This window comes from Echiichthys vipera (assembly GCF_963691815.1).
Source record: "Echiichthys vipera genome assembly, chromosome: 16".
Classification (NCBI taxonomy): domain Eukaryota; kingdom Metazoa; phylum Chordata; class Actinopteri; order Perciformes; family Trachinidae; genus Echiichthys; species Echiichthys vipera.
The window spans coordinates 12,809,448-12,873,565 of record NC_139841.1 but is presented as its reverse complement, the minus strand read 5'-3'; the positions used below and the strand labels follow the sequence as shown (position 1 = coordinate 12,873,565).

General features: G+C 39.6%; 1 protein-coding gene across 1 annotated transcript; it reads right to left on the bottom strand.

Moving 5' to 3' along the window:
- Positions 1-4,387: 4,387 nt before the first annotated feature.
- grin3a (glutamate receptor, ionotropic, N-methyl-D-aspartate 3A) lies at positions 4,388-60,798 on the bottom strand (the record flags this gene model as incomplete). The annotated part of the gene is made up of 10 exons (XM_083929834.1): positions 4,388-4,955; positions 12,924-12,994; positions 13,429-13,590; positions 22,083-22,234; positions 22,994-23,109; positions 27,154-27,299; positions 29,842-30,225; positions 30,926-31,595; positions 48,048-48,787; positions 60,031-60,798. 10 exons carry the CDS (start codon positions 60,796-60,798, stop codon positions 4,388-4,390), a joined length of 3,777 nt encoding a protein of 1,258 aa, XP_083785960.1.
- Positions 60,799-64,118: the final 3,320 nt, after the last annotated feature.

Here is a 64,118-nt window from a genome sequence, read left to right as displayed (position 1 = left end):
AGGTCAGATTTTGTAAAGATTTTTGTCAATCTGTATGACTATTATGATCCATTTGGACCTGTTTGCCTGCTGTGTAAACCTGGATATGTTTTGGTATCAGTTTAGGTGTTTTGGGCAACAAACCCTCTCCCCTTGGGAGGAAACGGCAAGGAAGAGTCAGTGACATCCTCCGAGTCAGAAAATGGGGTTTTGCATTTGCAGTGCCACGTTATTAGCCACAATGAAAATGAAATATGACTGGTTGAAATGATTGGTCTCACTATGAGTGTGTTTCACCCCAATTTCCTGATTCACTGTGATGTTAATAGTTTTTCTTTCTACAGAGAGGTCCAGTAGGGCTAGTCTGTGCCAAATCTGCCTGAAGATTTCAGTGGTATGGCTGTACAGTTAAATTTAAACTGAAATCCCAATGGAAGACATTCTTATAAAATACATGAAAAAAGAGACAGAAATGCTCTTTGGAGTGAAACTGAGTGACTTACTTAAGACCTGGCTGGCCCTTTTTAATGGAAACCAGGCTAATGACTCCTGCTTCACTTTTCCTCCTTGAGGCATCCCTTCCCCCTCCCCGACCCACCAGTGGATTGTGATGAAATGTTGTGACTCCATTTCCCATCGGAAGATACGCCCAGCATGAAGAGAGAAGCTAAGATGTTTTATAGATATTCATGATTTCAATTATACTCATTATCATTGTGATTATAAACGTATTTTACTTTAAAAACAAAAAAAGTGTTTCATATGAAATGCTACGTATATTTTTTTTTCTCTTTGTCCACAAATTAAATAGTCAGTAGCAACAATGTGTTCTCTTGTCTTTTTCATTATGTCCGAATGCCCAGATTAAAGTGGTGATTTTCTTTTTCCTATCATAAAAATTGTGGCAAAAGACCATGGGGATAATATACTGTAGAAATAGAGAATTAATAACCCCATTCCTCTCCTATTTTAGTTTTAAACTGAAAGATCTGAGGCAGAGAGCTCACCAAGTTACTTTGTCAGAAGTAGAACATGTCTGCCCTTGTGTTTCTTGGAATATTTAGAGATTTTTTTTTCTTTTTGATTTGTTATGCCATGAGTTGTGCCTTGCAGAAGGCCCTACAATAATTCTCCTGTTGAATACAAACCCCACCTTCTTTGCTGTGATTGGCCCTTACCTACACTATGGCTCATCAACAGCCTAAAGGTATGGTCACATGATAACATTTTGTTCAACAAAATTACCATTACCATGCCATGGTAGAAAATAACAACTGAGCAGAGTGAACACTAATTTAGAAAGGTTTTGGAGCAGGTTGTAGTCCGTTGCGATGGACTGCGAAAAACTTCGATGTCTCACACTAGAGAAAGGTTTTCCATCTATAAACACCGTTGTATCTGTGTTTCTATTGATCGACTGTGCCCATACTGTACACACAAAGCTCAAACTCAAAGTTGCCACAAAGCTGAGCTCTGGTTTCAGTTAAAGTGAATGGGAAACATGTCATATTCACAGGATTCAAGTGCAATGTGACACTACTTTTAAACCTTTGTTTTGGTACATGTAGAGGGTGTGGCAGACAGTCAAGATGGAGATGCATAGGAGGCTCATTTCAGGGGGAAAAAACGTATTGCTTTAAATGCTCTTCAAATATGTACTCAAGCATGATACGATGAGTTCAAGACAATGGGACGTTTTTGCGAGGACTAGAACACCTTTAGGGTTATTCTTGAACAGAAAACACAACTGACATTTATTTTATGAACTATCAAATGCTAATATGTGCGTTTTGAAAAGAGAATCTCAGAGTAGTTAGTAGTAATATTAATTTCCTAGTTTAAAAAAGAAATTAATATGACCCTTATTTTCCTGAGGCAAGCCTTTTGTCTTCGAACCACATCCCCATCCAACCACACGTGCCACCCAGACAAGTGATAGGAATGATAATGTATGCTGAAACCAGGCTTATTCCGTTTTTTAGTTGATTCATACTGTTATGATCACAGTGACTTCAGTGATGTTTATGTCACCGCTAAGCAAGGCATATACACAGAGACACAAAGAAAGCTGATGGCTCAGCCAGTGCACTTGCTCTTTTGCTCTGTCAGGTATTCATTTCAGCTGTGACAGCCTGCGCTTACCCTGCAGACACACTGGCTAAATAGATAGGGACTGTGTGTGTGTGTGGCAGTATTCGACCATGCCGCGTATTTATAAAATGTCATCCTTGGCTGTTCTGAGTACGCCTTCCTGCTCAAATTGCTGTCCCCTAGCAATATGAGTGAATAATAGTGCAACAACCAGTTTCAAGGCGGGAAGCAAAAGTCTGAGTGGGTTGGTTATGTATCTAGCTGCAGGGTGTTTTTCTAAAACCATAATGGAATCTATTGAGAAGGGCTGAAATGAGTAACTGCAGGTGAATCTCAATGGCAAACTTGACATAAAACATATTCCAGCAAATAAATCCTCAATGCAGTTTTATTGGTGTGCCCTGGATGTCAGCCATTGTTCATACCTCTGGTTTCATTGACTCATCAAGAGACGGAAACTATTTCAGTGAAAGCACATCCCTTCAGTCATTGAAGAAAATTATACAATAGTCTATTGAAATAATTAAGACTGTGGTCTGTTTTTTTAAAAAAAAACATTGGGAGTTGCTTTACACCTCGTCTTACATAGCCAGACCTATCTCCACAGTGATTTGTCAGCACTGCAAAAAAGTCTTGCTGCACCCATTATAGCGGAGGATAGCGGAAGGAGAGGAGAAATCCATCTGAAATATGCATTCAATTGCAGGTTTATACAGTGACTCAGACTATTCCATACCGAACAGTTTCAATGTTATGGAGGTGTATTAATTAAAAACTGAATTCAGATGTAATTATACACAAGGCTGAAAGACTGTCAGTGTCAAACATTCCACTTTCTATTTTCTGAAAAAAATGGTATATTGATTTGTGAAGGTAGTTTGAAATAAAACATTTTTCAATTGAATTAAGTGCAAAGAAGAGAAGTTTTTAATAACAGAACACATCCAAACGCAAACAGAAAATGCAAGAAAACTGTTCTTGTCACAGATGGGCAGTTCCTATGTGTTCAGTTGTGAGTGATCATAATCAGATAAGATGTCAGAGTTCGACTAGTGGTCTACGTTCATGTTTACATTTACTATTCAGCAATGGGCTTGTGCCAAAAACTGAATGGTAGTCTGTGTTTGTTGTATTGAGAGTTTGCAAGAGCACCAGTATATAATCTTAAGAGCCTGGGTAAAAGGTATTTTCTTGGGTACCTGAATTGGATTTATTACAATTGAATGTATAACTTCTTCACATCATGTGTTTTTAACCATGAAGCCACTAGGAAGACATCCGGACCATAAGTCAAACTCTGACAAGTTAAACGACGACTTGTAGGTGCGGCTTTCTTAAACAAACTAGAAGTACATTGGTGAAGTGCAGGACAACATTACACAGTGATCCCAAAATAAGATTTATGACGCATCACAAGATGCCAACCGGATGTTCTTGATGAATATAGAGGTGTCTTGCTAAATCTTTTTTTTGTTGTTCTTTACCCGGAACAACTTACCCACCAACCCTCATAAAGGCGTACAAGAAAATAATGACCTAAGCCACGTCAAATGCATCATCAAAGGCCAGAAACATTAGGGTCATCAATGGTAAAATCAACCAGTCAGTCAGCCAGTCACTGGCAGATGTATTTCTCTTCTTTCCCCCTCAAAGATACATGGTTTCAGCACAAGGTCGTAAAGACTTAACTGGATGGGTTCAACTTCAGGTCATTAACACTCTCAATGAGTCTCAACATAAGACCAGGTGAATTAGCCCATTAAGCTTAAATACCAGTCTTCATATCTGTGATCAAGCTTATCATCCCAGCAAGCAAATCTGTACCCTTGAACAGATGAGGCTTAGAGGAAGGGGGTGAGAGGTATAAGAGGAAGAGTAGAAGGAAGAAGGAATGGATTTAAAAGGAAGAAAAATAAAGGGATCAGTGAGGTGAAGAAAATGGGGGAAGGGAGTTTAAGAAGAGGAAGGTTTGCACAGCTCTTCAGTGACAGCAACAAGCTAGTAAGAACAGATGTGGTTCAGGGTCCCTGGTTCACCTTTGTCCAATGCCTCTTGTCTATGTGAATCTCTTGTTCCAGAAGTAAGGACAGTTCTACTGGAGTAACACAGCAGGATCGGATCCCTGGAGAACGTTTTCAGTCCGGCGTTCAGAGGAACTCCTGAGCCCAATGGAGGATTCAAGCTTTCAGAAATTATGCAGGACGGTTCCAACTCCAAAACTCAGACAAGGATCGTTTCCCAGAACCTATACAGGAGATACTGAAGACTAGTCCCATGTCTAACCAGGTTTCTCTGGGCAGAATAAAGGAGAAAAGCTTCAGAACTCTGGGAGTGTGTTTGTGTGTTGGTTAGTCTGCTGGTGGGATTGGGTATACTGAGCAAACTGGTTAGACTGGTGAGTAGTGGGCTGACTGGGTGCAGTCTGGTTTGCTTGCTGGTTTTCTGATTGGTATTGTTCTAGCTCTCGCTTCCTCCTCATGGCTGACTGCAACTGCTGCTTGATTATGAGGATTTGACCCTCCAGTTCTGAAAGCTCCTGAACAAGTGGGTTCCTGCCCACACTCAGGCCAGGGCCGCAGTCTCCCATGCCCAAACGGGTTATGCCCTGCCCAGAGCTTCCTTGCACTGGCCCCAGTCCTTGGCCCAAGCCCCGCCCTAACAGGTCAGAGCGACCGTTCAAGTTGGTCACTATGGGCAGGTGTTTCTCCAGTAGGGGAAGAGAATGGGGATGAGGTAGGGGAGATGGTGGTGGTGGTGGAGGAAGATCCTGGGAGGATGGGCGTTCAAGGTCATTTTGCATTTCTTGTGGAAGGACCCTACGCCTGTTGCAGTGAGATGACTCCACAGGATTCCAAGATGCTGACTGGTTGTTTCCCTCATTACACCTGGAAATAAGACACATAGAGAAATATCAGGTGGCAGTACTGTTTTTTTTTCTTCTAAGAATGCCTACAGTACAAAGGAGATTGTGTAATATCTGACTGCATCTTTCTAGGCCGAATGCTACTGACACGTGGATCAGATGGCATCTCTCTCCCCGACTACGGACACACAGATGATACTTACACTCTTAATTGCGGCTGCACATGCAGTACAATTCTATGCATGTTGTACGACAATTTGCAATTCAGAGAGAAGCAGACTTTGATCAAGAATGCAAAGTGAAGACAGATTTCCCTTAAGTGCTGTATAGGTTATGTTCCAGACATTATTGTCAAGAGGCTCACATAGAGATTCTTGGAGGAATTCACCAACAGTATGAATGGTTGGCAAGGATAGTCAAGGAAAATATTTATCCCTAAATGTCCCATTATGTGCATCGTTCTGCTAGTTATTATGTAGTATGTTTTATTTTTTATTTTCTGTTCACATTAGCTTGGCTAAATATCTTAACATACAGTATATTGGATGGATTACAACACAATTTGGCACACACCATCATGTTCCCCCTAGGATTACAACATTCTACCGATGACAACTATGAGCATGTTAGTGTGATGACTTTAGCATTTAACTCAAAGTATTGCAGTGCCTGAGTATAGCTTCACAGAGGTGCTAGCATGTTCACTCTTAGTATTTATTGTTTATCAGAAAAAAACAGTCCAAACAGTCTGAATGGGTTTGATGATTAATTCGCTACTTTGGTTTGTACTTGACTGTAGATTTTGTGGCGATCTGTACTGATTTAGGCCACAAATGGTGTTACAGTGGTTAATAAAATTTAACAGTGCACCTTTATTTGAAGTCCTCATAGTCTGACTAGCTGGTCACATTACCAAACATTTTTTTTCAGAACATGGCCGTAGTTGAGCTAGAAAAGCACATCAAATAGATATTTTTGCTTTATATATATATATATTTAATGCAAATAAGCATTAAAGAGTAGCAATGAATAGCTCCCCACAACATACAGGTTCTCAAGACAAAAAATTAAGATCTTGCTGTCAAGGCTTACTGGTGAAAATCTACTGTATTTCATGTCCAATTAATTTCTTCTGGCATTAGCAATGACACCACCAACCTCTCCCATCCAGCTTGAGGGCCTACCCTCATCTTTAAGCTAATGAGCACCAGCAGTAGTACCATGGGTTGGAGGTGTGTTGTGTCAGCTTGACACAACATTAATAATGTCATGTTCTGCCCAGGCTTAAATGTGTCACTGGCCAAATCTTCTCTCCATTCTGCTTCAGAGAGTGATAGAGGAGCAGAGTGATCCTCAATCAGTGTTCATTTAACAACATGTGTCCTGCCTTCTTTTCAACCCATTTAGGTCTATGAAATTATGTTTTATATATGAAGAACATATATAAGAAAAACATAATCCCAAAGTTGTTTTATTGGAGTATTAAAGCTACACAAACTTAAAAAAACAGCCAGCCATGGTTGTCCTTAGTGACACACCATGTTCTTTGATTGCACTGACCTTGAAAAACTACTGCAACATCAAGTCACTCTGGACCTTTGGCCAAAGCTTATCCCTTTATTTATTTATTTTTCACACAGCATCAGCTTTTGAAAGGAAGAAAGCAGAATAAGGTGGCATCTGCAATACATGATTGGATATTACACCAGTGTCATGTTGGGTTTAGAGTTAATACCAGCGAGTTGGAGTCATTGCTTTTATGCTTCACTGAGCCATGGCATTTCTTTGCTAGAGGGAGACTTATCTTCTGTCTAGATAATTGATGCCAAATATGTATTTATTATTTATCCTTTGGTTAACATAATCAAGTGTTGAGTTAATGGGGAACAGCACCTAAATTAAGAATTCCAATATGTTATTTCCATGGCCTAGTGGAAGGCCTAAGTTCAATTAATAATTGTGGACATTAACTACTCACTCTCGCAGACGTCTCAAACTTGTGATGTCATCAAGTATAAAATCGGCAGCTACTCCATAGACAATTAATGGGAGACTGATTTTGTGTGTTGTGTGCTTTTTTTTTATATACCTAAATGAGCTTTATTCTTGTGTAGTGTTCTCGGGTCTGAAACAGAAATGTCTTAACATCTTTCCTAATTCATTGTCTACGTAGCAGTTCACACTTTATACTTGATGACATAACAAATTTGAGTTTTAGCACGTTTTTGGATTAGGGACAAAGTTGTTCATGTTTATTTTATTTACAACTTACAACTTTACTTTACTTACTTTTTTGTACATGTAAGGTACAAAGTATGAATTTTGAAAATAGGCATAGTTGCCCTTTAAATGCCGTATAAATGGCCATAGGTCACATTCTGACGCCTTATTCAAATACATCAAACATTTTTAAGACACAATTAACACATGAATGTTAGAGTAGTACTAAACAGATTACTGTTGTATTGTAATGATAGCATTATGGTACAATGTATAAACATTTTATTGAACATATATTTAAAGCATTATTTAAAGCCATGACCCTGAGGTGAGATGAGAACACAACGCAGTATATAGAGCACCAGTACACTCTCTGACATTTCTTAAGTTTCCTGCAGCCATTTGTAGAACAGACTCGCCAGAGAACAAAATTTGATTTCCCCATTCAAAAAGAAACTTTTCATAACTTTAATATCTGATCTGAAAGCTAAAAAATAACAGTGATTCCATTTAAGAAGTAGAGAACAGAGATTGTCCTCATGTGAATCAAAGCCTAACTGACGAACTCTCTAAATCAAAGCTGTTTTCACGGGTGCTAAAAAAAGTGACAAGAAGAATCTAATGAGATACTCCTGACATCAAAAGACACCTGAGGCTGAAGGATAATACGTCAGATTATAAGGACATAAAAAGAATCTCATTTTAAAATTATATATACACCTTTTGACAAGAAGGCACTTGTGCTTGGATCATGGCTGCAATGAAAGAGAGAATATTTTAAAATGTGGTTAACATTATCAGATCTCTTAAGCCTTAAATCTTAAGATAATAACCCAGATTTTGTCATTTTTTTGAAGCAATATGTACTGGTGTTAGATGCGTAGACTTTATAGCATAGATGTTCTCTATATAATTATACTATGACCGCAGCCTGATGACCTCAGCCATCTCCCTGGTAGGCATGACAACGCTAGGCTCAAAAAAAACTTGCTGGCTGAGCGTTTGTGCCATTAGTACTTAATGAATGTGAAAAAAGCCAGGCTGTTAAATCACTGTCTAAAATGCAGTTTTTCAGACTTGCCTTTTTGCTTTTATTGATGAATTATCTTTAATTTTTTATTATATCATATTGAAAGCACTTCCTGGCCGCTCTAAGAAATGTGAGGCACATATGGATTATTCATATAATTAGCAGAGCCTGTAGTCTTTTCGCATAGCTTTAAAAAAAAAAGCCCTACTCTTTGTTGTTTTTCCATTGAACCTCTTACTTAATTTCCTTAGAATTTAGGAGTCAGTGTGTCACTCCTAAATGAGAGAGGAGCTCTTTCAACTTTCATGATATGAATAGACATGTTGATTGAGATGGAGCTCCCATCACTGCACCACAAAATATATAAACTCCAGTTGTTCTTTTTTTTTTCGCTTGGTAGATGTACCCAGAAAAAATAATGATATCAAGGTCAGAGAGGAAACTGCGCAGCATGTAGCGTTGGCAAAGTGTGTTTAGAAGATGAAAAGCAGGCTGAAATACAAGGCATTATTTCTTTCTGCAGTGTTAGGATGTCCTTTACATCATCATTATTTTTCCACGATAGTAAAAGAAGTACACTCTGGGTTATCAACGTAATGCTCATTATTGTGTTCTTCACAGTGACATCAGAGGGTATCTCATTTCTTACTTGAAAACAAATAGAGCTCTTTGTTTTACATTCTGATATGAAGAGGCCATATATATATACGCAGCTGCAAGTCAGACTATTTTCTCTTCATCATTTACAGAGTGGTAATTTAATTTTCACAAGTGCTGATGGTAACCCTGCTCCTGTTCTCCAGAGGCAAGATCACTCCTCCTCTGCACTATTTACAGTTCTCAGATTCCTCCACATACTTTTAAGAGATATCTGCTCACTCCTCAGTCCAATTTGTAAGGTAACCATGCAGATTCCTCTCATTAAGACATGCCCAGGTTTTTATTTGCATTTTCATAAATATTTATTTTCCTCATAAGCAGTGGTTCTACAAACGTCCTCGCAACCTGCTGTAGATCCAGAGTTGTTGGACACACCAAGGCCACTCAAAACATATTTTTCTGTCTTATATCAACCAGAGCAGCTTATGAAGAGGACAGCTCGTGTTCCCCCGCAGCAGTCCTCTATGCCACATGGAATTGAATCAGAATATTTCACCACTGATCAGTATTTCCCAACCCATCTGTCAGTACAGATGTCTGACAGCGTGTAGCGCAGAGTATAGGGAGGCTTTTCTTCAACAAGCAGGACACAGGTGGAACAGAAAGACATGCCCCCTTGCTGAAGTGCCCTTGAGCAAGATACCAGCGGGTCTGAATTAAATGACCTCTTGGCTAGCCTGTGGAGGGTGAAAACATTTACGCTTCTTCTTCTTGCAGTAGACTGTTATACAGTAGCTGTTATTTGTTGTGATCACATTTCTTTTAAATGGTGGTGATGGTGTGCTATAGAAGAACTAAATAGCTGGACTGACACAGGGAAGAACAATCCCTGTCCTGTTATTTTCAACACTGCAGAATTGCTATGGTTAAACTCTTGTAAAATGTATGTGCCCTCAGTGGTGAGGAAGGAAAAGCACAGTGAAATCTGTTACATTTTATAAATACATGTGGAACTAAAGGCTAGGAGGTAAATTAATATCAGGAAACAGAAAAACACCTTTTAAAATTGAACGAAACTATAATGTAAATGTAACCTAAATTGTAACTATATTCCATATAATTGTATTCATCAAAGAGAGCATAGCAGCTGAATTGTAACTGATATTACTGATCTACAAGAAGTGACATATGATCGTGTTTTAGTGTCCGCTAAAGGTCTTTTCTAAATCTATCTGACCTTAACACTGCACCTGATACTAAATCACAATATCTTAATTGGACGTTGAAGAGTGATTCCTTACAGACACGGATCCTAGTTCTCTCAGACAGACACTTCTCTAATGCCTCTGGGCTTTTCTACATCCTTGTTAGTGCAGTAAGAAAATTAAATATGTTATGGTTCCATCCTAAGTAGTCGTTTTAAGCCAATTTTTTTTTTACCTGTATGCTCCATTTGGTTACGTAATGCGTCCTTTCATACTGATGAAACACAGTTATATATATACAGCACTATTCTGTAAGATGTACTGCAGTAGTCCCACTACAGAAAACATGGTAGAAGTTTTTTGGTGTATTTTCTTGTAACCAACCTCAAGCTGGAACCTTTTATAGCACAAACTTCCATACACATGAATGGGAGAATGATCTATTTAAGTTTCCTGCTTGTAAACCGAAATTTCCGACACAAGGTTTCTGCGGGACACTAACAATATGACAGTAATAACTTTTGACTCTTAGACGGCATGCAGGCACGATGCAGAAGAGCTTGATTGAATGAGCCTAATTATGCAGCCATAGGTAATCTATCCTCATTACCACAGGCATCCCTCACATGGCCATGGCTCCATAATTATTACGTGTATTTAATCCCTACTTTGAGTGCTCCACCTGAGTGTCCCCCAGTGCGTAATGCTAAGTAGGAAAAGGTGTGAAGTAGAGTAGACAGCAGAATCAAACAGAGAAAGATGTAATGGAACTCTTTGGCTGTGGAGAAAAGCTTGAGTGTTGATTTTAGATCTCCCCTCAGAGGCCTGAAAAAGAGTGAAACATATCCCAGTTTGCTTGCCTTAAATGAGATATGCTTATCTGATAGCAAAGTGGAAGCTCTACAGTGACATGGCAATATGAGCAGTGACCCGATGTGACTACAAGGGGCTAAAATATGACACACACTACAGTGGTGTCAAAGTGACTGTCCAGATTACTTACATAAACCTTCAAAAAGTACACCCATGAAAACATTTGAAAAGAAGCTTTCATGATTGACTAAATCTCCCTCTCTCACCCACTGAGCCAAACAATACTCCATGACGTCAGCATGAGATTATTTCCTCAATTTCCCTTACTGATAATTAGTTTCAAACAGACTGCCCATTCTATTCCATTTCTGATTAAAAATGGGTCCCTTAACTGCCACTTGGATGTTAATTGATGTCAGTTATTGACAGCCTGATAATTTGGCCAATGGGCTTTTTAAGTTGGGAAATTTGGCTTCCTGCTAGAAACACTCCTCAGGCTCATATGCGATATTTTCTGTTTGTGTGCTGTGCGTAATGTTATGTATTTAATTGAGGGTGCAGTGGTTTGATACCACTCTGTGAGGAGTAAAAATACACAGTAAAAAAGGAACCTGGCATGTTCATAGTTCATAGTTTCAATCATAGTTTCCATTCACCTGTTTGATGTGCATTTTCAATTTCAGTGTAAAAAACAATGTATCCTCAATGGTTTGTATATCTTCTTAAAAGTTTTTGCACAATTCTTCATGTTGTCCAGGCACATGAGCGGTCAGTCCGCTTGTGCAAGCCACTTAAATGCAAAACCTGTTTATGCAACAATGCTACATGGTAAGGTTTTGGAAAAGATTGTGGTCTGAGTTAAAATAAGTATGTTTAAATGACTCGGTTAGGCTTAGGCAACAAAAGTACTTGATAAGGCTTAGGAAAAGATCATGGTTTCTGTTAAAATAAGTTTGTTACAGAGCTTACGTACATAGCATTAATTATGTTAAGTAACAAAAGTAAGTGAAAGTAAGTCAAAATAAGTCATACATTTGCTTTCAGACAAGACACGAGTGGCGGCCCTGTGCTTGTTGGACCCATCCATCCACCCTGACCACTTCCCTAAAATGACTTTGTTATTACAAAGTATGTTTGAACTAATTGGTTAGGTTTAGGCAACAAAACTACTTGGTTAAGTTAAGGAAAAAATTGTGGTTTGGGTTGAAATCAAGCAGTAACCTCCAAGGCGGAAAAACAAGGCCAACACAAAAGTGACAATAACTGCAGTTCCTCAAAGGGCCATTAGAGGCTGGCTCCAAAAGCGAGTCAATTCCAATTGAGCCCTATGTTAACATGTTCAACTTTACAGCCAAAATAAACATGTTTACAGCCTGGTACAAAAAATGGGTTTGTGTCTTTATAGCTAATTTCTCTGTTCTTGACAACTGTACGTGGGGTGGATTTTGATGCTACAACCCTACACATCCTGTCTGACTGCCACCAAGTGTTTATAGGCCTTTTCAACGGAATTCCATTGCTAGGCAACAGCCTTTGTTAACTTCCTGTCAGCTGATGTCATTCACACTCCTTCGCAACAGAAATCAAACTTGGACACATTTAGAATGTTAATGTTTACAACTTTGAAAAGGTCTATAAAACTTCTGTTAATCACGGTAACCAACTATAATTGATGGAAACATGTCCTGTTAGTTGTTGGATGCTGATATTTGACCATGTCTTGGCTAGGTTTCGCTTGTAAATTAGTTGTTTTTTCATCTCAGTGTAACCTCCTACTTAAATAAAGGTTATATATTACCTTTATATTAGCTAACAGCTTTACTTACATTTTGGAGTTACGTAAAGTCAGTGATGTGTCCTTGCGTGACATTAGTTTTAATGAGCCTATGAGTCCCAAGTAAAAACAAAATATACTAAATGGGTCATAAATACTGTAAATACAACAGTGTTGGGCTCAGTTCATATATAGTTCAATCCATTAGGGATGGAATTACTCTAAAATCAATTTCATTAAAGAAATCACATTAAGCATGAATATATGATAGCAATGTACTTGTCTGCTGGATTTATTCGATTGAAATGAAATCGTATTGAGCCGAGCCTTCAATGATGGGGACAGTACCTCTTCTCAGGCTTGGTAACAGTCGGCAGTTTGTCATCAGTGAAGACTGAGTTGAGGGCCCGGTGTAATCTCTGGAAAACAAGCAAGACATTAGCTGTCCAATAATGTCACTGTGATTACTTTGTTGTTTATTGGGAACATAAAAGTGTGTGTGTGTGTGTGTGTGTGTGTGTGTGTGTGTGTGTGTGTGTGTGTGTGTGTGTGTGTGTGTGTGTGTGTGTGTGTGTGTGTGTGTGTGTGTGTGTGTGTGTGTGTGTGTGTGAGAGAGAATGAGAGAGAAAGCAATAAGAACAAAACATGTCACAGTCTAAATACATATGGACTGCACTAGTAAGTACGCTTTGCTGCAAATACTTTCAAAGTAAAAGTACAGAAATGTATACATGTTTCCATTCTGGTAATTTACACATACTGTTAGGAAATAATCAGAATACCTCTTCTGGTGTTTCTTATATGGATCTTTGACTGTGTTGTACATAAGCGTATTTGTGTGTGAGTTCAGTACCTGACTTGTGTGCAGCCAGTATTTGAAGCGTGGCTCCTTGACCCTCGGGATCACCAGCTTGTACACAATGTGTTCTGCTATTGTGGTCAATAGAGATAAGGCCACACCCACACAGAGCATCACAAACAGACCGGAGAAATGTTTTATACCCATCTGCAGCGTCTGGGGAGACACAGGGTTAGTGAGTGAGAGAGAGAGAGGTGGCCAGTTGAAGAAAATGGGGGGATGGAGAAAAGGAAAAAGGACGAGCAGAGAAAGAAGAGATCAGGAATGCTAAAGCTTCTTATGGAGGAAAGTTGCTTGAAAAACATTTTACAATGATAAAAAGTCCCTTGAGTTGTGCTGCATGGTGGTAAAACAACCAGATAACACACAAAATTAAATATTTTAAAACTTAAACATGTTTTGTTGAATTATAGATCAAACCCTTTATCTTGAAATTCTTATACAAGCCACATCATACAATATATGCAGTAGGTACAGGTGTGGGCAGGTTATGAGAATGGGCCGCTGCGTCCCTGTACCTGGTAGTGTTATGTGTTTTATTGTAATAAGAACATTTGGCATCCTTATCTTTTTTAGGCAGATGACATATTCAGTAGAAGTAGCTTTTGGTTGGTATATGGAAGGTCTCTCACACTTTAATGATAAAGCTAGTGTAGTTGTATTAGTTCCCATGAAATGTGTGATGTATTCACCAACAGTCCGAAGCTCCGATACTGTCTCTTTTACAGTTTGGCTGATGTCCCAGGAGTCATCGGCTCCCATTCTTTTTGAAATTCCATTAAAAATAGCTTGCAACACTGCATTGTCAAATGTAATTCATTTCCACCCCCACCCATATTGGACTTTATAAGACCACAATGTAAAATTGTGTGTTAGGAGACTATTGCTCAGGTTTGCTTTTAACTCACTTTTCACTCCTATCAGAAGTAAACAACACAATGATGGATTGATACTTTATTTGTCCCTGTGGGGAAATTTGCAACCAAATCATAAGGCATTTCAGCACAACATCACAAAAGCCACCAATAGACATACTAGTACACATACCCATACACATATTTGGCACTTTGCAACGCATTAGGTGTAAGGAACAGAACAATCGTTAGAATGGGCCAAAGCAGCTGGACATCTTTTGTGACCAGAAATGAGTGGTCACAGTGCATGTGTGATAAGGTTTCCCTTTAAACAATGAAAACTTCCGTCGTTCTAATGGCAAGGTAAGGGGGGTGCCTCTGGTCACCCACAATGCTGTTTGTCATCTTCCTTGTTCTATCTCTGTAGATTCCATACTAGCTGACATAATACCTAACAGTTTGCTGGCTGTTCTTAGATAAAGACATAGGCTGTAGATAAAAATGGATGGCTTGACAGCTCCCCAAGAGTGAAGCCAAAACATCTTGGTCGCCCCCCGGTGGCTGACTGCAGTATAGGTCATAAGTCCAGACCTCTCCATGTTAGCGTATTTGAACATGGGTCAAACTAAAAGGTCAAAGTACGACTTAAATAATTTTTGTCTTATAACTTTTAATTTAAATCAGTTATTAGTCATATTACGCTAAAAAAGGGGTGAAACATAATGGCTGACAGCTGTGATCGACTTGAGATTGGTGGAGCCATAGAAGTCTCATCCATGCCAGATCCCAAATGCACAAACTTTGGTTGCAAAAATCTGCTGATACTGTATCCGGGATATTATGGCTTTACTTTTGTACAGTGTGAGGAAGTTGAGACGCAGGGGCAGCCCCAGAGCAGCAGCTGCTCAGTTGCGCATAAAGCCAAAAAGGTTCAACTTCCGCATCTAAAATTACCCGGACCATCAGCACTACTTCCTCCGTGTTGGGTCCATATAACAGGCACACTAGAGGCTTCAGCCAACCAAGCTGGCTACCAGTTTAGTAGTCCAGCTAACTTGAATGTGGATTCAACTTTAAAACATGCAGCTCTTATAAACCAGGGGTCAGAAAACCTGCTCCTGGAGGTCCACTGTCCTGCATGTTTTAGGTTTCTCTCTGCTCTAACACACCTGATTTTAATCCTCTGCTCGTTATCAAGCAGCTGAAGCTTGTCAGGGGTTTATTAATCGTAAAACATGCACGACAGTGGCCCTCAGGGAGCATCGGCTCCCCACCCCTGTTATAGACTTTTGAAATGCTATTGAATTGAATAGATCAAATTCTGATATTGGCATGAATCATTTTGCGGTGGCTTTGACGCTGCAAAAAATGTATCCAAGGATTCTCTTTCACCATGTGGGTCAATGGGAAAAATACTTATTAGATCCAATGGCATCACATGGCCAACACAGAAGTTGTAATTCCACTATTTGGCCAGATAAAGATGGACGGCACGTGTCCACTTCCACCCACTGTACAAAAGTCAAACCAAAATACCCCTAATACAGGCACTGCCATCTTGTAATTATGAAGCCAGAGTCTGCGCAATAAGTTCTGCCCATACACCTGCCTGAGTAAATCACAGCTGTTAATCATAAGGTTTCACCCCAATTTTATAGCATAACTAATTAAAACCAAGTAAGATGAAACAATAATTTTTTTTTTTAAATACCTAAAATGACAGGAGCCATCTTTGGGAAAAAACGTTTTCCTAAAGATGGGAGAAGCTTACTGACGTGTTTGGGCCATGACCTATCAATGTAGGGGGCGGGATTTATGACCTAGACTGCAGCCAGCCACCAGGGGATGATCAAAATGTTCGCTTTAGGGGAGTTGTCATGCTGACCATCTCCGTATACAGTCTATGGTAACAACACCACAATGTCGCTTAAGTGAAAATGGGCAATGCCTATGTACAGAATTCAATATTGTTTTTAACAAAGTGTGAGAGTTCTCAATCTTTTGGCCTCAGCGAGAGTGGTGAGTAAATCAACTCACTGCGATCATTGGCTTTGAATCAGCCCAGGTGTGGGGAGGTTCATGTACCCTGAGTCTCCAGTGCTCTGTGCTGACTCATTATCTCACCTTCAGAGGTAGTGAGAGGTTCTCCCTGTTGTCAGTGTATCTACAAACACTAACTTAGTAGTTTGTGTGTATTTGTTGTCAACTGCCTGTTTCCTAGTATATACTAGGGGTGCTGGAGATTTTGTTGTGACTCCAGCCTTTTGGTTTATCAAAGGTCTCCCGGACAGCCTTTGCCTTTAGTTTTTAGTTTTCTGTGTCTCCTAGACAATTTTACTTTTGTGTCAGCTGTCGCTATTGCGATCTTGTGAAAATCCTTCTGGGATAACTTTGAGACACCCCTGGGTCTGCACCTGCAACCCCCTTTCCTGAAACAAAAAAATTGATATCTGGAATATAACCTTCACTCAGGGCTTTGCCCCCTATAGTATTTTTTGGGGGCTTTAGTTTCCTTTTCTTTAGAGCAATTGAAGAGTCACAGGAAAGGGGGGAGAGGGAGAGGCTGATACACTGCAAATGGCCGCAGGTTGGATTTGAACGCCAGGGCCGCTGCCAAGGACTCATCCTATATGGGGTGCACACTCTACCCAGTGTCCTAGAGCCCTCATATCTTAATTACCACTTATTCTATTCCAAATGTGTTGTGAGAAACCTCTTTGAAATGTTCCACCAGTCTGAAAGTGTGGCCATCTCCTATTGTGATATCACACTTTTCTTAATCAAGCCCCTGTTGCAGTTACTGCATATGTACATTCTCATATGAATATTATACTGCTGAGTATGGAGCAGTTTGTGATACAGCAGCAGCTGCAATGATTGCATTATAAAGTCATGCTGGAAAAATGATGGATTAAATTCATCATTGCAGTATTGTGACTTGGCGAGATGGCTGTAATGAAATTTGGCAGAGTGGGAGCTGATAATTCCTGGGGAGTCGAGCAATACAGACAGTAGTCACATCTGAGTGCTGGCGAAAACATTTTCAACTTTTTACGAATTAATTGGGATATAGGAAAAAAATAAAATTAAAGTGGTATTATCCTTTAACAGGAAGACAAGCTTACTGAGGATACATGACATTAATCTAATCTATTACTTAGCTCCAGTGCATAAAAAGAAGCGTAACTTATTATGCATGAACCACTCTGTTCTTTAGATCAGCACATTTAAGTAAATATTCTGGCTCTGGCATAAATTTTCTGCAAAAAACTACCAATAACTTCATAACACACATAATCTTGGTCTCTTTGATCACAATTTATTTCTCTGTAATGTTAAGTTTGGCCCTCATAATGTTAGGTAATTGAATAATATGTCATTTATTGGTATTGATTTTATTACTTTGAATGGGATCAACTTCTTTAAGGTGACAGAGAGCTGGATGGATGCCATAGAGCTTGGCTGCCATATCTGAGGCCAATCCATCTGATTTTTAATTTTTTCAGGACCCCAGGCTTGCTGCTGGTGGTGTAGAAGTCATTCATCGGAATAAAAGATTGCTAAAAAATGCTGAGCAGGACTCAACTGTGCCAGCCTGGTCAGTAACTCATATTGCTTTATATCACATGAATTTCCCACTCATGTTGTCCAGTGTTCATTTTGACAGCACTATACTTCATCAGCAACTGTGCCAAAAATTGCAAATCAGCTTTGTTTGATTCACCATAATTAGACTAATTAGACTTTTCACAACTTACTTTACAACATTATGAATGATATGAGAACTAGTAGTGTGCATATGATCATGCTGTGTTTTCTGAACGCCACCTGACTGATATAGTCACATGTACAATTAAGGGACACACAGGGGAAGCAAAAATACTGGTCAAGCAGCTTTTCCTGCTGTCACTGTAGGCAGGCGGAGGCATGATGCTGCAAAAAATTAAATGTACCTGGGGCAATTTAAATGTCTGCAACTGTAGATAGAATCTGTAACACATCTAGCTGTTACACAGTAGGAAATGGTTCACTTCAGCAACACATGATTTGTTTCACTGCGGTGAACTACTTCTGATACACTAAGATTGTTGAGACATTACAGGCAAAACCATTGATTTTTCGTACATAGTTCAATTCTGAGATTTAGGTCTAATTTGCTTTAATAACATGTCTTCTTTTCAGACTAGTGGAAACCAAAATACATATTAAGTGTTTGATTTAATACACATCACGTCAATTTGCATATGTAGATTTCTCCTAAATTTCCCAAATGTTAGCATTAGATAATGCATCATTTGCATATGTAAACAAAGCATTTCAGAACGGGAAAACATGTCTTGATATAAGTAATAAACTGGGCAGTTGGTGATATCTGTTAACAAAATTTTCTTTCTCATCCTCTGAGCCAGAAATCTACCTTTCTCCGTGTAGCACTTAGATACAGCAAACTTTCAAAAAATGATTTATTTTTTATTTTATTGACTTTATATAGTATTTTCTGATTTATGAAGTGATAAACAGAGATATCCCAAATTCCCTCTGTAAAAACCTTTGTCGCTAATAGGTCAACAAAATGAACAAGAATGTTGAACCTGCTTTATCCAATGTTCACATTTCTGGTTTAAAAATATTTTGCAAATTAGCACATATTTAATAATAATGTATCATTTACCTGTATAAACATACATTTCAGAAAACTTGTATATATATATATATATATATATACACACACACATACACACACACACACACACACCTTACTCACCTACTGCCTCCACCTAATTAGACATCATATGCCTTTGCACACAGTGTCGCACAGAAGCTAAGAAGAATAAATCATAAAAAAAGAAAGGTTCAAATATGGGAAGAAGCCGTGGAAGAGGAGGGACATGAATTCTATTTTTTGACCATTTTTTTTCCAGACCCTGAAATCACTTTCCTATAAAGCGAATCAAAATGGTTGAGTGGAGCTAGGCGGAGTCAAGGCGGAAGCAAGGCATCTGGCGAGAGTCAGGTTAACTAAATGCTCCACAACTTTCAGAAGGTAGTCACTAACTTTGCTCCTTTACTGTGCTCCTTTTTTTATTTGGTGAAAACAGCTGCTGGATGAAATAAACGTGTTGCAGGCTGGAAAACCAAAACAATGGGCTGGAAGTCCATAAAACTGTGAAACTCTGTAGAGCTCAGGGGAACTGCAGAGTTGCGTATTACTTTTCTGCAGGTTTCTTATGAGTGACACTTTTTACATTATGAAGTTATTTGATCGCCAGATGAAATCCCAAATATGTATTCATCAGTTAATTTTAGATTGTTATGAACTGTGCAAACCAAAATGCCTCTGGATGGCATTAGATAGACCTACCACCAGAGTAGCAAAATGTGATCTATAACCAATCAACATTAAGAAGTAGAGCTGAGCAACACATGCACAAGATTAGTAAGTTGGTCCGTTTTCAAGCAGGAACAAATGGCGACTGGGTCACAAACTTTGTCAAATTACAGCATAAAAGTTCACTGAGCAATACAGTAACATAATCTTGATTCATATTTGATCAGCGCTGCCTAGATTCACAGTGTGATCTGAGTTTTGTGAGCCTGGTAAATTGAGCTGGACACAGTACGCCAGTTCAGTACCACATTAAAGCATGACACTCCTCTGTTAGTCATCGTCTTAAAACCGCACCACATGGCATTTTGTGATCGTCCTGCCCAAGGCCTGGACAGCTTAAAGTCTGTCAATGGAAGTGAGGCCAGACATTTCGACCAGAGCAAATTAAACCCGACCTCAGTAGATTCATCTAGTTCCCAGGCTAATACTGTAAGAATATTGTGTAGGACCTCATGAGGAAGTGCTGTTTAAGGAGTTTTTGTGTCTGGTTGTCTGCTCAGTGTCACAGGAAGACAACGGTAGATAAGACATTTGTATGCATGTTTCAATAGGAGATAAAATGTGTTTTACAACCTCAAACCCTCCTAGGGTAATAAAAAAAACAGAACTCCAGGATGAAGGACCCCTTTTATCCTAAATCAACGTCAAATCTGACCACAATTTGAACCGGAGGAACAGTCTGTTGGGAGACAGAGGGACTTTCAGTAATAAAATCTAAAACAACAGAACTTTGTGTAGAAGTTTGGAAAACAGTTAAAGTTCTATGTTTCATCGCAACTGGCTGTTCAAAGACATTCTTGCAAGTGTGTAACAGTATATGCATTATTTGTATCTTGTTGTGATTATGTTTGTGTGGTTTCAGAAGTGCAAAGTCTCTGTCCAATTCCTGAAATATTTTGTGTTTTAATAATAGGCCCGTCACTCTGTATCTGTATCTTTTAAAACTGTCTGCCTAAAGATCTTGGTTAAATTGGATATCAGAAAGCTTAATATTAGAAAATCAACCAAAGATAGTTTAATCTCAGAATTAGAATTCCTGCGTAAAAAGCAGTTGATTCGCTCAGAGCCAGAAAAGGAAGAGACTGCTGTCTCTGCTCTATCTCTTCACCCCGCTCTCTTCTGCATCTTCTCTCTTCGCACCTCTGACCCCCTCTTTTACATCACCTCCTGCACTTATCTCTTCTCCCCCTCTTCTGCGCTTCCAGGTTTTTGTCTCTTTATTTCTTTTATTCAACTTTGTCAACCCAAAGTTAGCAAGAGACATTACTTTGTATTTTGTTTCTAAAGTATTTTCGTTTATTAATCTATTTTTACCGCGGAACTTTTTAAGTTTTCTACGCCACGTTTTCATCTTTTATAAGCATAGTAAAACCCCTCGTGCTATCCTTTCCTTTTTGTCTGGCTGACAAATTGCATCAAACTCTAGTTCAGAACCGGTCAGAATTTTTGTGAACCCACAAACAACCTCCAGAGGGAAGCCACCTGAAGAGCTGAATTCAAGTAAGGACGGGAGCAGACGAGGCCCGCAGATCCAACCGCGCAGCTGACCCAGTCTACAAACCGAGCCCAGGTCCGCCATACACCGGGACGCGGACCTACGAACCTGCATCGATACTGTAAGACACCCGGGCGACCCGGATGTCAACGGCAAAGTAAGGTTGGCCTTTTAATGCAACTCTTGGTTTAAACGTTGGTGACACTTAAATTCTGATCCGAGTTCTGTTGGCCGGCTAATTAGAACCAGTTTCAGGCCAGTAATATTATAAACAGGCCCATTGGTCAGAATCACTCTGTTTTTTTTCATATCCACATTTAACCCTTTTCACTTGTCTATTCAGTGTTGCACTATCCTGTATTCCTTGTTAGGTAGTCAAATAAATGTTTATAACCTTACGTCGTTGTGAGAGTCTTCCTTTCTGTGCAGAAAGTGTTGGTCCCTGATACGGCTGTGGTACGAACTAACGTGTTCAAGACGAGACTGATAAAAATTTAAATAATCAATTACTTTAAATAACTAACAGGTATTTAACCTTCACCAAAGTTTAATAAACATCCTGTCTTATTTTGGTGTGGTGCCCTACTCCGAGGTAAAATAAATCCTAAATTTGAACGAGTCGAGTTAATTCATAATTAATTCAACGACTAATATATTCTAGCCATAAAAAAGCAGGCTTAATCTCCTACAATTGATCATAATAATAATAATAATATATAATAATATTGATATTGATTAGTGCAGTTTTAAACAGTTTTTTTGTTTTGATTTTTGGCAGGAACTAAAAACCTTTATATCCACAGAAACACCTATTTAGCAATATGCCAAAATTCTACATCTATTCCAATGTTTACATCATACAGAAAATACATTTGCTACTGTTGTACAGAACAGGTGTTTCTGGTCCTACCTCAGTCACAGCGAAGCTGCGTTTCCCGCAGGGCACAACCTTGTACCATTTGTCATGCAGCATGTCCATGAAGCCATCTGACTTGTACTGACTAACAAGCTCTGAGATGTTGGAGGTGAGTGGAGAGTTCTGAGGGAGGCCAATGCCATAGCCTGCCAATAGACAAACACACAATTCGATAATTTTTTCTGTTACACAGCAAAAATCCTTTTAACTTCACCTCCATGTGCTGTCATTATATTCTATCCCTGATTATGGAAAATAACTGATAAGGAAGAAGGGAGTCTTGGTAAATGTTGCCGGCACTTATCAGAAAGCACCACTGTCACTCTACAACAAAGAAGGCACTTAAGTTACGCTGTAAGTAACTCTCAAAATGTCTTAGCATGTCAGGAAAGTGTAACAAATTAAGCAATAGCCAGTTATATAAGTATCCTGCCTTGGTAGGAAGTATGCTGATTGATTTGTATCCTGAAGGCTTAAGGGGGCATTAAGTAATTAACAACAACACTGGAATTTGGCACTATGGTGGCCTGTAATGGAAGCAACCACCACGGGAACCTCTTCACAGTGGGAGGAAGAAGCATGCTAAATGGACCAGAGATTAACAGTAGACAGTGGAGGGTATAAGCTGTTGAAAGCAAGAAGATCAACCACTGTGCACACGTTGAGAATGATATTGTTGAATCCCCAAAATCTTCATGGTAAGTTTGTTAACAGTCATTCAGAAATAACTTTTAAAATATAGTGATAATTCGAAACCAAAACATACTTGTAAATCTAAAAATGTTTTAAATCAACCAATACCCTAAAAAAATAAAAAATAGATTATCCCCACATATGTATTAAGTACTTTTTTTATTTTCTAAATAAGCAAGTCATTTGTCTTATAATAGGCTGCCATGTGTTACCTTCTATAGCAAAGGGTTTCCCGACTGTTAGTGTTTTACAGTCCGCATCTATGGAGACCTCATAGTCCAGGAGAGCTTTGTCCATGATGAATGCATCCAGTCTCTGAGGGTCAGCCCTGAGAACAGCACATAGACAAAAAAGAAGTGCAATGCTATGGCACATGTAGACAAAAAGTAGTCCCACTATTGCGTGCATGTTGAGCTGAAGTGCAATGATGGTAAGGGCCCAGCTTTAAAGGTCCCATATTCTGCTCAATTTCAGGTTCATACTTGTATTTATACATTCTCCTAGAACGAACATCTTTACAGTATTCTGTCTGTCTGAAAACACTGTTTTAGCGCCTGTCTCTTTAAGGACACCCTCCGTAAAAGCCCAGTCTGCTCTGATTGGTCAGAATTTCCGGATTTTATACAATCTCGGTGTCTCTGCACTATAGAAACTCAAGCTGCTTTGAAATAAAAAAATCTACTTTTTTACAATATGGGACCTTTAATACTTAATGAACTGGACAGCGTTCATCTAACACAACATGTTGTACTTGTTAAACATTTCAGTGCACAGGAATTTTGCAAGCACTCCACTTGAACTGAATTATGTGCTTAAGTTTTATGACAATCTGATCAGTGGCATTTGAAATGTGTTTGATGGATGACTGAACAGATTCCCAGATAGATTGACTGGTCCATAGTCACTCTTCCGAATGTATTGTGATGAGAGACGTAAGCACAGCACTAAGAACAATCTGACATCTTCAGTGATTTTTCTGGGATTGACATTTTAAAGCAACCCTCTGGAAAATAAACCTTTAAAACCTCCTGAGACGCAAACTTAAATGAACCTTACATTGTCATCTCACTCTGCTACTCTGCTACTAGTTTGTGTAAAAAAGTTAGTTTTTCTGTCCGTTTTGGTACTGTAGGTCTTGGATTTAAACTCTAAACGCTTTTACTTCATTTTATGGGTAGGTTAAGATTGAATAGATTATTTGGTAGAAGTTTTGTTTTGTTTTGTGTAGCGTCCAATAGTTAATTGGTTAAAGGGGTAAACCATGAATGAAGCAGAATGTGAAAATTGATTTGTTTTGCTTTGTGCTTGTGGGTATTTTAAAGAGGTTTTCAGAGAGTAGTTTACCACAATCACTGAAAATGGGATGCAATTGATTCAACAAACTTCTCTCGACCTTTTGCCAGTGGTTTTCCAATACTTTATCTGGCCATATGCCAGGAAAATGAAAGCCTGTCTGCCAATTTACCCTCATTCCTCATTCCAAATCTGTTATACGGGGTTGAGATATTAATTCACAACACTTTCAGCAAGGCTTTTTTAAATCAACTCAAAATGTTTTTACTGACAGTTACAGTCTTCTGGGATACAAATGCTGCAAAGCCCTATTCAGGAAATTTACTTTAAATTTAAATTTTTTTTTTTGCTTGTTAACAAGGACAGTGTTTGAAATCCTGCGCAATCTTTTACCTACAAGTTGGCTGTTTTATTATTACAGGTTGAAACAGGTAGCAGCTTACGTCCTTGGTCTTCCCACCATAGTACAGTATTGATGTTATGTATTTCATAATCAGAGAGAACCACCTTGACATCAACCAATTACTTGACCAGTATGATTAAAACATGATGCCTCCCTGCGTCATCTTCCTGCAGTAACGTAACTAGCTGACTCATGGTAGCGTCAATGGAAAGTTACACTTGTGACACATTTGAAGACTCATGAAATAAGTCCCTATAGTAGTACCTAATTTAAAAATACTCTATAATTTTTCTCTTCCAGGTGTTATAGTCATTAGAGTGTATGTAATTGTGCTTACTTGTCACAGAGGTGAAGGAGAGTGGCAACAGATCGGGGAGCCAAATATTTACTGGGGGTCGTACCACTTTTAAGGCTAGGTTCACACTGCAGGTCTTAATTAACAATTCCGATTTATTGCTCAAATCGGATTTTTTGTTTGGCTGTTTACATTACGTCTTTAAATGTGGTCTGTCTATGGATTGTTGTGTGAACAGCTCACGCTCCTGAAGTGACCTTCATGCGCAGTTGATCATTGATGACATTGCGCCACAATGGTGGTTACATAAGCAAACATGGCAACGGCAACGGGTATAGTAGGACTTTATGGCTTAATTCTAAAAACAGTGTGTGAGCCTCTGGCCGCCTGCTTCAATGCTGTCCTCCATGTTTGCTTTGGTGCTGTTTCTGGCTCCCACCGGCGCCTGTGGCACACTACTGTCGCATTAAAAAAAAATCCAATAATGTACCCATTGCTGCAGCACCTCTGTATGCAGAGCTCTGTCTGAGCTTCTGCCCCCCCCCGCCCCACCCTCCCGAAAAGCCCAGTGTGCTCTTATTGGTCGGCTGGCCTGCTCTGCTGTGATTGGTCAATCATTTAGGAAGCATGTCGGAAAGGGTACGCCCTTTACCATCAGTTACCTTAGCCATTGAATGTCTTTATGGAAGCTAGCCAAAATGCTAACATTGGTTATAACAGGTTAACCTCCAAAATAAACACCAAAACAGCATAAAAGTGTCCAAATTTATAGCTTCAAATTTTGAGGTTTGGTCCCAGGCAGCCAGTAACAGTTACATATCAATCTTGGGCTTTGGTTTTGAAGTAATTTTTTTACTTAGAACACCCTTACATGCACAAACAGACCATATACTAACATACTAAAGGACAGGAAACCCCGAAAGAAGCATAACAGTCTCCTTAAATTACATAAATGTAAAACTTTTAACCCAAACTATGTCCTTTTCCCAAAACTAACCACATAGTTTTGTTCAAATTCACACCGTTAATCACGTGTTTAAAACTGCAAAACTAACTCCTCAGGCCTGGACTCTGCTTTCCACTTACATCTCAAGGAGAAAGCCCTCTCCTTTGATGACAAAAATGTCCAAATCCTAGACAGAGAGGACAGATGGTTTGAAAGAGGAGAAAAAGAAGCCATCTATGCAAAAGTAAAGAAACCATCGCTAAACAGAGGAGGAGGTCTGATACACCACCTATCTCCAATTTGCAATGCAGCCCTTTCGTCCCTTCCCAGGAGATTCAACAATCTAACCTCAAAAAACAACTGTTCACAAATGGCCTCTTGTGATTCCAAAGACTGTCGTCACGACTCAATAGAGCAGTAACAAAGTGGAAACCAACTTCACACCAACGACTGCCACTCTAACGACGGTCGTTGGCACTTGGAGCACAAAGGGTTCCAGTGACATCATCGGCCTTGTGAGAGGTTAAATACCTGGAGCTCCACAGTTGGACCAGTCCCGGCCCTGTCAGATGTGTACATGAACTGATAAAGCCTCTTGGCTGAGAGGTGAAACATCTTCCTAGACGAATGACTGAAATAGCTTTGGGGATAATGATGAACTGGATGAATGAGAACATTCACAGGCCAAAATTCATGTGGTTTTGGGAGTTATTGGATTGGTTTTCAACCTTCTCTGGTGTTTCGGTATGAGGACGCGTTGACCTCAACGTGAGATTTGTTCAATGCACACACTATAATCATCTTTATCATGTAACTGATAACTAATGCCTGGTCACTTTGGGATTAAACCCCAGGCACAAAGTATTCAAAGTTTCACTGCGGCACACTTGTATGCTGTCTTGTTTCCCAGTTGTAATTTTCTAAGGATGACATTTTCCCTTGAACCTTCTAATCAGCATTTTACAAGCTCAGTAAAAAAAAAATCTTGTTTCATCCATTCAAATTGTGTCCTACCCAGCCGAGGCCTTGCACTCAGATGCTTTTTCTCAGTATATTCTGCTTTGCTCCATGGGGATGCCAGTTGAATGTCGAAGCAGCTTAGGATGACAGCAATGGCAGGGTAAGGAAGAGTGTGAGCTCTGAATGCAAACAGGCTGGCTTGTGGCAGAGAATGACAGATTTATTTTTATTTTTCCTATTTTTACTCTCCTTGGACATGCAACTTACAATACATTTTTTTCCCCAAAGATGATTAGATTAGTTTTTTTCTCATGTGTATAAGTTGATTTTCAGGTAATAGTGACTGCAAGAAGACTAGTTAGATAACTACAGAATAGCAGAGGACAGATGACAGTGGTACCGGTGACAGCTGCCATGAATGTTCAATGTCTGCATGGTGCATGTGGACTGTACAGTACGTAAAAGATTGTCTTACTTGAGCTGATGTATGCCATCTGGTGTTGCCGGGACATTGTATCTTCTCATGTACTCATGCATCTCAGGGAAACTCTTCTTGAGGTAGTCCTCTGCACTGCTTTCTCTCACTGTGGCAAATCGGAATCCCTGAGAGGGATGGTGCAACTGCAGGAAAGGAGAAATAGGCCCACTTGTAACCCTTAGAATGTCCTCACACAGCATTAATATTGATTACAATTGATATTTTCTTTTTAGTCTGTTATTTCTTTTTTCTTTAGTTGGCACTTTATCAATTCCCAAATGCCATGAAACTATACTTGTTTTTTTTATCTGTATCTTTTTTCTCTCTCTCTTTTCTTTTCTGCCTATCAGATGGTGAGCTGACAAAAAGCATTAAATACCTTACACAAATTCTCCTTCAAAGCCGGTTTACTTCTACTGACTTAAGCCCTATTTGGACGGAATTAGTTTAATGTGGGGATGTGGGGTAAAGTAATTTTTACCAGACATTTTAGTCCTGTGCGAATGCGCAATGTCAGTAATTATTTGGGAGAATGTTTGTAAAAATACTCCGTTTTTGACCTTCTGTAAAACAGTCCTGAAAAAATACTTTGGGTAACACTAGTCCTGTCTGAATACGACCCTCTGTCAAACATATGTTGATATACCGTCATAACCCATCAATACGTAGTTTCCATATTTTTTTGAGCATGTAGGCGCTTGAAGAAGCACTCATTACTTTTTTTTAGATGATCGATTCTGTCCTTTAGTTTCGTGTTAACTTAATTTTGTGATATCACGAAGCTACATAGCACGTACATGGCGACAGGGGGGTGACATAGTGCGTTAATCTAGTAATCCCTCCCATTCCTGGTAGAATAGGGCATTTCAGAATGTCTGTAAACAACTGGCTTCAAGATACTTTCGGGAGGGAGAATGCGGGCAGTTTCCAGGGTTGAGCTACCTGATATAGAGCAAAAGGTATAGGGTTTTTATGGATTTCCATCAGAAAAAAATAAATGTATCAAGCGGGACCTGTGGGTGAGGAGGTTAAAGCGATTGGACATGGTCAAAAGTACGAGTGCTACAGAGAAGACCACAAGACTGCCTGGTGGAGAAGGAGCCTCTTCTAACGGGGCAGACTGTGAACCAAGCCTCCATCATCGTGTTTGTGAAGATAGATAACAGATAACAGATCTGTGATTCCAGACGGACATTCTTTTGCTAAATTCTATCAAACTTTACGTTGAACCTGCAAATATAAATGATGGTGTAATGTTTTGAGTTAATTTAATGGTGTTAAAGTAAAGTCTAACTTCTTTGTAACCATACATCATTATAACGGCCTAATTTAGCTTTGTGAGGGGTCAAAAGGACGCTAACACTGGTGAATTAGCCTATTCATACGGGACTAGTTTAATGTGGGGACGTGGGCTAAGGTCATTTTTACCGAACGTTTTAGTCACGTCTCAATATGCCATGTAAGTAATTATTCCAGAGAATGTCAGTCGAAATTATGGCGATTTTCACCTTCTGTAAAACAGTACAGAAAAAATACCTTGGGTAATACTAGTCCTGTCCGAATATGACCCTCTGTAAAACATATGTTGATATACCGTCATATCCTGTCAATACGTAGTTTCCACATTTTTTTAATTGAGCATGAAGGCACTGACAGAAGCACTCTGATCATTTTTTTTTTTAGATAATTGTTAATGTCTTTTAGTTTTGTGTTTACTTAATTTTGTAATATCAGGAAGCTATGTAGCACGCACATGAAGACAGGGAGGTGAGGTAGTATTTAAATTGAGTAACCCCTCCAACCTCTGGTAGAATTATGGATTTCTTAAATAATGACATTGAATAATGAGAATATCCAAATTCAATTTAGATGCTTTGATTTCAGAGTCTTGGTATTGTGCATGTTGTCACTCTCATTATGACACTTAAACAGAGCCGTTGTATGTAACATCTGGGCTTCTCTTACTGTTACCAAGCCCCCATGAAGTACGTCAGGCTTTGACACCAATTCGACATAACAGTTGAATGGTGGAATTGCAACATCTGTGTTGGTCACATGATGTTGGGCCCAAAAATGTTTTAAATACACCAAGCAAATCCATGGATATTTTTATTGAGCATCACAACCCCCACAACATGACCTGTTTAAGTATCAGAATTTGAAAAAGAGCTGCATGATTAAATAATTGAATCCCTAAACAAGTTAGTCAGAATGGAGAGTAGCTTGCTCAGCCTGAACTCTCTAGTTTGCCTGCTCTAGGGGCCCAACACTGTGGAAGTGCAGATCATCCAGGTATTTTAGACGCAGCAATTAAACTTTTTCGGATTCGGGTGCCACTGAGCAGCTTTTGTAGAACTGTGCTCTGCCTCGAACACTGTATCCTGTTCTCTTTAAACTGTATCCTGTTCTTTTTAAAGTGTCTTCTGTGAGAAAGGCCGATGGAGAACAATTAGTTGTCTTCCTGTCTGGTGTGAGCAGAAGGACTTAATTGCACTCCTTCCCTGTATGGTTAGTCAGATTTGATTGAGCATGACTAAACAACTTTCAAATTTTGAAATTAGTCAATCTTAAATACTGCCCACTTAAAACCAGTGACAAAAGCATAAAGAAAAAAAATTCCCAACACTTTAAACATCAACTCTAGAAACTACCATTGTTAGTGTTACACTTTTCTAACTTCTGTACCTTTGGGTCATGTATCCCTGACAGTTGTTCATAAGTCTTTTCCCCGACCATGACGGCAGCTAGATTAGCAGTGTAGGTGGACAGACAAAAAAGACAGAAGATGGCCCAGAGGTTCATTAGCAGGCGGCCTGTCCAGCACTTTGGCGGCTTGATGGCCACTGTTCTCCCAAAGAGAATGGCATAGCACACATTGAGCGCTGAGGAGAAGGAGAACACCCGTTCGCGGTTGCGTCCACGCGGTGTCATACCAAACGGGCTGTGCCACTCATACAGGGTGAGGAAGATGGCGGTGACGTGGAGGGAGACGAAGATGCCGAGCCACATGGACCAGTGGAGGGGCCACATGAAGGCACCGATGGGTGCAGCTGTGTCACGGGTACGGACCTGGGTGAAGGGGGGAGGGGACACAGGATTGGAAAACCTTAATTCCTAGTAGGTAATAAATTACAAAATATTGCTGTTCTTAATCTTATGTGACATGAGGATTTATGGTTAGGACTGAAAAATCAAAAACATGTGGATGGAAATTGGAGAGTATTTATGTCTACTATATTACCTTTTTGTTCTGTTATAAGCCATGGCTACAATCTCAGACGCCTAGCATTAACTAGACAAATGTTTGTTTGTTTTTTTATGATCCAATGATTTACCGTTCATCAAATACAAAATTACTGGTAAAGGTGCTGTATGAGACACTATTGTTCAGAAGAGAGAAACTTACAGTAAAGCGGTAATATATATCTTTGTAGTATAAGAGACAGCAACTGTAAGTAAAACAGAACAGCTCCCACGGTAGTAACATATTAAAAGGAGGAGAGGGGAAAGTGATTACCTGTAAGCCAGGGAGACTAGGTATAGTAATCGTAGTAATAAGGTCACCAACTCCATATATGGAATTGCATTAGTATCCAATAAGGTAGAGCTTGCAGTAATAAAATCTCCCATATTGATACTGACCAACAGCATGCCAAGCGGAGAGAGTTGAGGTGAGGTCACAGACAGAGTAACAGATCTGTATAAATTCATATCTGTATGAAATGAGGGGAAAAAAAGAAGTGCAAGAGGAAAAGAGAGCATTACTGACCAGAATTCCCAGGCTGGTGGAGAAGAAGGGCGAGGTGAAGTCAATGACTTGGCTCCTGGCCGAATTAATGCTAAAAGATGTCACTGCCAGGTGGGCAGCGCCACTGAGAAGATCACCCACCAATCCTGTCCAGCGACCATTCTTGAACCCCCCATACTTCCCATCACCTACAATGTAGAGGTCGAAAGTGAAGCCCATGTCCTCTGCCAGCTTCTCCAACAGGTCAATGCAGTAACCATAACAACACTTCTTCAGGTCCGTGGGAACAGATCCGTTACGTCCTGAAAGTTTCTGGAAAAATCCTTTCAAAACTGAAGATTCATTGGTGAGCGGGTCGAGGCACAGCTGGCCCGCGGGACACAGTCCATCACCGTCCACCTCTCGGGTAAATACAAACGGGTGCTCCACCAGCGTCACCACCCGCATGTGCAGTCGTGCGGATCTGCGCCAGTCCCCTCCGCCCCCAGATCCGTGATGGCTTGGCCAGGCCCGCTGGTCCATCAGAATTTTCCCTCTGCGCCAGCGTCCCATGCGGGTCCAGGTTGGCTGGCCTAGAGGGTCCAGCTGGAGGGACCAGATGTAGTGATGGGCCTCTGAGATGACATTCTGGCTGTGAGTGTCCCTGGATATAAAACCACTCTGGCCCTCAAATGATGTGTTGGATAGAAATCTGAGGGGAGATAGAGAAAAAAGAAATGACAGGTACAAAAGGGGAGAAGAGTGGTGGAGAGGAAGAAAGATCATTTTTAATCTTTCCATAAGAGTTCACCTGAAACCTGAAAACACACACACACACACACACACAATATCTAAAAAAAAACTGACAGATCCAGAAGTATCTTGAAAAACAAACAAGGAAAAATATCTTCAGCATTTTGCTTCTTCTATGTGAGGTTTTCCAAGTTGAAATTGGGTCACATCTGTTTATTAGGCATGTGACAATATTTTGCTCTAGATATTTGTATTGATGCAGTGATTAACAGTCCAATATCATTGGAGCAGAGTCAAAATATCAATACACATAGTCAACGTTATTTTGAAATTCCCACTATATGTCTGGAAGAGGTCAGTAATACATTTGTCAAATCATATTTATGATCCTTTTTGTCAGTTATATAAAGTCCACTGGTTGTGTTAAATGGGCATATGTTAATGTCTGATATTGATAGCAGGCCCCTAAATTGAATGAAATTTTAATTGAATCTTGGCAGACTTTGTGATATCAGCAAATATTGTATCGTCATCCAATAATAATTGTATGGTGATAAAATATCTGATCAATGTGGCGTCTGTTTATCTTATTATGATCAGTTGCCAAGAATTAGTTTTATCCTACCTGTAAAATAATGTACACGTAAAAGCAATTTTTTCACTTTTCTTTTGTAATCTTAAAATGCTATTAAAATAAGTGTATAGCACATTAAAATGTAAAAGAAATCCACCAGGTGTAAAAACTCATGAATATTCAATTCTTGGCTTTCTATGTCTCATACAACAGTTTGTATAATATCTTACGAAAAAGTTATCTGCAATGTCCAGCAACATGAGCAACCAATGTGGTTTAGGAAAAGATAATGCCTTATTTTATAATAAGTATGTTTTACACGTAACTTGGCGTACGTTCAGTGAATGAGAACAGCCCGCTTGATTACAGTTCCAGAAAGATAAAAGATTGCCATTTAGGTTAAACATTTGTGATTTAAATAACTACTGTGTTATGTGGTTGAGTTAAAAAGAAAAAACTATATCTGTTGGAAGTAAAGGGGAAAGGAATAGCAGTGTCCCTTGTCAAAGCCAACATGCTTTGTTGACTCATCGATCCATCCTGCTCCTGAGAGGCTTTGCTGTACTGTGACAACATAATGCTACACTACTTCCCACTTTTGTACACGTGGAAATATGTCTTTGCAGTCACTTAAACAAACAACCAATGCTTGCAGGGTTTCTGGTAAAGACAGTAAGAGGAAAAGTAATTACAACTACCCAACAGAGGCTAAATTCAGAGTATATTTGACAAAATATGCAACTGCAATCTGCAATGACCCTGCTACTGTACTTCTGAACTTTTTGAATAAAACTGCTGTATGCCTGCAGAATGCTAACAAGCCAAGGTAACTGCAAGATGTACAGTTGTAAAATACAATTTTTTTTTTTAATACAATTGCAAATAAGAAAAACACCTTTTCCAGACACTTTAGGATTGAAGCTGGGATTTACAGGCTTAAATGTACGGTTATATTTTCCCCTTGGTTAGTTTTTACAAAAACCCCAATTTAATGGTGTAACACCAGCACTGGAGAGGTGTATTATCTAGGTGGCCTCGGTAGCTGTCGAGAGTGTGTTTGTGTGTGTGTATATGTATTTGTTTGTGTGTGACAGGATAAGACAGCCCGCGGTCCAGTGATCACGCCATCTCTCTCACTGAGCCATGCTACTGGCTGTCTGAGAGTGTCAGATACTGGAACAGGCAGGCAGACACACACACACACACACACACACACACACACACACACACACACACACAAACACACACACCTGTCCTCTGGAATGGATATGTTTGGATGTAAGAAAGAATGCAGGCATCTGTTCTGCGCAAGTAGATGCACACCTCTTCAATGCCTCCAGGAGGTAATTATTTGACCTTTTCCGAAATGTCTCTTTCATGTCACCTTGCTCGCTGTAAAAATCCCCTTTTCCACCACTTTGTCTACTTTCCTACATCTTTAACTGCTGTTAAGTCGACCTGACAGCCTAACTTGTCCGTCTGAAGGTCAGTGTCTTCACTGCAGCTTGTAGCTGTTGAGGCACTTGGGGAGTGTGTCTTTTTCCTCATTGAAGTGAGCGACACTCCTTCAAGTGAAATGTCACACTGTAGTAAAAAGGGCATATATTCTAATAGTTAATGTTTCGTGTTTTGTCAAGACATCAATAACATTTTAGTATGTTTCATTGTTGGAATCTGAAGTTACAGACGGTTACAGACTAAATGTAGCAGCGTATGTCAGGAGCCGTAAAAAAGGGAGCTGAGTTTCATCTTTTTGCCTGCAGCGGAAAGACGCTTTTTAAAAAAGTCAGAGAGGCTCTCTTCCATTCAGAAGGTCTCTACAAAATCCCACTGGTGCAAAGGTTCTCAAACTTTTCATACCACTTAAGAAAATATTAGGCTCTTGAAGTACCACCATCTTAACCATTGTTTCAACACAGCAGCGTAGGCCTATCCTATTCCGCTACAGACAGTTTACGCAGGTTTATTTCTAATACGACTATTTAGTGTTGACTGTTGACAGCCAAATTACACTTTCTCCATCCCACTCTTAACTGAAATCGAGGTAACTCGCGTCATATAGCTCCATACTGTTGCGCTGTTTAATGCTAGCAGTTGCTGCAGAGACTTCATTCACTGCTTCAGCAGCCACTATCACTTATACTGTTCACTGTCATCCACATCAGTTTCAAGAGCTTGAAATATTATCCTCCTATTATCCTCTATCCACTTCTCTTCTGAATAGTTCCTGTTTGAAGCAAGCCCCAAAAACATTCTAATATGTATATTTAGGTCATATCTCCATGACAACACTGAGTGGGGTGAATTTTTATATACCAGGCTAGTTTTTATTTTATTGGAATTTAAAGTTTATGGATAATTAGGGGCACAGCCTCTTGAGGGACAGCTAGACGCAGGCCCTCACTTTGCTTCGGATGTATACGTCAGCCAGATGGACGTATGTCCCTCCCCCAACATCACATCAATGCCTTTTTTGGTAAGAGGAAATGAGGGGGAGTCAAAGTCTGAAAAGATGGTGACTCCCGTAGCCGAATACGATTGGCTCAAGTTTAGAGAAGAAACTTTGACGTAAAGGCCCCGTCCATTTTTATATAGTCTATTGTTTTAAGTCTAAAAATTCATTTTCGTGAACCAATAATTTTACTGTCACTTACTATTATCATCCACATTATGCATACATTGCTATACATGACGACGTAGCATACCTAAACAAAAATATTACAGGAAAGGCAAAACTTATATTGAATTTCAGTGATCTCATAGTTTAGGCATTTTTTTATTCTAAAGTTTGTAGTATTTCTATTGTACTATATGTTTCATTTATTTAATTTCCCTATACCATTACATGCCCTCAGTAGTACATGCACCACAATTTGAAAACCAGTGCACTGGTGCAACAAACGTGACAGGCTACAACAAACATGGATAAAAAGGTTGAACAAGTAAGTGCTTTCAGGGTACATGTGGATTTTCTCATGTAACTCTTTTGAAGGGATTATATTTACCATTTCCTCTCATGCATGAACGGGGAGCAGGTGGGGAGCGTTTAGTGGAAAACCCAGGAGTGGAATAACCATACTGACTGTGGAGCAGAAATTGCTTCCACTCCACTCGCATAATCAAAACTCCAGGGTACTTACTACAACCAGGCTCAATCCTGATTGACTCCATTCATTAATGAAATATTGACTTCATCTAATCAGAAGTGTTTGCAGTGGTTGAACTGACACCCCCAGGACTGCTGTACCTTTGATTTAGGTTGTCTATGAAGTCTGATATGGTTGGGAAACCAGAACATGCATATTGCATTACCTTCACTAGAAGAAGCAGATGTTCTGTTCTGTAGTTCTTCATTTCCAGTGGTTAACTACATATTAACCTCTGAGCTGCTTGAACTTTACCTGATTTCCATTTTATACTTTATACTTATACATTGCTACAATTCAGAGGGAAAAAATCACTTTTTTCTCCTCTACATAATTACAGTATTTACTTACATCTGCTAATACCATAACTTTATATGACATGCCGATGGCTTTATAAAATATGATGCAATGTTAGAGATTAAAGCAACACCATGTTGTTTTCAACCTCCATAATATATTTCCCAGACACTTGTGATGGCCGTGCTACTTTTACTTAAGGATCTCATTACTTCCTCCACCACTCATTTCACAGTTACATAAAATGTGTTTTACAAAGGAGAATATGATTGTGACTATTCACACTAGCTGTTTAGGTGTCTATCATATAATTAAATAAAAACATTTGGTTGAGCTCAATTTCATAGCAAAATTTTCATTGGTGCAAACACTTAACTGCAAGCATGAAAACACCCTCAAAATGATTATAGTTCTGGAGCCTAGCTCAAAGCTCATGTTGTCTGAGGGCGTGATCACACTATCCTTTTGGCCGCGGCCAAAACCGGTTTTTCAGCTAAAGTCTAGTACCTTTAAGCCATGTGAGCGCACCCGCTCCGCGCTCAACTGGGGCCAGCTGGCCCTCCACGGCCCGCTTGAAATAGGTGGGCTTTAGCGGAGCCGTTTGCACATGTACGAGCACGAGCGTGCGCACGTGTACGCGCACGAGCACGAGCCCTACGGCAGTAGCGTTATGTCCGCCTGTTCGGACATGTAAATAGAAGGACGGACCATGCGCGGATATTTAACAACAACAACAATGGTGGTGAAAGGTTCACGTTGTGTTTACTGCAGATTTGGTCGGATGAAAATATTCAAAAACAGTCGACAAGACGTACAAAAACTCTGAGGTCTGTGGAAAGATTTGTAAACAAAGCCACACACACGCGATCAATGCGTGTGACGTGTTACGGTGTGATGGCGTATGGACAGCAAGAAGTATTGGCCGAGGCCCTGGTAGTGTGAGTACAAACGGGGCTGGGGCGCGGGGGGGAGAGGGAGGGGGGACAAGTACCCTAAAGTCCGGGTCTCGGTCCGGGAGGATAGTGTGAGCGCGCCCTGAGCAGCCCATAGACTGTATACAGCATGGCTGGCTCCCATACAAGTCACATTTACATGTCAAAAGGTAGTTTTGAATCATGCTGATGTGAGTTCATGATTGAAGTACTGATGAATTTGGTTTTAATGAGTTGGTTATTTGATCTTATAAAAATGGGGTGAAACATCATGATTGGCAACTGTGATTGGCACCACTAAACAGACTCATATACACTGGAGATCAAAATTAGAGAACAAATTATTAATGGAGTGTATTGACCTGGTGTGTCTGTGTATATATATATATATATATATATATATATATATAAATACAATTTTGGCTTTAGTACAGTGGGAGGAAGTGGAAATGCATCATCATATTTTATATACAGTCAAAAGAGCAGTCCTTCCTATGTAAAAAAGCTTTTGTCCAACAAGCTGACTCCGCAAGGACAGGTGCATGTTGCATTTACGCACAAGATTCACTTCCTATACATCTCTGTAACCTTCCGAATAAAAACTATTCCTTCATTTTATATACAATGGGACATGATTAATTTCCACTCCATAAATAGAGAAATTGTAGCATTTGAAGCAGAGGAGTCAATGAGTGACGTCTGTGTGAATCACATCTATCACACAGCAACACTAACCCAATGTCATGTCTACCTCCTGTTCTTTCCTCACAAATCTCATAAACAATTAGTTTGAACATAATGCTGGGTTTAACCTCACAGTTATGTTTTAAGATCATGTCACTGGCCATACTGGGAAAATGGAATGAGCAAAAAAGCCACCTGAATGAAAAAGCAGGAAATACACAAGACATTTCCATATCTTGTATTACTGTTACTAAACAGTTTGGGGAACTTGTTCTTAACACCAAAATATACAGACATAAGAAAACGCTGCAGCCTTTATAGCAGCATAAAAAGTATCTGCCAAGGGCATCCCTTCTTCTTAAACCAATCCCTCCCTGAAGCAAACACAAAGTGTTTTACTTACATTGGTTCAGGAAATGCAAACCTCAAAGGGGACATTTATTACATAGTATTTTCTATCTTTATAGCTCAGCTGGCTGGCACATCAGCCTACTTTACTTGGCTTTAGTGGGCATGCATCACTTTAAAAGGATTTTTATCGCAAAGGATTGTCTCTGGTGGGAAAAATGAATAAGATAAGCTTCTGATATTTATCCTGGCTGTATCTTATCTGTAAATACAGGACTTTTGCCCCCTGTAGTTTATCTGTACCTGTATCCACAGGTGTTATTTGTAGTATTTATGTGAAAATGTCTTTCTTTTCCCCTCTGTCTTTCTCTTTATTTTCCAGCACCCTACCTTTTCTCTCCCCCTGCCCAGTATTGTACCTCCCTCGGTTTCTTAGTTTGGAGGGCAAACCTTATCAGTGCCTCTCACAGGCTTATATGCACTATAAATAGAGATATTGGTGATGCTGTTATTTAGTTTATTATAACCAGAACGATCTGAGAAGTCGTCATTAGAGACTGTTTGGAAAAGGGAAGGCATTTTCAAAAACATCTTGGGAAAAGAGCAACAACATCTTCATGAAAAAAGCCTTCAGCGCCACTCTTTGCTCTTCTTTCAATGAAGCTAACCTCTTTAGGAGCCACCATTGTTGTTTTGAGCAAACAGTCACCTCTTAAAAGTAAGTGTCTATTTATCGGTTACTTTTGGAAATCACATGAACACTTTGACATCCACAACGCAGCACTTCCTGTAAAACACACCTTCTTGCAGAGCACTGGTGAAGAACACCATCAAATGCCAGGAGTTGAATTTGCATTAAAACTAAATCATGACTGGTGTATTAACTGCATGCCAAATTAATCAGAGCACAAAAGCCAAATTGCCTACTAAATTACAATATAGACCGGTTGCTGACAAGCAACGTAGCATTTAAAAGACTATTTTCTAAATGGTGTCCGATCGTCCAATGCAGTCACTGTACTTAAAACACACTCTTGTCACAATGCATCATTTCTAGGAAACAAGCATCAACGTTGTGATTTAACTGAATATTCTCTGATTTAGCTCAACTTAAAGCATGTTTGTAACTGGTTTGCTAGCAAAGTTATTTTCACTTCACCGACTTTAGCAGTTCAGATAACAGAGCCTTGACTGTCCTACTGTTATGACAGACATGTGAACTAACCACAGTCACTTCGTACATGGACTCACGGCAGTGTGCTGCTGCAGAATAAAACAATGATGTATGAAACTGGCAATCAGATTGCTGGAACGTTCTTGATCCTCTTTATACCCTGGTTACACACACACCCAAATCACAACCATAACTGCCAGTAGCTCCTCACATGACGCTGATTGGTCTGACCCATTACTTGAAACCTGACAAGATGGATTTTCGTGTGATCTCATAGTGTCCATGTTGTTTCAACTACTTAAGCTCATGAACTCACCAAAGTGAAGAACAACTTTCAGACTTGGGAAATTGGACCATCCAAAGAGCATGGGGATGTGCCAAAAGACCCATTTTAAACTGTGCCATGCAAGAACAGAATGCTTCACAATAAATTATTGAGCAAAAATTAACCAATAGAGCAAAAGGTCAATACGATTACAGTAGTTGCAACATAAATTCCAGCTCCTTGAGGCTGTAAACATCACACTGTTACAACTAAGATGTTGGACAAAACAACAACATTGTGATGATCTTGATATTTTAGAAGGTTTTCACGCCTGCTTTCTTTAGGTAAGTTGAAACGAACCCTCAAGCGTTTATCCCAATGGTGTGGGCAGGTGTGAGGATAGCAATCACACCGTACAAAACAACCACACTGAGACCATTTTGAGGAGTTGCCAATCTGTGATTTGGCAGGGTATACAAACAGCAGTTTGCGCAATGGTAGTAGTAGTAGTAGCAGCTAGCCAGGGGATTGAAAGAGAGATTGCTCTCTCACAGAAATATACTGTGGTCAAGCTAGCCATTGCTTGCATTTCCGGGTCAAACCAGCCAGCGCTAAAGTTGGAGAAAAATACTGGCAGAGCAGAGCAAACCTAGTAATGTTGCTTGTGGAGCAATGTCTGGATTTTTTAAAATAGAATAAGGCGGTTTGACCATAGATGTGAAAAACATCCAGCGTCAGAAATATTTTCTTGTCTAGAAAGGAGGACCCTCTTCCTATATTTACTTCACTGCTCCTACTCCAGTGACATCTGACCAAGAAGCGAGTGAATGTTTTTTTTATAGCTTGTACTGATGCATTTTTGCTAACTTGGATTTTTCTGTGTAAAGAAACGGAAAAAAGGGGGAAAAGTTTCAAAGATACTAACTGGTCAACTAATTTGGACCAGAGCAAACAAACTATAGATGTGGAAATGCTCTTAGAAAATATGAAAAAATATGGGAAGGAAAGGACAGTAATTGGATTTGTCTTCTGAAAACCCTGAATATCTATGTTAGATCCCTATTATACTTCCCTTGCATAAAACAGATTTTGGCATTTCTTTTGAAAAAAAAACCCTACTTTTTTGCCTCATGATTGCTTATTAGCATGTTGTTGTAATTTAGAGGAGACATGGTTGAGATGAAAGAGTCTTTGCACATAGTAGGACACAGAGTTCCTGTTAATGTACTATCGCTGTGCTGCACTATGTCAAGTCTACTCTAGTGTCCCTTATGGGCTCTTTCATAAACATAATGGTTGTGCTATAAGTGATGTGCCTTGAATGATTTTCCCCAAAGGACCAACTGAATGAATGGCGAAAAAGGCAGCTCTAAGAGTGCTCAGCAAATTTAATCAAGTGATAAAAAATATATAAGAAATTAAATTGTGAGAGAGATGGAAATGAGAGTAATGATAAACAAATCAATTAGCCAAGCAGAAAAGCCAGCGCTAACTGATTAACCCTATTTGAAATAAAGCCTGACTAATCATTTGATTTCTCACATTGGAATGCTAATCTTTCCACATTATTAAATTAGTTGTGTTTCATTTTTATTCATAACAGTCATTATTTATGACAGAATATTTAGTCTATATATATTCTAATCACGGAGAATAAAATTCAACTTGGGACAAATTTTCTTCAGTAGTAAGAATCGGCAGGATTGTCTTTCATCTATTTTCAACTGGAAATTAAAAATACTCCAGCTTCTTCACACTCATTCCACTTTTACAGCAAGCAAACATGACACCACAAATGGCTTATTAGCTCTCATTTCTGAAAGAAATACATAAATGACATAGACTACACATACACTTACACACATCACTGTTATGTTATTACCAAACATTTAATTTCAAAAATTATTTAATGATCATATACAATTTATAATAGTATTAAAGCTAAACCCAACATATTTCATACCAGTAGAAAAAAATATAATGTTGGTGAGTTCCACCCTTGCTGTGAAATACTGTTTTTATTTTATTTTATGTTTTACTAAGTTATGATTTGTCACCTGCTCTATAGAGAAAAAATACCACCAAACACCAGCACCATTACAAGCTGGACAAAGTTTGTTTGCCCTGGTCCGAATCAGTTGATGAGTTTGTAACCTTGGTTCAGTTTCTTTTCACACAGAAGAAAAGGCCAAGTGAACCAAAATGCATCACTAAAAACCTAATTCACTCTGTTTATTGGTCAGATGTGTCTGGGGCAGAAGCAATTACGTAAATACAAGAACAAGCTCATGCTCTCTAGACTAGTGTGTATTTCTGTGAGAGAAACATTGCTATGCAATTCTCTTGCTAGCTGCTACTACTACCATGCAAGCTGCTACAGTGCTCTGCTTTATCCAGTAATGCAAAGAACACCTGGCTAGAGGAGACGGTGCACTCAAACTTGCAAAGTTCAGCTGTTAGTTGGGTCAGATTGGGGTTGGATCCCATTCCGATCACAAATGAATTGCTCCAGAGTTCGTTTGGGACTGGACATAGACTAGATCCTCGGAAGGGTATTGGTGCGTCTGTTTTGGTCCACACCTGAGTGCGCTTACTCTGTTCACCTTTGCCCAAACAAATCGCACCAAGGGGGAAAAATAATCAAAGTTCCCCTCCCCCTATCCGTGTGGAAGCCCCTTATCTGAGACCTGACTGAATGAAAACTATCTGGCCAAATGTTATTCTTCAACATCACCCATCCTTGTGCAGTTGTGATGTGGATTCTGTTGTACGAATTAATTGAATAGCCTTGATTTGTAATCTTGATAGCTTTTTTAGTTGTACTTTGTTAATGTGTTTTATCACCTTCCAAATAAAATAAAATCAATTAAAGCAGTTCTTAATTGTGTGGATTTTTCATTTCCTGCTAATCATATCTGGCTTCTAACTTGCTTGGTTATATTGGAACTGGTTTTGCATCTAGCTGGTGATTTCTACAATGCATCACCTGCCATTGTCCTCTATGTACATGATGACAAACACCTCTATATGTTGTCAACTATTTCCGCTTGTGAATTATTTATTGCTTGGCCAGCGACTCTGCTGCCACCATAAATCCATAGTCATCATGCAAAAGATTCCCCTGAGGTTTTCAATGTCCAGCTTGAGAACCCCTAACGCTTCTCTGTTGCTCACCTGTCACATTCTTGGTATCAATACTATGGACAACACCTTCGTTCAGCTCATCCACATAGCATCTGATAACAAAGCTTTAACACCAAACCAAATGCTGTCTGCTCACTGCAGCAAATGGAGTAGAGAGAATGTTTGTGCATCGTTTGGTTTGATGCACTTTGGTTTGCTTGGATTTTTCTCTGTATGAAAAGAAACCGAACTAATCTCTCTAAAATCTCTTCATATGCATTCCATCTGTTACTTGATGATTTTTTTTCATCCAGGTCCACAGCTGGACTCAGATTTAATACAAATAGTATTATTATAGAATGATATCAATCTTTAATGTATCCAAGCACTTCCCCTGTGTATAAATGTCAGCCCTGAAGCTAAATAAGTCACAATTGCTTTGAAAAATATATAGTCTGACTTTCAGCAACTTTCATGTTCAAATATCAGCTTCTTCCTCTACAGAACTTAAGGACAGTCAACCAACTTTTTGTGACCCTCAACTTGTTTATATATCTCACTCGCTCTCAGGCAGTCTAAAGCCCCTTGAGCCCCCTGCCATGGTGTGGAATATCATTCCTTAATGAGACAATCACAGCATGTGCTTAATAGAAAACAATAGGCAGTAGTAGAAGGTGAGGAGTAATGTAAAAAGAAAAAAAGTTTCGGCTATTTTTAGACAACAAATAATACCTGGCAACTTGGAAAGGACACAAAATGCTTAAACAACTTAGACTCCTTGCATGCCCAGGGGGTGCTGCATTGAAATTCCACAGGAATTATGATACAACTGAAAAAACAGGTGACAGGTCAGTGTATCTGACCTGCCTCCACAATCAGATTAAATATCATTTTTAAAAAGGAAGAAAAGGAAACCAATGCAATTGCACGGCAAAAGTTAACGGTAATAGATGAAGATCACGACCCTGATTCCATTTATCACCATCTTTATAACCTAGAGAGACATACTGAAATTGGAAAAAGAATGATAAGTCAACATCTATTAATCCCTGCAGTGTGAATGCAACAGGGCAGTGAATTACAAAAGAAGGAATAACATTTTCTGTGAGACAACAGCATTTTATACATCTTTGGAGGTAACGTACAAACTAAGACTACACCTTTTTCTTTTGCCCAGCATCCGCAGCTGGTTGCATTATTTGATTCATTAAATGATAAAATGGTAAATGGACTTGTAGCACCTTTTTACTCTTGTGACCAGTAGAGGCGCTTTTACATTACATTCACCGAGACATTCATACACTAATGGCAGAGGCTACCAGCCCATTATTTGATCTAAACATCATTCAGACATCAAACAATTTGCAATTTGGGACCAATTTGGTCAATGACTTGCCAAAGGAACCTTTGATGCTGTTCCAGATGGAGGACAACCCATTCTACCTCCGAGCCACTCTACCTATACAGCTTACCCTTAACCAGACATCTGGCTGACTTTTTAAAATCCCAATTATGTGTAACAGCTTGGACTATACCCAGTATCTGACAAGGGAAAGTGAATCTCTTAGCGTAAATCCCCTGCCCTCACAGGGCCAACGATAGGCTAGCAAGGCAAGGCAAGTTTATTTGTATAGCACAATTCAACAACAAGGTAATTCAAAGTGCTTTACATAAAACATTATAAGCACATGGAGAAATAAAAAATAAAAAATGTAAATCAAAAACACATTAAAGGTAATTTAAAACATTAAAAAGATTGAAAACGCATAAAAGGTAATTTTTAAAGCATATAAAATATGGTTACGGTTACAGAAGTAACAGGGCAGTTTCTTAATTTAAAAGAACTGAGAGTTGCAGCAGACCTGCAGTTTTCTGTGAGATTGTTCCAGATATTTGGTGCATACAGGTCTGAATGGTTCGTAGCTGAGCAGAGGATATGAAATGTATTCTATATCTTAAACCATTCAGTGCTTTGTAAACCAACAGAAGTATTTTGAAATCAATTATTTGACAGACGGGAAACCAGTGTAAGATTCTGAGGATTGGATCTGAGGATTGGAGTGATTTTTTCTTAGTGAGGACTCGAGCAGCAGCGTTCTGAATTAACTGCAGCTGTCTGAAGGACTTTTTAGGAAGACAGCATTATCGTTTGAAGTTGGGTGCTGACTTTTGATTGTTCTCCCTTGGCTCCAAAAACAATATTTAAAAAGTTTTTTCTTTGTTTAATTGGAGAAAATTCTGCTACATCCAAAGCGTTGATTTGCTTGATGCATCAACTCAGTGCTTGTATTAGACAATAGTTGCCTGGTGATATAGTTATGTAGATTTGTGTGTTGTCTTCATAGCTGTGGTAACATATTTTGTTGTTTTTCATGATCTGAGCCAATCGAAGAGTGTAGATATTAAACAGAAGAGGCCCCAGAATGGAGCCTTAGGGAACTCCACATGTAATTTTTGCCTGTAGTCCCTGTCTTTCAAGTACTATTCAAACCATGATAATGCTGTGCCAGAAAGTCCCAGAAAGTCAACCACCTTTCCAGGTGGTCTAGTAAAATGTTGGGATCTACTGTGTCGAATGAAGCACTGAGATCCAATAATACTAACACTGAAATTTTGTTGTTGTCCGTGTGTAAGTGGATGTCATTGAAGACCTTAACAGGAGTGGTTTCGGTGCTGAGTAGTGGTCTAATACTTGACTGGAAGACATCAAAACAGCTGTTTATTAACATGAAGTCATTCAGCTGCTTAAAACATTTTTTTCAATGATCTTGCTGAGAAATGGGAGGTTTGATATTGGTCTTTAATTGCTCATTGGTGAAGTGTCTAAATTATTTTTTTTTTAAGAGAGGCTTGATAGCAGCAGTTTTCAGGGCCTGTGGGAAGACGTGTTTACAAAGTATAAAAGATCTGAGGCCATGCAATTTGATACATCTTTGGAAGGGTCTGTTGGGAGAATATCGAGGATGCAGGAGGAGGATTTCAGATGTTGTATAATGTCCTCCAAGGTCCTATGGTTAATCACATGAAAAAGTGCCATGGTATTTAAGTTAATGTTAGGAGGGCACATGGACAGCAAATGTCCTGCACCTGATGTGGAGGCACTGACTGTTTGCCTAATTTTTTTAATTTTGTCATTAAAAAACGAGGCAAATTCATTGCAGGCCCTGGTGGAAAGCAGTTCAGGGGCTACTTACACAGGAGAATTTGTTAGCCTGTTGACAGTAGAAAACAAGGCATGTGCATTATTATTGTTTTTGGCAATTATGTCTGAGAAGAAGTATTGTCTTGCATTTCTCAGTTTCAAGTTGTAGATTTGAAGTCTTTCTTTATAGATGTCACAGTGAACCTAGACATTTGCTTTCCTCAATCTGCATTCAGCTTTCCGAGACTATTTTTTCTATTCTTACTAACAGGGTATTTCTCAATGGAGACTTTTTTTTTTTTTTTTGCCAGAGACCACTTTCACCTTAGTGGGTGCAAAGGCATCGATAATATTTATAATTTTCACATTGGAATTATCAACAAGCTCATTTACTGAGGCCCAGGGGAGGGTTGGTGTGGAGGAGAAAGCCTGAATAAATGTATCACAGGTGTTTTCTTTGGAATTACGTTTTGCAACTTTTCTTTGAACATCACACTGCATAGAGATAGCACTCTCAACGAAAACACAGGAATTATCAGAAAGAGCAACATCAATCACAGCAACCTTAGAAAGGCTCAGACCCTTGGACATGACTGAGTCCAGAGTGTGACCTTTGTTGTGTGTGGACTGGGTTACATACTGAATAAATCCATAGTTATCAATGACGTAATGAAGTTCTTTGGTTCCCTTGTCATGAAGTTTGTCAACATGGATGTTAAAATCACCAACAATAACTACAAAGTCAAAGTTAATACAGATCATAAACAGCCTTTCAGAAAAATTCCTAAAAAAAGGTTGCACAGTATTTGAGAGGCCTGTAGACATTTAGAAACATAACTCGGGAGGAAGAATTAAACTTAAGAGCTACATATGAGTAGCTCTTTTCCAAAACGCTATAAATCCATTTTAATAGTTTTCAGGAAAATTAATTTTTTTACCTAGACCCACACATTTGGTTAATATTCAATTTATCTTGTCAAAATGGTTTATGGCTCAGTCTGAACATGTTGAACGGACGGACAAAACAAAAAACTCTCCCGCTTCAGAGCGCCGCCATGTTGGATCGCATAGAACGCTCACTGAATTCTGATTGGTCGAGAGGACGTATCGCATTTAGGGCTAAAAATAGGCTTGGCGCTGGTCGTGGTTTGGAAAGGAACTGCATCTTGCGGACCATTTTAAACAAGGAAATATAGCGATTTGGCATGAAACATTGATGAAGCAGTGAATAGGTTCTGTATACAGCAAAGTGGCATGACAAACTAATTTTTTAAAAATTTCTTTTTTATCTCGTTTTGGAAAAGAGCTCTTCATATTCAAAGGCGGCAAAGTCTCCATAAGATATCTGCTTGCATTGGAGGGAATCATTAAACAGCAAGATTGTGCTTGATAATGAAATCATTGATTAAAAATGTTAGGGCTTTTATATACCTGGTCATGGGTCCTGTAACACTTGTTCTTAATTATGTGATATGTAAAACACTAGTGGACTCAATCAACACCTGAACACAATCAGAAATCTCATCTAGCCTCTACAAGCTCATCATGTTCAAATAACTCTCTTCCTGGGACGATCCTTCTGCTGATTCAGGTGTTTTGAGGAGAATCTCAGTTTGAAAGGTCAAACTTTTATGGTAATGCCGTGTGTGATCACACACTCTTCATCGCTCATATCTCTCTGTAGCAATATAAAGTAGAGTGGCACAGCTGCAGATTACGGTGCAGCTGCTTAATACAATTCATCACACTTTATCATTTTACCACACGGGTGCAGTTATTGAGTGTGTATGGAGTACATTCAAATATGCTGCGTGCTTGTGCATGCATGATGTGCATCAATGTGTTTCTGTCACAAATTCCACACTGACATTGCAGCTGGACTGTGACTGAACATCTGAACAATGAAAGACTTATAGAGGAGACCAGGTAGAAACAGGGAGCGGATTCATAACAACACCATGAAGGAGAGGGTGTGAAGAGTATGAAGTGGAATGAGGGCTGTTGGGTGTCAGAATGATGCAGGCAGCTGTTTTCAGCAGAACTGCTCTAAAAACTCACTGTATGCTCCCTCGCCAACTCCACATAGTAGACAGATAGTTAGCCATCAGCTTGCATTTGGCATTTAGCTGCTAAAGAGCTTGATATTTTCCTCAGGAGCTGGTGATAATCAAACCACAGCAGTAAAAAATAGTGAATAATGGACATTCATGTGCCAAGTTGCTAAGACACACAACTGCAAATGAATGCTAATGTTTCTCTGTCTACTGGATATACAAATCGGCAACAGGTCTGCCACATGAAGAGTCTATTTTTTTCACTCCAAAGTGCCAGTACACTTTTAAACCATACAGACATGAGTGGAAACACAGAGATACCTACAACATAGATAAATTGCATTCAAATTTCTAAAAGACATCATCATGGTTTGCCAAATGGTTGTGATCTAGGATATGCGTGCAGCCACGAGCCCTGGCCTTAAAGCTATCCTTTTCCAACATTTTTTATGCTGCCTAATTTTCACCTCCCTGTGTTTGTTTTCTTTGCATAAAGTATGCCACATTGCTAAAACAAACTATTTATGGTGAAGAAAAATCGTCAACATCATAAAATGATTAATCATGAATTAATTATGCATTTCCTCAGCACACTTGTTTTTGCTCATTGTATTTAGCTTTGTCAGAATGTGTTAGTGTGATTATGACTTAGGCATCTACATGATTTCCTACCTTGACAAGTATTGCCCAGAGCTGCTGTTGCTCTGCTGTACATCCATACAGTTAGTAGTCCCAGGTATGAGTGCCAGGGCAGGATTCTCTTGGGCTGCACTGCCCACCGCCCGCGCGACCATCTCCAGTGAGTCATGGACGTAGTGATCCAATGAAGGGGACCCCATGACCCCGTGTGCCAGCAGCCCCAGGGGCAACCCATCTGTTCTCAGCTCAGCCACATTCTGGCTATCCCCCAAAACCCAGTGAAACTCTGGGAGTGCCATCCGACTGGCCAGCGTCCACAGACGCCGCACCTCGCGGATCTCACACCCAAATGTCACAACTCCCCTTGTGGACGGAGGTTCTCTCAGGGCCTCCAGCTGCCGCATGAGAGCTTGCTGCTGGTCTGATTTAGAGGAGGAAGTGGACGGAGAAGCAGATGATGATGTGGCAGGGGAGAAGTAAGGCAAAGATGACGAAGATGACGACGCCTCCGCTCCTGATGCTACACCTGATGCCACTACTGAGAGTGATGATGAAGAGGTTGAAGAAGTTGAGGCAGTAGCTGTCAGATTTACAAGAGTGCCCAGGTGGAAACGGGAATTGTTCTGGATTAGGAGGAGGAAGTCGTTAATGTCCCACTCCTGACAGAGCAGAATACTGATGTCCCACCAGCCATTCATCATCAGCAGGGTAGAGAGGAGTTGGGATGGTGGGGACTCCACGGTTCTCATTGCCAGCTGGAAATGGAGAGGATTCTGTGGAGTGATTGTAAAAAGGAAATGGGTGAGTGAGCAAGTGATTTGGGAAAGGGGGAAATGGAGTGGTTGTATGAGGGTATGAAGGATGGAAGAGAAATGAGAAAAAGAGCATGAGGAATGGGATTGGAGAGATGGGATGGAGATGGACAGTTAAACAAATGATTAGAGGGGATAAAAATGTAAAGGAGATGGGGTGATAAACAAGTAGTGATGGGGAGGACAAAGGATTAGTGAGAGTCAGTTGGATTTCATAGAGAGCAGAGATAGGAGAATATCATTAGAGGATGTTTTTTTTTTCGAATGAAGGGTAGATTACAAAAAAGGAAGAAATGAGATAGAGAAAAGGCAAATTATGGCAATGGAAGGAATGGGGTAAGAGGCAATGAGCAACACCAAGGACGAGGGGAGAAGGTTAGAGAGAAGTAAGAAAGATGGGGTACCAGGAAGCAGAAACAGATGTAGTAGAGCAGAGAAGGAAAAAGGGGAAAAAATACAAAAAGCTTATAAATCCAACAGCAGAATTACTTTCTACCTTAGAATTCAATTTGTTTCTTGAGAACAAACACAGTCCACTGGATATAATGGAGTTCAGTCTCCACTTACCTGCTCCCATGAATATCATTATTCACATCATAAGAACTACACTACATCTATTTTTAGGTGTGTTATATTTCTATTTTAAACACTTACAACCTGAAGAAACTCAACAGGACCGTTCACAAGCTGCACTTGGTCAATTCTGTGTGATTTAATTCACACCTATTTTGCAATTCATGAGTTCATCAGTTGATTGATGAGGCCTGGACAGATCAATGAATAAGAGTGGGGCAATGGATGTGGGATTTCCACCTTGACTATGAATAATAAAAGTGGGGTCTCATGATGGCGTCAGATGAAAACCATCCACCATACGACTAAATGCTCAAGTATTGGGCTGTATTAGAGATATGAATTGGTTTAAAAATGAATTAGTCTGAGCGTACCTAATGTTGGAATGCTGAAATAAACAGGATAATGTAGGAGGCTGAGCACTTGCTTCTGGCAGTAATGTTTTAAAATGGCCTTCATCACCTTCAGAAGAGAACATCAACACATCATTTTAAAGGACTGTATAGGGTGAATTACTTGTATAAGCCATATAAACTGTATAAAAAATGGACGTAGCCTCTACGTCGAGGTCAGTTCTCTCAACTTTTCCACCCGTTCCGTCTTTTTTTCTTATTAGATTGTTCATACTTGTAACTGAAGTGACTTATATCTGACATCAATGTGTCTATGGTGTGAACAGATCTCTGCCCTAAAACTCCTCACACATGACCAATAATGTCACACACATGGATATTTCCCTCAGGAGTTTGAAGAGATAAACTATTGGACTTGCAGTCATCAATTGGCCAGAAAAACAGCAAAGTGGCCAACATTATACCTCACTACTAAACTGTAACTGCTTTCTGCGAGGTCGGACATTCATCTTAAAAAATATTGTATGCTGTATGAAGTGGTTGACAGTATAACATACGGACAATTTGTAGGCTATTGGCTACAACAGGCAAGCCCAGAGAATGGGTCCACTGACTCATTATGTTCCGTCAGAGTAGAATCACTGCACTTTATACATACTGTATAGTGCATTGCACCTACAGGATTACAGTAAGCCAGAATATCAGAGCAGATACATTTCAAAGTTGACACAGTCATCCCTGTACTACTGAGCTGCCAGATCTGCTTCAGTGCACCCTGTCAAACTGTACCCAACATACCAGTCACAGAGGCAATCAATCTGCCGTGCACTTGCTGCATGCACATATACACACAAGTAGACCTTTACTTCCCACAGCTCTGTTTAATTGACTTTATAACTTTTCCACAACCTTTGCACTAAAAGTCCAGTAGATTAACTGATTGGTTAATTGTATTCATCCCATTAATCACTCTACCCAATTGGGCTTGCAAATGATCATTTTTCCATATTGCATATACACAGACAGATTTTGCTGCAACAGAAGCACCAAAAGCAATAGTACATGTTTCAGTTTTAGAAGTCCTGCTTCAGGGAAAGAAAGATGGTAATTCAGTCCACAGGGCATCACCCTCTCACCTCCTCTCATCCCCCAGGAGGATTGGAGGATTTATTCTCAGCTGCAGCACTTCTGCACTGTGATCACCATAAATATGTAACCCCCTCTTTGTTCCTCATGTAAATAAACAGAAATTTGCTCGGAAGTGGAGCTGCTGCTTTCGATGCACTGGGAAATCCCAGCTTTGTTGTCACTGTGATCTCTCTCATTGCTTTTCTCTTTTCAGAAATCTGTTTTTTTTTTCTGTGACTGCCACAGCCAAAATATGTATATTTGCTGTGTGTTCTTATGTGGTGAAACTTGCAAGCCTTGCTTTATGGTAAAACTGCAGGGACTGGCAGAATCAGAGGCCAGTAGACAAATCAAATAAACTAGTAATGGCCTGGTATTGATCTTTCCTTGATTGGATGATTCATTGTAGGGAAAGTGTGAAAACAGATTAAAATTGTCTTTTTAATAAGATTACAGAAGTTTTCTTTAATAAACACACAACCACTGTCCCGTCCTTGCAATCATTTAGAAAAAACAGTTGATTTCACGCAAAGCGAAATTTTTGCAAATGTTGTAAAAATGTTCACATCTTACTATTGTTCCTTTCACAGAAACAACTCCCTACGGCCCCAGTCTATAACTCCATATACATACCCATAGCTCTTAGCCTTTCATCCTACTGGCCTTTTTCTGTCACTGTCAGTGTTATTTATGAAGGGACAATGAGAAACTCCACTAACTCTCCCTATAGTCAGCAAAGCCCTATAGTCCATCTGCTATCCCTGGATAGATTAGATAGAGGACATCATTTCTCCAATATCCTAATCAGCATAATCTACAAATGAATTTAACAGCATCTAATAAGCTACCATTCTGCAAAATACAGAAATGTTATTTATATGTTAGCATTAATAATAATAATAATAATAATAATAATAATAATAATAATAACTTTATTTATTTAGCACGTTTAAAAAAAAAGTTTACAAAGTGCTTTGACAGACAATGCAAAGAAAAAGGAAGTGACCCAGAAGACACAAAGCAACATGACATTTGGGTGAACAAAAACAGTAAGGTAAAGGATGCAAACATAGCAGAGAGAAGACAAACAAAAAAAACTACAAACATGACAAATAATAGTGAATGAAATATCAAGAAAAAAGATAAGATTCAACCAGAGTTGATGGACCTTGGTGGAGCCTCGACTTTGGAACGGTCAGAAGGGCCCCACCCGAGGATCTAAGATGTTGAACCAGCTCACATGGGGTTAACATCTCCACTACTGTATGAAGCTTGGAGCAAAACCCAGACATGCTTTGAAAGGGATCAGTTAAATCTTAAAATCAATTTGGAATCAAGCAGGGAGCCAATGGAGTGATGTCAGGATTAGAGTGAGGTAAAGTCGTCTGTTAAAACCAGTGAGAAGCCTACAGAAGCTGCTGCATTCTGAACTTTCTGAATTCAAGAGAGTGATTTTAGTTGATGCCAGAGAGGAGAGAGCTACAGTAGTCCAGTCTAGAGAAAATAAAAGCCTGACTGACTTTTTCCATGTCAGGGTATGACAACATTGGTATGATTCTGGAGATGGTTCTCATTTGAAGGAAGCAGGACTGAACAACTCTGTTGATGTGTGGTTGAAGGTCTGGTCCGAATTGCTACAGTCATATTCAAGATAATATTCTTGCAAAGTGCTATCGATAGCAATGTTACACAGTTCACTCCCTGTGGACTTCTATTATTATCAAAACCTTAAATGTGCACTGTTTGGAATTAACAATTATTATCAATATCTCATTGGGGATAAGTCACTGCAATCTAAATTCACATGAATTGATTTGCTTTATATTGTTTGTTGTATGTATTTAGTGCATTGTGTCCCACACAATTAGATTGTATTTGTAGTGCTAGCTGACCGGGGGGAGACTTTCAGTTAGCTGCAGTTGCAGCTCTAGTTCAGGCACATACTGCAGCATTGAGGTCGGACTTTGAATTTGAATTGATTTAGAAAAGCCCCCTGAGATGCCGCATCTCATTTTGAAGTGGGTCCTATAACACAGATAGTTAAGCATACAACACAGCATACAAGAGAAACAAAAATCACATACACAATACAAATACATCCAGCTCGCTCACCCTCCACATCCCCAATACTCAAATGTAAATAATAATAATTATAAAAATATGTGCAATAATAATTATCATAAATAAATAAATGCAATGATCATGGTTATAATAGTAAAATTAAATTATTAACATTAACCCGATGGATGAGAAATTAAAGATGTCTGTAATTGAACTCAGGTGGAGCTTTATATTTAAATGATCTGTTTCCTGGAAAACTCTGGGAACAAAAAAAGAAGGAATATTGCATGTGTCAGGAAGGATATAAAGAGTGTTTGGAACCAAAAATGTGATGTAAGTAGGAAGGACAATTGAGGTGAACACATTTGAAAATAAACTGAATCCAATGAAATGTCCTTCTTCCAGGCTGCAGGCAATTAAGTGATTCAAAAAATAAATAATGGTGAGTTATGTATGGACAGCATAAAATAAATCTACATAAAGGGTTAAACAGAATATTATGGTAGGTATCAGAGGTGTTGTGATATACAATTCTCAGCATACTCAATGATGGCCACAGCAACTGAGAAATTATTATTTTTTCTGATGTGAAGTCCTTTTTTATAATAAAATCAATATGAGGTTTAAAAGAGAGTTCAGGATCAATCCAGAGACCAATATATTTAAATGAAATGACTTTTTCAACCAACTGACTTTTTAAACCGACTTGTACCACATTACATGATGCAATACTTATTTTGTCTTAAGTCTTTTATTGTTAAACCATATGTGAAACAAGTTGCCATTCTGCTCTAAAGAATTCTGGATTTGTGAAAAAGCAGTATTAGAGGCGTAAATGACAGTATCATCAGCATAGAGATGAACAGTCAACTTAAACATACATGAGGTAGATCATTAATAAAAAATAGAAAGAAATGAGTGGACCCAAAGTGGACCCTTGAGGAATACCCTTTTCCACTATCAAATAGTCAGACAGAAAACTATGGAATGAAACACATTGATGTCTACTGTGAAGGTATGAATTGAACCTGAGAAGAGCATGTTGATTTAGGCCAGTTGAGTGGAGCTTGTCATGAAGGACATAGTGGTCAACCATATCAAAAGCCTTAGAAAGTAAATATAAATTGCACCTGCGAGTTGGCGATTATCAAAGGAGTTGAAATTAGGCAATAATTATTCATATCAGATGGGTCACCAGATTTAAAAAGAGGGATAACTTTGGCAGATTTCCATATGGCAGGAATTGATCAGGTTGACATAGATGAATTAAATAAATCTGAGAGGGGATACATTATTATATGAGCAGCAAGTTTAACACATTTGGCTTCCAAACAGTCAGAATCAGAACTACTATTTTCACTTATTGCATGAAGAGTGTAATAAGACTGGGACAGAGTATATGGCTGGAAAACGTTGGGAACTACAGATAAAAATGTTGAAATTCAAAAAGAACCTGAAGTTAGACCCAGCACAGCGTTTGGCTCCAGCCTGTTGCGACATGATACAGGTGATAAGGAACTCCATCATCAGGCTGCCTTTTTGCCGGCCTGGTCCACGTATTCAGACAGATCGTAGCAAATTGCCAGCCTGATTTAGCCCCCCGATATGCTGGCTTAGACCCTACATATACTGGCGGCTCGATTTCCATGTAAATAGAGTTGATAAAGTTGTGCAACTGACGAACGGGAGTTTTAAAAGCTGTAAAACAGCTCTTCACAGAAACGAGAGACAGCAAGTCATCAGCTGGTCGATCAGATGTTTTGAAAATGACACTGGTGTTATAGGGCTTCTTCCAAACTTCTTCAGACGCATATGTTGTACGTCCTACGCTGTGCTTCATCTCACGCCACATGTTCAATGCCGGCTTTTGGGACAGGAGGAATATTACGCCTCTGTTTCATATAGACAGGATGGAAAATTGCCGCCTTTGCCTGGCTAACAATATGACGGCTTTTCCGTATGACAACACCTTGATATACTCCAAGCATCAATTTCTGCATTATATATTCTGTAAAAAAAGCTTTTCATGTCTGCGAATATCGGAGAAACATTGCCACTAATATGTCTGGGATTAGCCATTTTCCTGTTGCTGCTCCCAGGCTATGGAACACCCCCCTCCCCTTTTTTTTTTCTCTTTTTTTCTTTATTTTAGATCGACATGGTTTTTGTTCCCTCTGAACTTAATTCTAATGTCCTCTTACAGTGTTTTAACCGTTGTTGTTTTTTGACTATTTCTCTGAACTTCCTATTTTATTAATTCGTCTTTGATTTTATCATGTATGTTGTTTTAGGTCTATCTTTATAAAACTTGCCTTCATTGTACAGGTTCACACACACACACACACACACACACACACACACACACACACACACACACACACACACACACACACACACACACACACACACACACACACACACACAGGTTAAGTAAAGTCTTATTTAATGATGGTTTTCTCTGAGTCATTATTGAAAACACTACAAAGGTGGGTCATGTTATGTTACTGCATGCCAAGTAGAAGTATCTGTCAATAACTCATACACTGCATGTCAGTCATAGAGTATGATTGTTTTAATGTGCGGTTGTTGATTTTCATCAGTGCTATTGTTGTACGAATCGATCCAGACTATTGTGGGTTGTGATTCACAGCTCACAAATTAAAGTGCCGATTATGATGGTTGGCATCAACAAATTCTGCTTAGCGGCATTCAATATGACCCAATTATGAGACAGCATTAGTAACTGTGATGAAGTTGTTACAGAGACAATGATGTTACACTTTGTCGACTATGTACACGTCAAACAACTGGCTTCTTTCTGTCCTGCTAAAAACATGTTCAGGCAGCCAATAGTTACACTAATGTAGTTTGTAGTTACACCTGTAAAAATTAATGCAGTCCATTAAAACACCCTTACTACAGCCCTAAAATTTCATCAACAATTATAATGTCTGCAAAAGCTAAACATGATACATTTAATAAAGTTAACATTTCTGTATTGTGACATTTTTTACATCAGATTAGTTGGTACAAATGTATGTTGTCTGAACTGGGTGAATACTTGATACTGATTGGCTGCAGGATGTCGACTGAAACATGTTATTGGATACCTACTCAGTAGTTGTGAAACTATCTGTACACCATTCTAAAGCAGTGCATGAAGTTCTTCAGTGCCTAATCCTCTGAACACCACAGAATGGCAACTGTAAGTCACACTACCCTTCTAAACTTCCTTTGTATCACATAAACTATCATCTCACAACCCAATCGCTATTTAACTTGTTGCTTTAGCCTGCAGCCAACAGTACTGTTACGCAAGTCGCATAATTTGTTTGTGAAAGTCTTAGTATTAATTTGGTGACACTGATATGGCTGGATAGCTACCTTGACTTGTAGTTAAATATACTGTATATATAATATGTGACTTTTAATCTTGCTAGCATAATGTTAGCTTTCTGACACATAGCTAAGCCCAATGGGTTCTATGATCTGAGCAGGCTAGAAATATCTCCAGTTGCCAAATTGTATCTAAGGTTTGTCCTATTTACTGGAGTGGTAAACAAGGTCTCCGTTCCAAGATCCGTATGGAATGGATGTTTCCAAAACCCTGGGTGTTGCCAGGGAAACTGATTTGTGGCTTTTGAGAAACTTTCCATTTTGATTGCAAGACACATTAAAATATAAATGAATGATCTTGTTTTTTATTTATTATGTCAAGTGACCATGGTGTTAGCTGGATAATGCTCTTCCAGCTGTCCATAATTAATGGATGACTAGGAGGCCATTAATTCCTCATAATGGACACCCCAACGGGCATTATCCAAAACATATCTAATGAACCAGCAACGTAATGTATTCCTCATAAACATCTTTAATTTATATTGCACATGTTCCACATATAGTTCTGTACATATATAATATCTGCAACGCATTTTATATATAATGCAAATTGTATATATTTGTAAATAATTGGATTCAGTAGCAACGGATATTTGCATATATGCTTCGAGCTGTCTGGGAAGATTCTGTATTATGTATTGATTTCACAAAAGCTGTTGTGGGACAGCACGGGATAGATTCCCATATTAAAACTAAGTCCTCATATCAGGGACAACAGGTCTTTGCCAGGGAGTTTCCTTAGTCTTATTATATGCTAAAATGTCAACCCTTTGCTGCTTCCAAAGCTTATCACCCCTTTCCCAACCAACTTAGTCCCTTTACTCTGAGGTCACTTTATAATTTGGTCCATAAACCCAATATGCTCAGCTTCATTATTTCGGCACAAGACGCAGTCTCAAGGGTTGCTCACTTTTTAACTGTGAACTTTCTTTAACCTAAATTAGAAACTTCAGTAGCAAGAAAATAAGGCAAAGGTCACAGAATAAATGCTAATGACATCCTCTCAACACATTCAAATTTTTTTTACAATTTGAAAACTCTGTTCTGGAGAAACTGCTGTCATCCTTCAGTTGGGATTTGCAAAACTAGAATGAGGGGAGTTAAGCCATCTCATCAAAAGTCACACACGAGTTCTGCATAATCTGTTTGTTTGCCTGTGGTAGCAAAATAAATGTTTCTGCCTGTTCATACCGCCATCTGACCAACCATTCATCTAGCCATCCAACAATTATTCAACCTTTGTTAGTTTAAATGCTATATCCATACCTGTCTTTTGACTTTTAAGAACCATTTTGGACTTTAAACACCTGCTGACTGCTTACAGCGAAATGCTTCCTTTTGCACAGAGCAGGAAATTAGAGATTACCCTGGAAACACACACACACACACACATATACACATACACATACACACGCACACACACAACTATAGCTCAGTAGGTGGCAAGTGTCCCAGAACCCTTCAGTCTAACTAATGGTTCGGATGTGTGTGTGCTTGTGTGTCTGTGTGTATTTGTGTAGGTGGAAAAAAAAACAGAAAAACAATGATGCTCTTTGCTCTTTACACACACACACTCACTCTCTCACTCACTCACTCACTCACTCACTCACTCACTCACTCACTCACTCACACACGCACACACACGCACACTGTCTCAGCAGGTGTCTTCTCCAGAGAATGGTTATTGATGAACCATTACAGTGAATAATTTAGAGTGTTTATACTTTTAACTAATTTTCTCTCTCTCTCATTTCAGCTGCAAACCCAAGTATTCGGCACAAGAGTCGCTTTTCAGTTAAGGAAACTCCAATCTCACTTTCTGTCTTCTACCAACCAACACAGTTGATTTGCATTAAACATGATGGTGATCGTTCCAAAACCTAACCCAAGTAGTTGTACTTAAACCTAAGATCCATAAGGGAGACAGACCAGAAAATGTTTGATCATTTTGGAACAATTACATGGGTACTTTATGAAGGCATGGATAACATCAAAAATATTTTGTTTGGGTTCTGCGTATGTGGGTTTTGTTGCCTACAAACACCTCAAATCGTGTCACTTGTTTACCACCCAAACCATTTTAAAGATTAATTTGATGGAATTTTAATAATATAGATGGAATGTTGTCTATCAAACATTCTTTTTTTCCACTTGAGGAAATGAGGGGATATACCCCGTTACAGAGACTGTGTCCATGTTGTATGCAGTCTATGGGTTATACACTAGCAACGAAGCAAAGCTAAGAGTTAAATTAAAAAGAAATTGTCATGTCATGTGTCAAAAAAGTCATGCTTACCTTTAAACAATGATTGCTCTACAGACTAGATTATACTTAATGATTGAGTTCCTATGTTTACTTGCCAAGTGGGTTTAGGGTTTAGTAAAAAGAACTGTAAATATAGTGTAGTATGGCCAAAGGTATTGTGAAATCATATGGAGAACGGGTAGGGAAGAACAATTTTGATTTGATTGTAATAGCAGTGAAACACAAAAAATGTTCTGCATAGCTGACTCCCAGTGTTATCCAACTTCCTCACGCTTATGGGTTTGTTATGTACAAACATAACATAAGGCCAGAATCTAGTCAGATATTTGACTTTAGATTAATGGTGCTGCCTCTTGCACTTATGGCATTTTTAAATTTGCTTCCCGAGTCACATCTCAACATAAAGTGATATATCTGAGACAGTTCTGGATGGATTAAGACAGTAGAGTTTATCATTAGCTTGCTGTAAGGAAATTAGTTAAATCAAACTGTAGATGTCAGCACAACTTGAGGTTTGAGTTGCAAGTTATTTCTCTACACTACTGTCTCTCTCTCTCTCTCTCTCTCTCTCTCTCTCTCTCTCTCTCTCTCTCTCTCTCTCTCTCTCTCTCTCTCTCTCTCTCTCTCTCTCTCTCTCTCTCTCTCTCTCTCTCTCTCTCTCTCTCTCCATGATGGTGAACCTCTGCTGTGGAATGCTTAATACCAGCAACGTGTTTGTTTGTGCATATATACCTCAGGGCATGTGCTGCTGGGTGAACATAGCCTTCAATCATTTTTTTTTTTTACTGGAACACTTGCCTATAAAAGGAAAAAGAATGCAGACTCATTTTTTTTCTGAAACGAGATACACTCTGTGCTTATTGGGGATTTCAGCACCATGGACGGGGACTACGCGTGCCACCATGCTCCCCGATTGTGTCCCAGTTTGCAGCGACTGCAGCTTTTCTCAGACTGCTTAATATGAAAATCAAGAACATCAGCTCCCGTCACAAAATTGCGTTTGTACTTGAGCTAAATTTGGACCATTTAATGGTAATACCTAACAAGACAGGCATATAACATGTTATGGCTTCCACGTGAAATAACGCCTAATACACAGTAGTAGAGGAGAAAGACCAACAGCAAGAGAGGAAAGTGTCTCCTCCTCCAGCCTGTGCATGGCACTTTGCCCTCCTAAATCCACGTGAACTATTTTACCCAAGTCTTAAAACTGATATAAATCTACGAGTGTGTAAATTAAACTGTTTTGTGTTCATATTGTGAACCTCACTGACTGTCACATTCAATCCGTGTTTTTCTTTATAAACCGATCTGCTACACATGTACATACACGGCGCTCTGCAGCTGGATGCCGAAGTGCAATCAACAGTTAACAGCAGTTCAGATGTAATTTAGGAATAACTTTCTTTTCTTTTTTTTTTTACCTCACTGTGGCGCGTAAACTCCCTCTGCACAACGCTGACTACTGGCACTTTAAGCGCAAGCGAGACGAACTCCAACTTGACGAACTCGTCCCGGTTCCGTGGAAAGGAGATCATGGCCGAAACCCCCTGCACGACCACGGTGTGACACACGCTCTCCAAGAAGGACAGCGGGTCTTCGCCCTCTGGGCTGCCCGCGGAGGAGGAGGAGGAGAACGCGGGCAGCTCGCCGAGTCCGGACCCAACGGCCATGACAAGCTCCAGGGATAAATTGTATGGCAGCAATCCGGCCCGGTTGACAGCCTCGACCGCGAGCAGAACCGAATCTCGGGGTGCAAACACGCGGTTCTCCCTCGAGGTGTTCTCCTCCCGCTGCCGTGACTGGCCCCTACTTCTGGTGCCTCCCCGCTGGCTATTAACGGCGCCTCTAGTCCTGAGGCTTCCATATCCAGGCGCACCGGCACTTGTTTTAACCTGCTTTTCCAACTCCACCCGAGGCTCTCCGCTCCCTATCAAACCTCGATCGGTTTCCCAGTCCTCAGAACCGCTGCCGGCGGTGGCTGAAAGGAAGCGAGGCTGAACATGCAGAGTCCCGACCCGAACCGTGTGGCCGATCCGTTTCAGCACTTGGCAAGGCTGCGGGTGCGATTGAGCGCACGGCGGAAGAAAGACTAGAGCGCAAAGCAGTAAACATAATGGTGGCGAGACCCCGGTGCCTGCTCGAGCTGCCGGGCCATTCATCATCATCATCATTACCGCCGTCTTCATCATCCGCGCTCGACAGCTGCACCGGATGCCCCGTCCAACAACAGAACGGCGGAACACCGGGGCCGCTCCGTTGTTCCCCCTCCTGGCCCCCTGCGTGTGGCCCTCGTGCGCCGCTAAGACCAGCTGCAGCCCCAACTCCAGCTCCAGCTCGCGGCAAAGTTAAGCGTTTCTCCACGGACACGGACAACAGGCTGCAGAGGCGCGAGACTAGGCACGTGCCGCGCAAAAGCAGAAAGGGATCCCCAAAAGTGCTGTTTTTCATCTCAAAAGATGTTCATCATTCAAGCCTTTTGATTACTGAACAGGTCGTTGAATCAAAACGGTAAGATATCCACATATTCCAGTGGCAGAAAAGAAAAATCCAGAGGAGGAAATGTCGAGGAAAAAAGAGTAATGCGCATCAAACACATTTCAAAACAGTGAAATCCACCACTGGAAACATCTGGTGGCTTTGAAGGAAAATGATCCCATTGTCATCCAGAGCGCAGGAGCCAAGACAACATGACTTCGTCCCGGTCCTTGAGATAAAAAAGATAAATACTTGTTTTCTCTCCCTTTTGTTAAACACACAAGTAGAAGCTTCACAGAACGCGCGCTGCCTGGCTCGAGTCAACCTCTGTGCAGACACTTGTACCGGCGAGACCTCCGGCACGAGAGCGCGGTCTTCTGCGCACGTTCCAATGAGATTCAACCCGTCCTTACTTTACCCCCACCCTATCCCCTTTAACAGTGTCAGGGAGATAGGGCATGAATGAATAAGTTGCATGAGGCTAAATAAACTAATACTCAAATAAAAAAGCGTATAGATAGATAGATAGATAGATATATATATAGATAGATATATATATATATAGATAGATAGATAGATAGATTGATTGATGGGGAGCTTGGATGCATCAGTTAAAACATATTTTACTGGAGCTTTAGCTTTATGTATAGAGCAACAAATCTTCTGTTTCCCGCGGAAAGTAGCAGGTATATAGCTGCTGACTGAATATAATGTAAGGCCACTGTTTTATGGAAGTATAACATCACCTCTGCAGGTCTACTAAAACTTGACACATCATAATGCATTCATCTGTACAGCGACCGTGCAATAAATAACAGAATTTCTGAAGCTGTCAGAGAGGTGTTGATTCAGATTTATGGCCATTTTTCTTTGTTGCATTAATGTGCTAATCACATTATATACATACAAGACCTGAAAGCCTGACAGTGTACTCTAATATAATAACGACTGCACTTTGGCCTGTTCATATGAATGGGTCCAGCACCTGTATTGGATAGTGGATTTACAGTTTTTGAAAACATAATATGATGTCTGTTACTCTGCTGTTCAGCTTATTACAGGGTTTTTGAAACCAGGGTCAATCTCAGATATTAAAGGTGATATTATATTGTAAAAAGTGAAATCCACATGTCTTTTTGATAGTAAAGCAGTCGGAGGTTACATATAAATACTGTGAAAATATTAAAATGATCAATCCACAGAAAAAAAATGCACTTATTCAGAAACTGTGCCTTTAAATGAGCCGTCAGGACTTCTGTGCAGTTGTGATGTCACAACTATACTAGATAGAAAGTGCAGCTACAGTCATTCCCCAGCTGCAGTGACCAGTGCAGAGATGCTGAGAGCCCAGATGCAGCACACTCGGAAATGCTGACCAATCAGAGCAGACTGGGATTATTCGGCAGGGGGGCTTAAAGAGACAGGCGCTAAAACAGTGTCTTTCAGACAGACAGTATGAGAACATTTTTTTGTTTTTTTAAACATTAAAGCATATAAACATGACCTAATAGAAACCCCAAATACAAATATGAACCTGAAAATGAGCATACTATGGGGCCTTTAAACTGTGATTGTGTAAAAATAACATCCTGCAAATTCTAAAATGTCCTCCCTGCTCAATGTTGCTGTTTTAAAGCTCAACATGTCAGTCACCACTGAGCTGGAAGGAAAATATGAGGAAATAATAAGATTTAGGGGAGTAGTATTACCGAAAATGTGGTAAGTTTTAAAAGCAGCACAAGCTCATCTTTCATGCGGAATCTAAATATGTAAAAAAAACGTAGGTGTTATACAGGAGGATTTGTGAGATTTTTTGGTAGATAAGGCCTACATTGTGTGTTTGTGTGCATAAGCATGTGCTCAGCCAATTTAGATAAAACCAGACCCTGCTCTTCATACGATTGTTTTATTTAATCACATCTAAGGACACCCAATTAGATCATTAACAGCTGCTGCTGGAGGGAATGTTTAACCTCATGTTGCTATGGTAACCCACAGGTCAGAGGTCACAGCTGACCCAATCAGCAGCCTCAGTTTAAATAACGACCTAGATTAATAATTGGTTAATGGTTTGATCTAGATTAATGATTGGCTAATGGTCTGTCTTGAAATGAGGTGCACGCCTACCAGGATATTGGAAGATCAATGACCCTGATTGATCTGATTCATCATGACCTCAAATGTAAGGACTGGAAGGAAAATGGAGAGAGACAGACAGGAGAGATTTAGACAGGAGAGGAAGAAGAGGAAGGAAGGGAGGTGGTGACCAGAGGGGGCTGGGGGAGAAGGAGAGAGAGGCAGAGGTGATGGAGAGGGAAAAGGAGCATGGTAGGTAAAAATGGAAATGTGGGGAATGATGGGAGGATAAAAGATGGAGAGTGAGGAAAGGAGAGAGAGAGAAGAGGAGCAAATGTGGAGGTGAAGGGAAGAGGAGAGGGGCAGTAAATGATGTAAGGACAAGGGAAGATGAAAGAGAAGAGCAAGACTGAGGAATGAGAGGAGATACAAGAGGTTGCTTTAGCTGCAACGTCTTTAAAGAATTGAGGGTATAACATTTACAAGAGAGAGATATTGTATTGAAAGAGACGTAATGACAGAGGGAGGACAGAAAAAGGGAAAATTGCAGTGAGCAAAAGATTCAAGGTGAGATTTAAGAGTTAATCTTTAGAACAGCCATCATAGTTGTTGTTGCACCAAAAAAGCAATTCCTTTTTTTTTTATGCTATTGCATTTTGCCCTGCGTGGCAAAACGTAGCCTTACAGTATGCTGCATAGGACTTTCAATAAGGCTTCAGAGTCAGAGTGTTAATTCTAATTCCAGCTCTTGATGAAAAAGCAGTTTAATCACACAAATGGTGAAGATTACTTTACTATTTGAATTGAGCTCAGTGGAAGTTTTTAATATTGTATTTTCACCATCCTATCCTAGCTGTTTCCCTATGGGCTTTTCATCGGACACTCTGTACTGCACTGTGTTGATTTTTGCCTGAATAACTGGCAGAGCAGTTTTATTTCAACCTTCCCTAACTAAAAA